The sequence below is a fragment of the Aythya ferina genome (genome assembly GCF_964211825.1).
Source record: "Aythya ferina genome assembly, chromosome: 1".
NCBI classification, from domain to species: Eukaryota; Metazoa; Chordata; class Aves; order Anseriformes; family Anatidae; genus Aythya; species Aythya ferina.
Genome location: NC_140296.1, coordinates 199,593,447 through 199,653,704, shown reverse-complemented (window position 1 = coordinate 199,653,704; position 60,258 = coordinate 199,593,447). Strand labels below are relative to the sequence as shown.

Below are 60,258 nucleotides of genomic sequence, written 5' to 3'. Positions count from 1 at the left end.
AAGGACCTGGGCAGGCCTGAGAGGTGGGCCTGTGCGAGCCTCGTGAGGGTCAACAAGGCCAAGGGCAAGGTCCTGCACCTGGGCTGGGGCAATGCCAAGAACAAATCCAGGCTGGGTGGGGAATGGATGGAGAGCAGCCCTGAGGAGAAGGACCTGGGGGTGGTGATGGATGAGAAGCCCAACACAAGCCAGCAATGTGTGCCTGCAGCCCAGAAAGCCAACCGTGTGCTGGGCTGCACCAACACAGCGTGGGCAGCAGGGCAGGGAGGGGATTGTCCCCCTCTGCTCTGCTCTCCTCAGCCCCCACCTGGAGCCTGCGTTCAGCTCTGGGCCCAGCACAAGGACAGGGATGGATCAGAGCAATCCCGAGGAGGCCACGAGGATGCTCAGAGGCTGGAGCCCCTCTGCTGTGGAGCCAGGCTGAGGGAGCTGGGGGTGTTCAGCCTGGAGAAGAGAAGGCTCCGGGGACACCTCCCAGTGGCCTGCCAGGGCCTGAAGGGGCTGCAGGAAAGCTGGGGAGGGATTGTGTGAGGCCCTGTCCCAGGCTGCCCAGAGGAGCTGTGGCTGCCCCATCCCTGGCAGTACCCAAGGCCAGGCTGGATGGGGCTTTGGGCAGCCTGGGCTGCTGGGAGGTGTCCCTGCCCATGGCAGGGGGTGGCACTGGGCAGGCTTTGAGGTCCCTTCTAGCCCAAACCATTCTGGGGTTCCATAAATGTTCTTGTTTTGAACTTGATGGTAGCAGCTTGTTTTTTATTTTCAGCCAAAGAGCTTGATTTGGTTTCAGAAAAAACACTAAGCAAACGGGGCGGCTCTTTTTATCAGTTGTTCGTTTCTGTCAGGTAGCAAAGAGGACACAGAGGATCTCCTAAGCTTTGACATGTGGTGGAAAGCTTTAACCACAGCTCTGTTGTATGACCTGTCGCATCAGTGAGCACCAGTGCAAACACTGTGCAGCCACCCTGCATACCCATGCTGCATCGTTGCCCCACAACGTAAGGTATGGAATATCCTTTAAGGAATATCCTCTAAGGACATCTATGGCATTTTCACTGAGGACGAGATGTATTTTGAGTACTAATGTAAATGTTAAGGTAGAGAGGTCTTCAACCACATGTGCCAGGACTGAAGGCACGGTCCCATTTTCTAAGGGAGATTTCAGAAGTTTGACATCGAACATTGAAATATGAGCTTGGTGAATACATGAGAGAAAACCAAAACCACACCAAAGCCTCATCCTGCCCTTGGATTCATGAGCTGTGTATCAGCCTCGTGATGTCGGCAGGGTTTGCCGCTGGAGCTCTGGCTGCAGGAGTGGGACCACACCAAATGCGTTAAAGTGCAGCGGGTGGAATAGGGCTTGCTGCCAAATTGACCTTTTTGCTTAGCTTGCACTTGTAGAAAGAGGACTTCAGGTTGAGAAGGACGTCTGGTTTCCAGGCCAATTCCCTTCTCACACCTCATATTACTTCTCATAAATCAAACTCCATCCTTAAAGCAAGCTGGTTTTCTGCTCCCGCAGTTCCACCTAAGAGGCTGTCCTACGCTTCCCTCCAATTGACAGAAATCTCCCAGTCTGAACAGGGTACTACAGGTGCATCATTCATTGCCATTTGTTTCTGTGCCAGCACAAACCATTAGCTTAAACATTTTATCTCATTCCCTAGCATTTATCCCTTCCTATGCTGTGTAATAAAAACCACAGCATCCCTTCTTGGCCTCTCTGCTGCCAAGCTAACCAAGCTGAGCTTTTTCATCCTCCCATGTAGGACAGACCCTGCCTTGTCATCCATCCTACCACTGAGCTCCTCTCTGACCTGTTGCAGAACGGAGTAGCCTGTCCTTAGCTTGAGTGACAAAAACGATGCCCAGACTCCAGATGGAAGCTCACTGGTGCCTTGTACGGTGGCACAAATCACTCCTTTTTCCTGGGGAAATTCCTCACCTGGGATCAAAGCAGCCTCTGCCTCTGTTATACCACATCAGCTCATGAATATCATATGACTGACACAGAAATCTTTTTCCTCCTTTTCCACTTATGACAGACAAATCTCAGCTTGGGGCAGAAATCCCTGCTAGTCCCTAAACAAATGATGAGTCTTGATACGCCCACGCTGCTCTCACTGCTGTTATTCCCGTACAGCCCTCAATAAACCATCTCTCAAAGAAACTTTTGAATCTTAGCTTGTGTTTTTCCCTTCCCCGCGGACTCTCGCTACAAAGACTCATTCATCTCCAGCCTCCGGAGGAATTCAGCTGCATCGTGCCCTGACAGAGAGAAGGAAACTCGTGAACAGGACCACGTGCACGAACCAGAGGTCTCGCTGAGATAACTGCTGCCACGGACTAGGATTTCATGGAGAAGCAGACCAGCTCCCACGGGGCATTTGTCACCTAATGATCCAAATTTGTCCTATTGAGGAGGTCCCAGCTCAACAAGATGCAGCATTTGCCAAACAAGTGTCGTCCAGAGACACAGACACAATCCATTGAGCTGTTTGTGCCATGAAACCAGATGCTCGGCTGAGTCTGAATCTGCTGTGTGCTCTTGAATCTGATGCATTAATGGCTCAGTCCGATTTGCACTCATCAGATGAGGGTTGCTGCCTCCTAACAGGACGTGTCCCCTACGTTTTGATACACAAGGCCCAGGTGGGAGATGCAGATGGGTTAAGAAGACACGTATCATTTAAAAGATGAGATATTCCAGCAAACCATGGGCTGCCGGCCAGGTTAAACCACACCACCATCTCATCTATTAATGCCTTGCATATTCAAGTAATAGTTTGTGTTTTCATCAGGTTATGGCTCTATTTTGCATCTGTTCTTAATTTTGGTGATTAGTCAATAGCTGTTGAAGACGGCTGTGTCCATTTTGAGCTGTAACTCCAAGCATAAATGCAGTACGTGATGCAGGGGACTTCCACGGTCCCTCTCTTCCAGCCAGACCCGACACAAACCTTGATATTTACCTGGGCAGAGTCAGGGGGTGCTCAGGAATACACGGAAGTGCTGAAAAATCAGTGAAAACCCAACTGCGACATTTCTGTAGGTCAAGAGCACTTGCATGTTGGTAGGAAACATGCCTCAGCCCGTGGGATTTTTCTTCTGAGCGGATCAAGGTGACATGAAGAGTCTCTCCATGAGTCCTGGAGACCCTCCGTCACCAAACAGTGAGCATGGAAGCAAACACCAGAGGGTTACGGGAGGTGTTTCTGACTTTCCATCCAACACTTCAGCTTGGGGAAAAGTCAAAGTCAGGACAAAGTGAAGGAGGAAGCTTGGTAATTTTCTGTCCTTGCTTGAATCCAGTATCATTCAGCTTTGATGTTGCGGTGCTTTGGTCTTCGAGCGCGTTGACCACGAGAGGCTGAGTGGAGATCAAGTGGTGCTGGGCCCCTGTGTACACAGCACGAGCCCTGGGGCCAAGCAGCTGGCATCACTTTCAGCTCTGTGGCTGAAATGTTTCGCAAGAAAAGCGACTGCTTTCATGGCTCGCTTGCTCCAGAGCTCCTCCGAGCAGTGGCCGGTGCTTAAAAGGAGACCTTGGATGGAGGGGTGAGCAGCAACAGGACCCCCAACCAAATGATAACACAGCATTTGTGGCTTTGTCGCTTCTTTCTGGTCTTTTATTTGGTGGGGTTTGTCTTTCAAAGCCCCTGGGAGGTCTTGGAGATGACAGCAGGTAGTAATGGGGAAGCAAGGTCAGGAGGAAACAAAAAAGCCAATTTCAATGAAAAAGTTAAATCTGTGTTGGGAGCCTCAACATTTACTGCATCTTAATTGCTTTCTTTTCATCCTAAAATGCACTTGGGGAAATGTGGCCATGATGGTCCGGGGATATCCAAGAGGAGAGTTGTTTTGTGAGACCAACTGATGTAGTTATAAAAAATAAGTAATAAAAATAATCAGGTTTTTGTGCACACAAACCCATCTTCAGTTGTGAAAAGGCAGCTGCCAGCTAGCTGCCAAGTGGAGGCTGGGGAAGTCTGCACCGGGTGTCATTTGGCAAGCATGGGCAAAAACCTTGGCTAAGGGATCGAGCAAAAATATTCCCTTGTCACAAATCTCAGCTCCAGGAGTAATCGCTGCATTCATCTACCTCATGTGCTTAACACAGGCGAACAGAGAGACCCTGCAAGCTCGTTTTTGAGCTCTGCCAACATCAGATGTCTAAAAAAAAACCACCACAATAGCAATAATAAAAAACGAATCTGTTGAAATCATGGTATCAGCTTCAGTAATGAGATTTGCTAAAATAATGCGACTTTCTTAGAGTCAGCTTGGTGACCTTCACCTGCCTCCTGCCGCTGAGCCGCACAAATTTCCCTCTGCATCACAAGCCAGAAACTTTTAGGAAAAAAAAAAAGAAAAGAAATGGAATAAAGTAGAATAGGGTAAAATAGAATGGAATAGAGTAAAATAGAATAGAACAGAGTAAAGTAGAATAAAGTAGAATAGAGTAAAATAAAATAAAGTAGAATATAATAGAAAATTAATGGAAAAGAAGAAGGAAGGGAAGGGAAGGGAAGGGAAGGGAAGGGAAGGGAAGGGAAGGGAAGGGAAGGGAAGGGAAGGGAAGGGAAGGGAAGGGAAGGGAAGGGAAGGGAAGGGAAGGGAAGGGAAGGGAAGGGAAGGGAAGGGAAGGGAAGGGAAGGGAAGGGAAGGGAAGAATAAGATAAAACCACAGAATTCCCAAATGGCTGAGGCTGGAAAAGACCTCTGAAGATCATCGAGTCCAACCACCCCGCTGAGCAGGATCACCTACAACACGTTGCACAGGATGGCATCCAGGTGGGTTTTGGGTATTTCCAAAGAAGACTCCACAGCCTCTCTGGACAACCTGTCCCAGTGCTCCATCACCCTCACAGCAGAGACGTGCCCCCAAATATTGAGCCAGAACCTCCTGTGCTTCAGTTTGTGCCCATTGCCTCTCATCCTGTCACTGGGCATCACTGAAAAGAGACCAGCCCCATCCTCTCGGCACCCTCCCCTCAGATATTTATACACACTGATGAGGTCTCCCCTCAGTCTTCTCTTTTCCAGGCTAAACAAGCCTGGCTCCCTCAGCCTGTCCTCACACGACAGGTGCTCAGAGTGAAATGAAATGGAATAAGATAACGGAATCATGGAATATCCTGAGCTGGAAGGGACCCAGAAGTATCATCGAGTCCAACTCCTGGCCCCACACAGCTCTACCCAAAAATTCAGACCATGTGACTGAGAGCAAAGTCCAAACGCTTCTGGAACTCCGACAGGCTCAGTGCTGTGACCGCGTCCCTGGGGGGCCTGTCCCTGTGCGCGACATGGTCATAAAATGAAATAGTGAAATGACAGGGATTAATGACATGAAATAATGGAAAGAAATGAAGTAGAATGAAATGAAATACATAAATAAGTGAGTGAATGAAATGAAAAATGAAATGAAAAATGAAATGAAAGAAAATGAAAGAAAATGGAAAGGAAAGGAAAGAAAGGAAAGGAAAGGAAAGGAAAGGAAAGGAAAGGAAAGGAAAGGAAAGGAAAGGAAAGGAAAGGAAAGGAAAGGAAAGGAAAGGAAAGGAAAGGAAAGGAAAGGAAAGGAAAGGAAAGGAAAGGAAAGGAATAGGATAGAAATACAAAGAATAAAATGAAATGAAATGAAATGAAATGAAATGAAATGAAATGAAATGAAATGAAATGAAATAATGAAATGAAAAACAATAGAATGAAATGAAATGAAATAAAATGGAATTTGGAATTTTGGAATATTGGAATAAGATAAAATAAATAGAGAAATAATGAAACAAAATGAAATAAAATAAAATGGAATAAAATGAAATGAAATAAAATGGAATAAAATGAAATGAAATGGAATGGAATGAAATTAAATTAAATGAAATAAAATAAAAAATAAAAGAAATGAAAAGAAATAAAATAAAATAAAATATAAAATAAAATAAAATATAAAATAAAATAAAATAAAATAAAATAAAATAAAATAAAATAAAATAAAATAAAATAAAATAAAATAAAATAAAATAAAATAAAATAAATAAAACCAAACCCACCACAACCAAACCCCACCGAAGCAGCAGCACCAGCTCCCCTCCCTCCCTCCCCCCCCGGTACCCTCCCCGTGTGCGCGCAGCGGCCGGGCGGGGCCGGGCGGCGCAGCCCCCCCTGCAGAGGGGCCGTACCGTAGCGAGCCTTCCCGTGCCGTATCGAGCCCTATCGCCCCGTATCGTCCCGTATCGAGCCGTGCCGAGCCGTGCCGGGAGCTGCGGGCCCGCCGGTGGCGGTGTCGGCGCGGTGCGGAGCGGGGCGCAGCATGAGGCCGCGGCCCCCCCCGCAGCATGGAGGGCTTCGCCGCCCGCACCTACGGCACCGGCGGCCCGGACAGCCGGCCCCTCTTCGGGGAGACATCGGCCAGGGTAAGGGGGTGGGCAGGGGGGGCAGCCCCAAAACGGAGGAGGGATCCCCCCGAGGTGGGATGCAGCCCCCCCCGGGAGGGGAAGGGCAGAGGGAGGGGTCCCCAGTGATGCGCCCCTGCTGCGCTGTGAGAGATCTGGGGGTTGGACACCCCCCCCAGGTCCCTGCCCGATGGAGAGGGGCTGCCCGAGAGCGGAATTAATTAAGCAGGGGAACAAACGAGGAAAATCCGCAAAATAAGAAAGAATCCACCCTCCCCCCCCCCCCCCCCCACCTCCTGGGACAGCAGCGAAGCTGCCCCCAAAGGAAAAAAAACAAAAAAAAGGAACCCCCCCCCCCCCCAAAAAACAAATCCCAAACCCCCAAATCCGAAAAGAAAAAAACACCCTTTGAATGACCAAAATTATAAATAAATGAATAATTAAACCCCCGCAGCCCCCCTCCTAATTAGTCCCTGAAATCAAAAATACAGAAATGTCCCGCCCTGTATCCCCCCCCCCAAGAAATAAAAAATGCAGCTCCAGAATAATCCCCCGAAGCCAGATCCCCTCTCCAAATAAAAGAGAAGCTCCCCAAATCCCCCCTCCAAAAAATAAAACCCAAACTTCCAAATAATGCCCCCAAAGCACCCTCTGAGCCCCCAGCCCCGATGGGGAGCAGCAGCTCCGGGTGTGGGGAGCCCCAAGGTTTAGGGAAGGGGTTTGTCCTGTCCCCCCACCCCCGGGGCTGTGACCCCACTGAGCTGCATTTTGCTGATTTTTTGGGGTGTTTGCTGGGGGACTCCCTTTGGTGCCCCCCCCGTCAATCCGGGGTGCACTGCGGTGGGTGACGTGCGGCGGCGCTGGCTCCGCAGGTGTCAATCCCCTGTAATCCCCCAAAGCCTCCCAGCTTTGGGGTGGGGGCCGGGAGCTGGGGCATGGGGATGTTTATGGGGTCAGACTCCCTCCTAAATCCCCAAAACTGGGGCTGCAGGTGGTTCCTGGATCCAGAGCCGAAATTATATGGGCTTGTTCCTGGGTTGGGGTGCAGAATGGGACCCTGCTGGGGGCTTGGGACCTACAATGGGATGGATGAGGGGTGAGGGTGTGTGTGGGGTGGCCGGTTCACAGCTGGGGGATTTGGGGAAGCCACAAATAGGGTTTCGGGAAGCTGCCATAACCGGGCAGGTCCTGGGGTCTCAGTGGTGGCACCGGAGCCTGGCAGCAGGACTAGCTGTGCCGGTCCTCTGCCAAACCCCAAAATCTCCGTCCCCGGTCCAGCCTTTGATCCTGGACTTCTGCGGTTCCCCTTCTTTGATCCCTTTTCTCCCCTTTGATCCCTTTGATCCCCTTCTCTCTGCGGTTGCGGCTCTGCTTGCAATGGGTAGCGGAAAATAAGAAATTCTGCACATCAGCTCACGTGCTCGGACGTGGATCCAGCATCCTGTATGGCACCCCCTGCCCATCTGATAGGGCCCTGAGGATTTTTATTTATGAATTTTTTGGGGGAAAGCTGTTGTAGGGGACAGGCAGCGAGTGGTCTCTCGGTGGCAGAGGGACAAAGGCTCCCTGTGCGGGGCTGAATGGTTCCTTCGGGATTTCCCGGAGGTTGCTTAGGAACAAACGCCGGAGAGGTCCGGAGCTGGGAATTGTCTCAAAACCGGTGAACTTTGCCTCAAAACGGGAGCGGGTCTGGAGGGAGAAGTGCACGGGCATGGTGAGGTGCTGGGGCATCGATCTGCTTCTTGGCACAGGGCGGCCTTGGCCATGGGATGGGGCTGGGGGCTTCTCAGCCTGCCTGCAGGGTGGGAAGGACCACGGAGATGTGCAGAAAGGGGTTTGGGACCTCCTCTCACCTTCTTGCTCTCCTGGTCCCCAAGCAGGTGGTGTGGGGCTGAAGCCAGCTCGCGGGCAGGCCACGCTTTGGGACACGACCCGGAGGTGAAAGGCTCCGTCATCCCCAATCCCCTTAACCGCCTCGGCCTCCTGCTCGTGTATTTTTAACCTTTTTGCTGCTCTAAGCCGCCCGGAGCTGCAGCCTCTCGCTGCTTTTGCCGAGCCTGGGATTGCGGGGTCAGGGGCTCTAAGCTCCAGCTCCTGAAATACCTCGCTCTGCCGGCTGCATGTTTGGAAAAAATTTAGCACCCTCGGGTTTCACCGTGGGGAAAGCCTGGCCTTAGGTGGGTTACACGGGATGGCCACTTGTTGCTGCTCTGCTTTTGCAAAGCTCTCTCCCCGTGGTGTGATGACCCAGCTGCCGACCTCCTGCCGCCTCTTTTTGGCAGCAGGGAGCTGAGCCCAAGCGTCAACTCCGTCCCCCCTCTGTAAAATCAGCTTCGTGGGCTCGGCAGAGGAAAACCATGGGCCTCTCCTAGACCAGAGCTACCTCTGGGGTTTAGCTCCGGTGGAAGAGCCCAGCTGCAGGAGTCAGTGTGCTCGCAGGGAGGTGGTGATGCTGCATTTCATCCTGTTCATTGCTTCTGCTAACCTGGTCTGGATTTATTTCTCACAGCTCCCTTTTTGGACTCTGTGGTGGTTTTCTTGACAGCTCCCGAGGTGTAGGAGCACAAACGGTCTGATTTTACGTGGAGGAACAAACCCCATAGTTTATTGCATTATTTTTTTTTCTCATGTGTGTGTAATTCTCCTCTCTCCTCAGGACAGAATCATCAATCTAGTTGTCGGCGGCTTGACGTCCTTGCTGCTCGTGGTAAGTATCCCGTGTCCCTGCCTGTGTTTCGTGCCTCCCGTAGGCGACGAGGTGGACACCAGAGCTCCTGGGGGAAACCACAGCTCCTCCCAGCAGTGGACAGCAAAACTTCACTGACTGAAGTGGTTTGGGGTCCAGGTGTAACTACGGGGCCTGTCTTTTGAAACTCTGCCAAGATGGGAAGGAGAATGTCTTCCCTCAAGCCATTTGATCTCCTGCCATGATTTAAGATCTGGCTGTTGCCTGTGCAAGGGTCTGAGGAGAGACTGGCAGGCAGCTGTGGTGCCCCAGCAGTCATGAAGGGCCTCTCATCTTCTCAGACCTGAAGGATGGAGAGAGCAAAACATTTATTTGTGTTTTCCCCCATACAGGTCACTCTCATCAGTGCTTTTGTCTTCCCACAACTACCTCCAAAACCCGTGAACGTATTTTTCGCTTTCTGCATCTCCCTGTGTTGCATTTCTGCCGGCATACTTGTAAGTACCACCCTGCCTACCTGCATGACTGGATGAAATATGAGTAAAATCTGACTTACGGGGTGCCTTTTTTACACTCCCCTAGAGGAGCCTGCCAGCCCATATCAACTCCAGCTCCAGGTCCCTCAGCACCAGATTTCTCCTCCCAGAAAGGGAAGAGGAGCTGCAGTGAGCGGAGCAGGGGCAGGCACTTACAGACTTCACCTTTCCCCTTAAATTTTAAGCTCTTTGAATGGGTCAGAAACTTCAGTAGGCCTCATTTTTTTTTTTTTTGTAGCTGTACCACTAGTTATCCTTTTACAATCAGCTTATTGTCAGGTTTATTTTAGCATTTGCACAACAAGCTTACTGCTGCTAATTAGCAGCTGCTCAAGGAAGAGTGCAGGCACAATCTGTAATTAATATTGGGAAACTCTGGTGGCAGTTATCTTGGTGAGACTTTAGGAGTGTCATTGCAACAACAGGAATAATTTATACTCCACAACAACATGCACTGGGGTATTTACCTTGAACCACACGTTCCTTGGCCCTAAATGACCAGCTATATTTACATGGCCTTGAGAGCAGCTTGCAGTTTTTGTTGAGGAGTCCCACTGTGACTCATTTGGTAGGCAAATCCCTAACGGTTCGTATTCTGTGAGGCCACTGCCGGGGAAAGAGGGGAAGGATGCAGAAAAACATGTCAATGACAGAGAGGTGAGCAGTTTTGGCACCGCAGAGCTCAGCGTGCTAAGCCAACTGCTGCTGAGTTTTATTTCTGCTGGATTTTGAAGGAAAAGGAAGGTCACCATACCGAGTGCCTCCTCCCTCTGCTGTAGCTTTTCCTACTCGGAGCTCCTTCTGCCAGCTGTCATCTGGGAAAATTCCTTCACTGAGGCCCTGTCCCTTGCTGCTGGGTAAGCTGGGAAGCTGCTCTGTGACACCTGGTCAGTGCCTCTGGTTCCATGGCTGGTTGTCTCTGCAAGACAGATGGCGTAGGGTGAAATGCTGCATTTGTCCCATTTGTCCTCAAAGAGCTGGCTGTAGCCAGGTCTGAGCGTCAAAAAAACAAACAAGCTCTTCAAGAAAGCTGACGACCCGTGTGTTAGGCAACCTGGCACCCTAATTTCACCGACAGCTATGTTTTGGGGGGAACCACCTTGCCAAATTCTTGTTGGTGTATTCCACAAGTATGGTAAGACATAGATGGTATTTCTCAATGGTTAAGAAAATTTGCTGGACTCTGAGCTTAGTCTTTGTTAGGCAGAGAGCTAGGTTGTTCAAAAAAAATTAAAAAAAAAAAATACAATTCAACTTTAGAAATTGCCAGTTCAGTTACTATAGAAAGTTTCCTAAGAAGAAATATCTGGAACTTTTAAGTAATACAAACTCATTCATTCTTCTAGATCTACTGGTATCGACAAGGAGACCTGGAACCTAAATTCAGGAACCTGATTTACTATATATTATTTTCTATCGTCATGCTGTGTATATGTGCCAACCTGTACTTCCATGAAGTGGGTAAATGATGGACACGGGGAATGCCCAGCACCGACCAGACTGCTTTCAGCTCAGCTCTCAGCTCTACCTGAGCTGTTGAAGTGAAGACAATCAGCCTGAGAGGAAAGAAATGGGTTGTGCAAGGATCAATCAGTACATGATTTTCATGTAAATGTATATGTAATGTCCCTCTTGGCGGGGAGAATTATTGCCATAAGATGTGACATTCTGCTTTTTTCTGAAGAGCTACTGTTGCACTTAATGAACATTCCAGTTGTACTGACGTTTCAGAATGGCACAAGCTTTTTCATTTTGGAAAAAAAAATGCATTTTTTATTACTGTACAAATAAACTGCAGCATTGCAAGGATCTGTAGCAGTATAAATAAATGGCATCTTACAGTTACATAAGACAAATACTCTTTATTTTGTTTAAACTGAATATACAATTATTTCTGTTCCCTAGGCAACAATTTGAAACTACAACTTGTTTTTCACATTAACAAAACCACAGACTGAAAAAGACCAACTCCTGATTATGAAGAGCTAATTACAGAAATAAATAAAATAATTTATACACGAGTCTTTAATTTCTATAGCTTCTTCTTTCAATCCCTAGCTAGCAGGCTGCTGCTCAGCCTAGTGTCTGTTTCAGTCCTTGAATGTAGGAATTAATCGGCTTCCTCTGCCTTCAGGCCCTGTGCCCAAATTCTCACAGAGCTCTTTCTCCACGACTTTGCCACCTCCTCACCACCCCCCATCCTGTAACTTGCTGCATAAATCACCTCCGGAGAGGTGGCTGGTAGTGTCATGTAAACAGCGAGAGACAAACGTTCCAGCCTGCTCACAACAACCTGCAAAAAGAAAAAGAGTTTAGGGAGAAGCTGGTGGGTTCCAGCAGCTTCCCTCTTCTACAGGCCTTCCCTTTTTGTTCAGCTTGCTGTAGTGATGAAGGAAAAAAAATAATTACATTTTCCAAAAGTGATCTTTCTGAGCTCTGTCCGTCGCCAGCAACGGACTGCTCAGGAACAAGCAGACCAGGCCAACCCGATAAGCATCAGTCTCGAGTCCTACGCCGCAGATGTACTGATAAGCCAGATGAGATGGGAACGCAGACCATGGCTTTACACTGTTGCCCATGCTCCCTGAAGTCTTTGATGGAATACATTTCTTCCTGAAATGTAACAGTCTTGCTCCATGTATTACAAAAGTCAGTAAGTGCAGAAATTCTCACCCATTCTTCATGAAACGTGTGCAAACCACTTCTTGCTGCGGCACAAAGAGGCTACGGTCCACAACCCTTGACTTCTGTCCAGTTTTCAGGGTGTGTGGTTCAGCACACTACCAGAAAGTCAAATCAGAACTGACCACATGGATCCCAGCACTGAGTAATCCAACAGGGCTTCTGTCAAAACACTGAAACGCCCTGGCTGAAACGTCGCACATCAGGCTTCGGCTGGCTGCTCTGTAACCCTTTACAAATGAGGTAAAATAGCCTGAGCAGGAAAAGTGCACTGTAGTCATCTCAAACTGTAAGGTTCTGTTTAAAGACACGGACTGACTGCTTTCTTTGGAAACGTGGCACAGGGTTGCAACTAATTCCACAATGCGAACATGGTCGATACAAAATGGACACGATTGCTGCTTCCTTCAGTGACAGCTCACTAAATCTTCAACGTCCTTTGAATCTTCCAAGTCAGGACTGCCCAGTGATGAGCCAATAATGTGTGACCCATCTCCGTGATGCTGTAGGATAGGATCTGGCAGGAGACACAGTACATCAGAACTCATTATTTACTGTTCCATTGTAACAAGACATAAAATACGCAGGACAGAAGTGCAATCTGAGCTTTGAAACAATTTTAAGGAATGTTACTCCATTAAACTAGTCAGTTCTCCATTTCAAGTTTCAAGGGAAGCCACGACTAACATGGATGCAACCAGTGTGACTCGTGTTTGGATTCACCAGGTATTACTGTATCAGGCCCAAGGCTGATCCTCAGATGACTTTGCTTGAGATCCTTCCTCCAGAAAGGAGCATTTGTTAGGAGCAGCACTGGGAGAACACATCTAATGCTGCTTCTAAGCCTAAGATGACTCTTGGCATGGGGAAGTGGAGCAAAGCTAGCAAGCCCCTCCAGATGAGTGCTGTGCAAACACCCCAAAGAGCCCAGCCCCTCACCATGAGAGCTTATCGAGTGGTTTATCAAGAGTAACTGCGTTTCTGATGCCTCTGGTTTTCTCTCAGATGAGAAACCAATTTCATTCCAGCACAGGTATGAAGAAACACACACCAGAGTTACTCATTAGCCTGTGTGTACTAATTCAAGGCTCAAGGGCAATGGAAACAGCTCAGTGAAGTCATGAAGCAGCTGCTGTTCAGCTTTTCCCACGAGGCCGAGATTTTATTCAACTTCTACTGAAGTAAGTGGGGTAATCAACGTGGTTAAAGTTTCAAAGCAATGCTTTGGAAAATAATTCAAGAGAAGACAAAGATCATTGTTTAAAAGAACTCAGAAGTGCTATACTGATGTAGTGAACGCTAGCTCCAGCATCAAATACACATACATACCTGTTAAGGTTGTTAGGGGCAACACCGATTCACTGTCTATATCATCTGACGTTTGAATAAAACCATGGGAGGAAGGAACAATAAGCACAGTTTCATCATCTATCGTAGGCTGATCAACTTGTTCTATCGTTGGAGAGCCCAGGTCCTGCACAATACAGAAGGACAGGACATGAGAGTGCATTTTTGGTAGCATGTGCTGAAAAACCTACTTTGGCCAGCCATAATAAGTAGACTCCCTGGATGAATTTTACCTCATTAAATTGAAATGTCAACATCTGAGCTAATTACTTCACATAAGATACGTTTCATCCTAGTGTGCGCATCTAAAATGAGGTAAGAGGAATTCTACCCTGTGAGCAGTACAGGACATGGGGAGAGGAAATGACAGACTGCATGGTGGTGATAAAATGTTCCCATGTAAGTCAGATACTCTGTCTATAAACAGGAATAATCTTGCCCACTACCTGCTGCCTAGATGTTCTGAGAGACTGAAGCAATACCTTTACAGCGTCTCCCAGCTCCACAAATGTGCTAACTTTACCTGAACTTAATAACTTAGTTTCACAACTCCTGCCTCTGTGACAAGTTTTTACAGCTCAGAAGACTGATTTGAATTGCTGTGCCTTGTCCCATAGCTTGCTGGCAGTAGGGTGGCTCCAAACTTTTTTACTTCAAGGCACAGTATGCCTGACCTGCAAAAGCAGCTTTGTGCAGAGAACACAGCTGAACCTGCCCACAATAAGCAGCACGGCTTAGAACTGAGAAAAGGAGGTGTGAAAAAACACACCATTGAGACAAATGGGCACCTTTCCCAGTCAGAAATAACAGAACTCTGCAGCACAGCTGCTTACTTCCCACCACCCATACCCACACTGCCAATATAATACTTGCAAGTGCATAAAAATAACACTGACTTAGAGAAAGCAACATTTAGGTATGTCTTTCTAGAGTAACTTTTCATTTAGAAACTCACAGACAGTCTCTATTTCCTGGAATTTAAGCACACACATCAAACTTGAACGTGACTAGAAGGAGAAAGCAAATTAGAATTATAAACTCAGTTTACTCTTCTGTACAGGAAGTTTAGTACTTCTTGATACTCTGCTAGCTATAAATGATTCCTGCAAAGTTCAATTAGGAACTCTGCTTTTTGCAGAAATTTACCAATTCCAACTTGAGAAGCTGCATTTTTAAACAGAGTAGAAAGTGGATGGGCTGCCTCAACTGCTGAGAATTTTATCACAACCATTTCAATTATGAGATAATAGAAAATCCCCTGCTTTGATGTATTCAGGAGCCAAACACCTGTGTAGCAGCAGACTGTAGAGGTAGTGATCCTCCTCTTGGTAAGAGCATAATGTCTGGCAGTGTCTGTTTACTTTTGCAAAGACAAAGGTTAACTAAGTCCAAACGTATTAACAATGGATTTTTCAACATGGATATAAAGCAGAATTACAGCAACAGTAAAGTGCACTGTTCTGGAGAACAGGAGGTGGTATTCAAATCTAATTCATCTCTTTCCACAGTCTAACCTAATCAGACTTCAAGAGAAAGACGCATTTTCTACCTACTAAGTAGAGTTACATTCATTTTAGTATCTGTTTTCTTTGCCTTATTCATTATGATAGTTTCAGCAAAAGAAAAATGGAGGAATTTAGTATAAACACTCCAAATGCATGAAATCATTTGGATAAATTTGTTTCTGCACCTGAGGTGTTGAAGCTGAATAAAATCAAGGTCAGAGAGATAGATGACTTAAATGCTTCTCAGTCCCATTTAACAGATACTTAACTGGGAGTACACTGTTTAATAGAAGTCCTCAAAGTGGAAACTGTGTGCCCCTAGAAATACATTATTAGATTCACAGGACAACAGCTGAATATTCTATCTCACCTCCACTGATCAGCAGACTATCTACCTGTAAAGTGCATGCATCATACACTTATCAGCCTGGCTGAAAGTAACAGCACCAAATGGTAACAAAGACAGCTGTTCTGTGCTACAAATACCACCACTTTCCACTGCCCTCCCTCAGGAGTACCCTGAGTAGAGAAGCAGCTCCACAGCTAGGGAGGGATTCAGTGCCCACAATGAAGTCACATCTAAGCCTGAGTTCCAAATTAAATCCTACCTCTTTCACAGCCATAACATATTAACAAAGCTCAGAGACAGAGGATCTGAAAAAAAATGCTCTTGGAGCTATGATACGCATTAAATCACTGACATTCACATGAATAGCTTAACATAAAGGTCAAAGATGCAATGAAATCCTTCTGAATACAGAGAGGGAAAAGGATCAGGTATCATGCAGTCCCTTACCTCAGTGACGTAGGTGCTGGGTAAATCAGAGTGAGAATCCTCTTCTGGTTTCAGGTTGGCATCCGAAATCTCCTCTTCAGTTTTTACCATAACTCCATCCATCAGCTCACTCCTATTCCTGCTGCTGAATTTTGAGGCATCGCCTTCACTGTAGGCTGCCTGCTCTTCATCGCTGAGCTTGGACTGATGGATGTCGTCTGGGAAGCTGTTTGTTTCTAGGGCGTCAGGAGGATCTGTCAGGTCAGCTGGCTGAATGTCTGAATCAACAGTAAGTTCTGCCTGAGTGACAGAGGAGGAGATGTCTTCAGCAGCAACAGTGCGGATGATGACACCTGGTGTGTGGCACTGTACTGTGACATTGTCACTTGTACTTAACAAGTGCTCTGGCTGTAAGCAGTATGTGCAGAAAAAAAAAGAAAGAAACAAACAAAAAAACACTTAAGAGACTCTTTTCCTCCCAGCATCCTCACATCTTTCAGCAAACAGAAGCAAAAGAATTCAAAGTAATTGCTAAGCATAACTTTGAGGTCTATGTGTATAGAATGTCAACCCAGATCATCCATTATCCTTGTGTCAACTGTTCTGTAATTCACAAATGAAATACAGACACAGTATGAAACACAAGCAACTATTCAGGTGAGGATTGCTGTGGATTCTGAAGATTATAGAGCTTTTTTTTTCCCCCCTTTTGCATCACATTTGTTATTCAGTCTTCAGTTTCCTCCTCTTTCCCACCCTCTAACAAAGACTAGCACTGCACTGTAGGTTTTGAGAACATGAGCACAGGCTCGTAAGAATAACTGGAGACATCAGGAAATTTGTATTTTGTTTTGCTGGGACAAGCCACTAGATGGAGACATCCTGTTCTGCCACACTAAGAACTAACCATGCTAAGTTTTCAAGCAACTTGAAGAGTGTTTAAAAACGATTAAAAAAGAAATGCTCATGTTTCAGCAATTTAAGTGAAGTAATGCTGTTATGATTTGACTGCTTTTCAAATTTTACAGGCAAATAGAGGCAGGCCCCTGAACTATTACGTTCCCCTCCCTACCACTGCCCAAACTTCAGTCATTTCACTGCTCAAAATACATACAGATAAGGCATGAACTATGATCTGTTCTGGGGAGGCTGGAGCAGCAGCAGCTGTCAGGGTCAAGTTAGGACTAGCGGTCAGCGTTAAAGGCAGGCCTTGGCTTGAGCTCGTCTGTAATAAGTAGGTGCCTGGTGTTCCAGTAGGCTGGAGGTGGAAAGACTGCAGAAGACAACACAAGTTTAATACCCAAACACGCTGATTTCCTGTGCCGCACTCGGAGCATGCTTATTTACAGCAGCTAGCCCCACTGTAATTCCCCTGGAATAAAACAAACAGAAGCCCAGTGCCTACTGCTCTGATTCCTGTACTGCACTCCAGAAGGAGAAACAAACTTGGCTACAGCTTTAGGCTACTGAAACATCTACTAAGGCTAACAGACTGTATGTGTTATGCTGTACAACAGCAGGTAAGAAATAAATTAAATTTACTCTTAACATCGAGATGGAAGACAAAAAATGCTGTAAGTTGTAGTACAACAGAACTAAGAATCTTTACGTGCTGGGAATTGTCTCATGTCAGATTTCAACAGAACACAAGCACAAAAGAAAACTTTATAGCACTAATGCACTGAGACAGATTTAAAGCATTTAACTCACATTTTATTTCACATCCCTAGTATGTCACATTATTTTGGAAATACACTTTGCTTTGAACTTCTCAGTTTTAGATCTGTTAAATTCCTCTTTCCATTTTTTTTTTAATGCCCAGTTCCACAGACTATGATGTATCTGTGCTTAACACAAAAACCACAGTGACAGATACCAGTTCTCTCTTACTTACTGGAAGAATCTCAAAGGTCTGTAGTGTTCCACTGTTTAATGTTATGGTCTCGGAGTCAACAGTGGCAGCAGGGGAATCTGTTGAGGCTGCAAAAGGAAGAAAAAAAGAAAGGTTAAGTGTGTAAACCAAAGTGCTTCAGCCCTGCAGAGAGCATAGCACTGTAATTGCTACACAGCAGGGTATTGTTAATTCCAGTAATATAAAAAAGAAAACCACGGCGATCCTAACGACAAGTTATTCTAATTGGTACTTAAGATACAATACTACGTAAAGGTTCCAAGGGAGAAAAGGCAAACAATAAAGTTACCTGACATCATCTAATTACTTAAGATGTATAATGAAGTTTGTACGGGGTTCTGGTGCAACAATATCCTTTGGATTAGTATTATTATTTTTTACATGGTGTCAGGTCTAATATTGCTATGACTCTCACAGACTACTTGTTCTCTCTTTTTTTTTTTGTTTTTTTTTTTTTTTAATAAAAAAACCTTTTCTGCCTTCTGCAGTATGTCCATCACTGCAGAAACATCAGATGTTCCTTCCCCAAGGTATTTGCGTATCTTGTGTGTTGTGGTTGAAGGGTATAAAAGCTGTAAGTATTCCTATCACAGGTAATTATTTAATTATTCTCATTAATATTAAAAGGAGCTACGAGAACCACTAAAGGTAGTTTATGTATCAGACATTTCAAGATCTCCAGGTAAAAACAGGTCACACATAAGGCTTTAAAAAGCATTGAAAACGCTGTTCAGAACCATAATGATGATTTTTAATTCCTGAAAAACTCACAAGTTCCAGAAGGCAGGAGGCAAATTAATTCTTTATATCAGTACCAGTAATGCCATAAATACTAGAAGGGCAAAATACCTACTTAATAAAGACAGCAATGCTACAAGCACTGGAAATTTTTCCATCTCACAATCTGTGGCTTCAAAGTAGACTAATTTTGGTCTCTAAGAGGACAGGAGCTCCAATTTTGATTAATGTAGTGGCATGTTCAAAGTTTCCTGCTGCAGATTTCCTGACATCCAGTAGCAGACAGCTGTAAAATGCAGCCTGTCTGTTACCTAGCCAATTATGTTTATAAAGCTTATAGGAATTACCCCTTTGAAATGCTGAGCCTTCTCTCATATGCAGCTGAAATTGGCTAATTAACAGGTTCAGCTCTCAAGGGATTGAGAAAAAGGCAGACAAGACACAACATTCACTTTGATTAGACAAACACAAATTCTTCAGGAAAGCACACTAACACGGGGAAGAGACTTGTTAGGCAGATGCAAAGGCAAGTGAGATCACAAAACTCCCACTACAGGATTACAGAAAACACTAAGGGTTACAGAATACCAGCTGGCTCATCAAAAACCAGTAGCTTTGACCAAAATTGGCTGAGAGTATGAGACTACAGATCTGTTACTGCAGGTAAAAAGTTCTTGGGTTGACGTTGCATGGAATTCGAATTAAGAAATAAATGAGACAAAATGAAGATGGCACTTAAATTCATTAAGACTGGCTAATCGAATGAAATTATAAACAGAAAATTAGTTACCAAATGCCTTTCTACTCACATGCTGAAGCCCTATTAGCTAACATTTTAATCAGCAAGACTGAAGCAACAAATATTCTTAATAAAATTCACAAATGACACACTTAAGAACAGCAGACAATGGAAAAGACAGGCTGCATATGGGGTGACTGGCTTGGAGTAACTTAAGATTAGCTACAAAACCAAACAATAAGCACTACAGTCGGGGTAGAGCTGGTAACAAATGTTTGCTAATGAGCAAAGCTCATCCTTAAGAGGATGGGAAGCAACAATTTAAAAAAAGTGGTTAGAGCAGATTGGTTAGGGCAGATCATCAGCTAAACTCATCTGTGTGACACAGCGACTAATGCCTTCCAGACTCTCTGTGCTTAGAAGTAACTGAATAATGCAGAACAAGACTGGAAAAAAATATTATATTCCTTCTTGCTTCAATGCCCCTCCATCAGATGTTAGGCATAGAGGTGTCTGCATTTTACAAAAGGAGATCTGGTACATTATATTCCTTGCTACGGACAAGAGTTATCGGAAGAAACTGGTAGATTACACTTATATTCTGCATCTTCATTAACAGACTTCAGTATGTTCTCAAGAAGCCTTTTCAGAAGAGGCTTTTGGAAAGAACACGTTATGTGGCATGCTCTTCTGTCCATGTAGAGAGATGTAACCCCTGGGTGCAGCTGCTCCAATTGCAGCTTCTAGGGCCTACTGTCACAGAAGTGCCTAAATTTGCCTAACGAATTTAGAAATGGGGAAACGGAATCCAGGAATCCTTATCTGAAGTTGATCACAGCAGAACTAACTCCTCCTTCACCTTTTTAACAAAAGAATGCTTTAGGTTTCATTAGAGGACAATGAGCCATGCATTTCAGCTACTTACAGACATGTGTTATCTGGACTGGGATCTGCAAAGCTGTCATTGGGCTTGAAGCGTTGCCAGCATTCTCCTCTAAACGAGCCACCCGAATCTGCACGTGCTGAACCCCCGAAGTGGAGTTAGTGTTTGGTAATCCACCTCCAGATCTGTTTTCAGAAAGCTGTTGTCCTGGATTTTGGTTCTCATGCAGTTGCTTAAGGCCCTTTATAAGTACTGAGAGAAAGAACACTGATGCTAAAGTACGTTGAAGAAGGACATTTGAAATTGTGCATGTGAGATTTAACCAAGATGAGAAAAACAGCAAAATCTTCCTGAATTTGGAACCTAAACAATTCAGAGATTTTTCAACTACACATTTAGCACATATATACAAGACCTTTACAGTTAACCACCGGAGTGAACCTGGCTTTCTCAAGGAACCTAGACATTTTAAAATGCTTGGAAAATACAGAAAAGCTCCTAACCTTTTGGACCTCTTCAAGAACAAGCATAATATCCTCCCAAGTTGTAATTAAATGCCGTACCACTGGCTGTGTAATGCCACTATCACAAATAAAACCTCCAATTTTACAAAAGATGGAATTTGATTTGAGAGACTGACAGACTTGTCAGTGGAAAAGGGGACCGAGAAACAGAATTCATCTCAGCAGCTACACTGCAATTCTTCATCTGCACACACAGTGGCCCACTGCTCCAACAAAAGCACCCACCTACCTTCCCTACTATTACTTTGGTCCCACTGAGGGAGCAGTTGAAATATACAAGGTAACAAAAATTGAGTCCTGTTTTTCTAGCATTCAGTATAAGGGAACTGCTACACACCTCATTTCTGTGTCTCTGACTTTTTTCCCCTCTCTCCGACACAGAGAAAAGGAGGACTGAATGAAAGTTCATGTCAACTGAAATATCCTGTGTCAGGCACTGGTTTCTCTAACCACGAATGAAAGCTATGAGTTACACATACTAAAGGGAGCTTAATAATCTCAATTCTTCCCCTCTTACTCACCATACAGCTAGTAACAGATCTGCGTTCTGTTACAATTAACATAAAATAAAAACTGTGTGAGGTGGTTGAACATTTTGAAGGTAACAGATCTAACCTGAAGCGATACTGCCAGACTCTCCCACCTGAAGAGGCCCCTGTGCTCCACTCCATACCAAAGATCATCACCATGAGATCTGCCAGCTGAGCTGCTTAGATATGTGCTCCCACTTCAGCCAAAGTGAGGGCGGTTGGCAAAATCTACTGTTTAGTTGTACAAATCAGCTTGGCTTGTTTCAATCGAAACATATAAGGGACTGGATGTTGGTGCAACTTAGCCAGCAGATATAAGGGGCCAGTAACTTCCAGTATAGGAGCAACGTGCTCTTGGGCCATCAATGCTTAAGCAGACAACAAAATGCAGCCCTATTCCTCTGACATTTGTGAAAGGAGCTTTCAGAAGATGTGTGCAACTAGTACATTACCAGGGAATGAAACATCTTTGTGGTTTGCAATCTGCCTTTTAATGGTCCACCATTTACTCCGAAGCCACTGCGGTGAGCGGACACTACTCCATCCTTCAGCTAGTAAATCCCAATTGATGTCATTTTCATCAGAAACTTCAAGTTCCGCTATCCTGACAAGACAGAGAACAGATTTACCTGTTAGAAACTACCCTCCAGACTGGAAGGGCTGTTGCACATCTCTGGTCTTGTCAGATGTAACAGAGGCCAAATGACATGCTAGTGAATGGTCCGCCTGAGCTCAGCAACTGACAGGCTCCCAAGGCTCCACGCTGCCAGAGGTCAAGCAGAATCATCAACAACAGACGATGGACTAGATCTCTCAGGTGATCCAGTCCATCCCCTTGCCATGCAAGGTTATTCTCCTTATTACACGTACATTAGGGCTCTGATCAGATTATTGTTAAGCATTCCAAACAATGGCGCTTGCATCTTTTTTCTTTGGAAAACCATTCCCCAAACACATCTCCAAGGCAGGAAATGTTTCCTGAGATTCACATTGAGCTTTCAATTAATTAATTTCATGTTATAATTACTTCTGTTTTCTCCTAAGTAACACTCATCCATCCTTAAAATGAATTTTTGCCTCCTCTCAGATGCTTCTTAGCCAAAATAGATGAAGTTAGCTACAATATTAAACAGTTCCTCATAAATTAAACCCATCAGGCTCTCCAGGTAAGGGACAGTCTTCACAGTTCTGGCAGATGTTATGCATACACTGGGTTCTACCAGAATTTGTCTGAATACTATAAATCTCTCTGAACTGCCTCCAGCTCATCTGTACCTGGAGCACATGAAAGAGAGGAGAACAGGGAGAGGGGAAAGGATTTTTGTGAAAATTTAAGAAAAATTCTCTTCATAAACCAAGTAATAGTACCAAATACTCTCACTAGTTAAAAAAAAAAAAAAAAAAGAAATAAAAGGATAAAAAAGCTACCAAAACCAACTCTGAAGGATGAGTTAAGGATATCTGAATTAAGACTAAACAGATACCATTTGTACAGAAATATTAAGAATTATATCCGGCACATACTAAAATGCAGAATCAGGGTACTCATTATGAACTCAAACAGCTTCAGGAAGTTAGTGAATAGTGCTCTGTAAGTAATGCTTAGATTCCCTATATGTCTTGGATTTTTATTCCCACCCCATCAACCCATAAAAATCCCCTGGCTATAAAGCCTGAGTTAAAGCCATTTGAAATGGGAGGAGGACTGGAGAGAGCAAAAGATTTCCAAAGTTACTGAGCTTTTCACTACCAGGGTGCTAATTCAAATCTAACCATCTGAAGTGCTAATCAGCACTGATCCCATCAGTGTTTGGCGGCCTACATGAAATTCACTTGCAGTCTCGGCTTAGTTCTTTGTAGACAAGATGTCCACATCACAGAAACCACCACCACACTTGCCCTTTGTTGGTCATCTCAGCAGAGAGGCCAAGGACTGAACGGGCAGGGAGACTGAACTACCCTCCAGTTAAGGGTTAAAGCGCATCGGTGGGGCAATGTGTGGGAAGCTTGCACGGTCGCTGCCTGTGCTGTACCTGTTCTGTGGAATAAAGAAGACTGCAGTCTCCAGGGTTTTCAATCTGACACCTTTCCCGAGCACTAAAATTCACTAAAAAAACAAAAAACAAAAAATACGTTCAATAATAAATCTCTGGGAACTGTAAATGCAGCAGTGACTTCTGGAGGGTTCTAGTTTTTAGAGTTTAAGAAACCAGCAAAAGGGACCCCAACGGAATCCTGCTAGCATCACTTATTCTGAACCTTCAAAAGCAACTAAAACAACAAACCTCAAGATCAGATTTATTTCATCTTCCTTGGTCCACTCAGTTCCCCCGCTTTGTTTCCAGTTGAGATAGTTGAGCCATTTAGAGCGGCACTGCTTTTCAGAGCGCGTTCCGACCCGTTCTGCTACGGCAGCCCAAGATACACCTTGCGTGACAATGTCACCTGGTACCGTGCTGGTTAGCTCATGAACTACTTCTGCTAGCCTCTTTTCTTCTTCCTCTGTCCACTTTCCTGAAAGAGAGACAAGCCCTCCAAGTTAGCCAGCAGCAGATACTGTCTGTTCTGTAACACGTCAACTGATATTTATCGTTATTGCCTAATCCAGACAAGTATTAACACTCATACTTTCTTACTTTCTTTCATACTGACAATTTATAATATATCCATTCTTGCTTAATAGGTGCATAATTCCAGTTTTCCATTCTGCTGTCAAGTTTTAGTCTCTTCTCCTCTTGCGTATGAACAAAACACCCCGCAGAACTGATCAAAGTATTCACCAAAGCAAACTGGTGCAAGCTACCTGAGTTACATGAGTTGAAGTAAATTAATCACGTAACAGCTTAATTTACGAATTAACTACCTTAACTACTAACTTACTTAACTACCTAAAGTCTGAATAAGTTTTCCTTGCATTTGAATATATACACTGCACATAATATTTTACTCCTTAAGTGCAGCCATCTCTTCTCTGCATGTCTGTGAACACTCAACACAAGGGGAAATACTTCTTAATCCACCTCTGTAAAATATGCTCCAGTGGCATAAACATCTGATGGATAATGGGCTACAAAACTGATTTTTAAGAGAAACAGCAGACATCTCTACTAAGTGCATTCTAAAAGTGTCACCAGATTTCACATTATAAAGTCACCCAGTCCAGAGTTACACATCTCTGAAGGCATCACTGACAAAGGCAACAGGGTTTTAATTAGACACTTTAATTAGACATTTAAGGTGTTTACCTTACCTGTGTTGCAAGTATCCTTCATCAGTCTACACCGATCTTTCACAGACGAAGCACTTCTCCCCAGTGCAGCTCCTATCGTGGCCCAATCATTACCGTGCTTTATTCTCAGCCTGAATAGAAACACGCTCATTAACACCATATCCAGTTATGAGATTACAACATTATTCTCTACAAAAACAGGATAAATGTGCAGATCACAGGCTTAAAGAGAGAACGGGGAAGTACTTTGATATTGCAGCATTGTTTTCTTAATGTATTTTTCTGCCATCACTGCAAATTTTTCTGTGTGTTTCTAGAAGCCTTCTTCTAGAATGGTGGAGCTAAGCCTCAGGACACTTGCTTATAAAACATTTAGCATCTGTCTTACAGGTGTGTTGTGAAGCTTAATTACTGTGTTAAACACAATATGAACGTTTAGATAGACATACAAAATCCATTCCACTCAATTTCCTCAAGGAGTTTCAGGTGGTACAGAGACCGCTTGAGAAATCTAAGTAATGGCTGATGAAAACCCAGGCATCCTAAAATTTAAATGAGGCAAAACACTGCAAAATCACGTCCATAATTTTAACGTTTCCTCCCCCACACAATACAGGGATGCTTAACATGCTGAGTCACAACTACTTATGGCACAACTGGAGCCACAAGAATCTTGTGAATGACACAAACCAGCTAAATTGATCCAAACAAATCCACCAACACAATGTAATAAAATTACATTTTATTACTCTGCCCTCCTTCAGTCCAAAAGGGTTTCTTCAATCTGGTCAAACCAGTAAAGCTGCAAAAGCAGGTAACATCTGCAGCTCCTACCCCTTGACCTAATAGGCAAAAATCAAAGAGCCTTATTGACAATTTCTGCCTCTCCACCATATTTTATTGGTCAAGAGTAGTATTGTAGTATTTCCCCTATAATTTTCTTTAGAAATAACCATTCATCAGGTTTCCTAAGAAATGGGAAAGGCTGTTTATCACAACCACAACTGAGCTCGACCAGGCTTGTAAAAATCTGCAATGCTGTTTTCAACGGAAGGCTTATTTTAGAACTTAGTTGCATGTTGCGTAACTCTTGAATAGACACTAGAAAATATGCAAAATAATCAAAACATAGATTTCATTTCTCCTCAGATTAATTTACTGACCACACTTTTCTGATAGAGTTGGAGCACTCAAATTCACTTGCAACTTTTCAGTTATTTCACATAACAAATCCCAGTAAAACTATTCAAGCTACTAAATATAAAAAAGATAGCATGAACTTTTTATTAAAAAGACTTACTCTTTAAGCTTTTCAATTTCCTGAGGTGTATACCTAGGTGACAGGTAAATAAAAATACATTATTTTTAATAAAAATCACATAGAATAGATATTTTTGTTTCACTAACCACATATTAAAATTTTAATTACCTCAAGAGATTAAGGAATTTCAATGCTAAGGAACAATTTCAATGCTAAGGATGCTTGGAAAGAACGTGAAGAACAAATGCCATTTTTCATGCTACTGCATTTCTAAGATTCCTCATTTGCCACTAAAAATCACCATTCTTACTGAACTAATTTCTAAAAACAATTAAAATTTCATGTATTAGTCTCTCAAATAAACAGCTATTTTTTTCCTTCCTCAGTTTACAGCCACCATAAGGCAGAATTCCGTTAAAAAAATCACCATTGAGATGATGTTTTCATTTTCAACCACGTTTAAAAGCTAAAACCTAATGCCCTCTAGCAGCACTTCCAGATCACACCATACCCACTGCTTTACAGATAGGGGAAACTAAGGGCATAGGGATTAGGAGCAATTAGCTCAAGGTCACAGTTCTAGAAGGAAACTATACCTCAGCAGATCCATGCTTGTGTCAAAGTCTTCTAATTGCATCAGAATCCCCTCTGCAGCCTGCCTTTTAAGTTGTGGATACCATCAACTTAACTATTATCAAGGTTGATCAAGCAGAATTCAGCAGAGGTCACATAGGAAGAGCTGGGTCTGTTTGGCTAGTATCTTCTGGCTCGTGTATAACATGTCAAACATTAAACACATGGCCCTACTCATACCAATAAAACCATGCAGCATTAGAGATTTTCATACTTTCCAACATGGTTTCTGTCATCATACATGCGAAGAACTCTTCTATAAACAGCAAAGAGAGGCCGATTCAGACCCCAAGCTATTGTCCTGTAGAAATCTTTTCTTTCATCTTTTGACATTTCAAATATAATTTCAGTGGCATCTTTTATTCCACGGGCCTAGAGGAAAGTATTTAAAAAAAACCTTAGATAAAGTCTCCTACAGATCAAGAAGCAGAACATTTATGAACTGAAGCTTAGCATGCTATTATGAAACTTTCTATGTATTCCAAATAAGACAATCCAGAATTGAAAGTATTTATGAAATAGCTACTTTAAAAACAAATCTTTGAACATTAGGTGTTTGTTTTTTTTTTAAACACTGAAGTTCAAGTAGACATGGGAGATTTTTCATCCACATACCATCTTTCCAGTGTTGTTTTATTATCAAAAGCTGAAGTGTCATTTATAACATTATAGAAAAGACAACTGGATGGAATTAGCCTGGATCATGTAAGTGGAAGTTGTTGAACGGTTTTGTATCCATTTATTACCTAATTTTGGATATTCTTCATCTGAAAGCAATTTTTCCAATTAAACTACTCTTCTTGTTCAGATGGAAACTTAAAGTAGATTTTTATACAAAAACACTGGAGTTAAGCATAAAAGCAAAGCTTTAGTTTGATTTCAGCTTAAACTACAATTCCAAAAGACAAGAAACAAGATAAATGGGGTAGTATGAATCAAGTATGAATCAAATGATTCAGCAGTAACTCAAGGAAGTCATCTAGATAGCTTAACAACGCTCACCTAGATTTAGAAAATAATACTTGAATGATTTTGTGGGAGAAACTGTAATACAGGTGTGGGCAGACAACAGATTTCTACAACTAGTCCTGAGGGATTTGTATACCAATGATGACTCATTTCAGGGCTTTTTTGGATCCCCAAATGAAGGATGGTGAACCTGTAATATCCAGGCTATATATTCTCAGCTACAAGCACTCAGCTCAAATATTCTCAGCTGTAAGCCTACCACAAATATGACTTATTGGCAATTATCACTGTCAGCATTATAACTGCATGCCTACTTCTACACTGAACTCTGACACCGATATATTAATGGCAAGAAAGCAGATACATGCATCCGATCAGTGTACTAAAAGCAAATACAAATATGGCATTGAAGGAATCTGGAAGTTGTATTCAACACTTTGTAAAGAAAATGAGCTTTACAAGGTTACATTTGGTAGTCTTTGTTCCTGTGTACTATTATCTTATGTATTTCAAACAAGTAATGACCATTTCTATGTACTGATCAGAAGTGTGTATAACACATTCCGGGAAGTGCTGAAGAAAGTTGATTTCTAGCAGGAGCAGCATTACTACACCAACTGGCAGATAACATACTCTAACACATACCTTTAAATAACGTTCAATGTTACTCATCAAAATGTCGATTTCTTCTTTTGACCACATTCCCTGCTTCCACTTATGGCCTTAAAACAGAAATGAAACTGAAGTGAAAGTCAGCAAAACAATGTATCAGAAAAAACATGCTTCAGTATTGCAATTAAGGAAGAAAATGAAATATTAAGTTTAGCTACTTAACATCAGTTTAATTTTAGTTAGTTTATTTCAGAACAGCTAAAGCATCCTCAGTAATTGTCAACTGCCAAAAAATGTTTAAATAAAGCATGTCAGACCCCTTCTCAAAACCATAAATTTTTAAAACACAGAGCACAGACTCCTTTGTGTGCTGTCAAGTCATGTTTTCAGGCTCTCTCTTCAACCACAACTTGAAAATTTCTCTTTAAACTGACAGCTGAAATTTCCATGCACTCGAATGATTCCAGAAGCTGGGACCTGATATGTGACTCACAGTACTACTCAAGAAATTAGCAGCATTGTGGGGTTCTCTTATATGCCTTACTGCTTCCCAAGATGTGTGCAGTGCTACCCACTGGAGTCCTGTCCATAGAGGTGTCTTCTCACAAGCTGCGTCCTCTCTTTTTTGCATTGGGAATAGCGTTCAGTGGTCACAGACGGAAGAAAGACTCAAGGTGTTTTATTTCCCAAAATAAAAGTGTAAAGTGAATAGAAACAAACCTTTTATTTCCTCTGTCTGTGCCCTTAGTAACTTCAATGCCAGCTAAACTTTAAAAGTAAAAACAATTGACATTATGCAAGGAAAAAAAAAGTCAAATTTGGGGTTTCTCAATAAAACATTAAAACACTCCTCCCTCAAATTTACATACAAATTTTTCTTTTTTTCCCCTCAAGCTTATAACATACTTAATAGCAACGATTGCTTATAATTAAGATTAGGCTGGTGACCCAGTTTAAGTACTGGTGAGTGCTGGCTACTTGCCCATCTCTGCTCAGAAAAATCAGTGTACTTCCTTCTCAGCCTGCTAATTACTGGAGATGAGATGCAGATCGCACCAGAGAGACTGTTTACTTAAATCCAATTATAATGAAAAGTACAGGCGTTATTACTAATTATGTTCTAACTGATCAGAGAAAACTCTTCCCTTGTGCCTGATGGTTTCAGTATCTTCTTCCACAGCTACAGAGGCAGAACAATAACCTATCGCTATAGCTGAGATTCACACCTCTATCAAAGCACCTGAACTGACCTCTACAGGGACACAGCTACCCTTTACATGAAATTCCAGCTATTTTAGGAAAGGAAGTCTATTTTGCACTTCACATGTTTGCATATTCAGAGCCAGGGTTATTATCCCCACAGTTCTTGAAGAAAAAAGCATTCTTATCAGGTGGAGATTGCTACAAAGTGAGAAGCTCAGGCAACACCTGTCAGACTCCGAGATACTCTAAAAGGAGATGCACAGTGGGATTCCTTCACAGCTTATTTCTGTGACAGAGCATGGAAACCCCACAAAAGGCTCAGCTAGTATGGTTTCACAGATGTTTTTCTGAGCATATTTTATTGGAAATGTCTTCCCAAAATTACTTCTCTTAATTGCAATCACTAGATTTAGTGCCCTCATTCATTCACAACTACAAATGCCGCTTGATATGCCTGTGAAAACAGCTACAAAAGGAACAAATGCAGAAACTTTCTAACATGAGTAACAGGACACTCATCACACATAAGGTCACCAACCCACATGCAGTCATTTCTCTGCCAAATCACCAGTACTTGCTCCTTCAGTCACAGGTGAAAATGCGCTGCTCTCAAAGTCCTTCACCACTAGCTACTGAAAAGATGGCACACTCTGCACTTCCTCTCACCCCAAAACGCAAAAAACGTGGCACACGGTTTCTACCAGGCTGCCTCTGTACTGTGATCTAAAAGGATATATCTTTGCTATCCTACCTCTCACACAATCCCTGCACAAAACACTAAAAAATTTAGAAGCTCTGTACATCTAATAAATACCAAGGATGTAGAAATCTGTTACAAGCAACTGCACATTTGGGACCAGTTAATGTAATGGACACAGACCGCACTGCTCAGCTCCCTTCCTCTGAATTTTCCATATACAACACCCAGATTCTGCATGCCTTGCCCACATTTTTTTTTCACTGGCTCAACAGCCCTCTGGAGTAGAAATCACGGGGTAAGAGATCATTTGATTCAGTGAGAGAAAACCATTTTTCCCCTCAAGTTTTCTAATAAAAAAAGATCTTGCTTTGGACTGACTGAAAGAGATGTTTTCCTGTGAAGCATTAAGGTTGGGACAAGAAAAACAGCAGAGAGACTGAGGAAACTGCAGAGACATGTCTTCATTTGACATTATAGAAATTGTTTCCCAGCCTTTAGAAAGGAGGCATGCCTCCTGGGGGAAAGAGGCAGGACCCAGAAAAAAAAAATCTCTAAAGTTCAGCAACTGTTAAATTACATGATCATTTTGAAAGGGAAATATGCCAGTGGGGTGGCAGTTTCAGCAGTAGGAACAGTTACTTCAGTAGGTCTTGGTCTGCATAATCCCCACTCCATTCCAGAAACTGTTTAATATGAGTCACAACTGAGCAGTCAGACCACTAAGCCCTACTCAGAGGAAGATGTGTTGACCTGAGCACAAACTCATTTTCTCACATTGTACCTCCCCTGTGATTGGAGCTTCCCAACTTTCAAACAGGCCGAAGTGCAAACGGAACAAACACACAGCTGTCTGCCCCACCTGCACTGGGACACTTTACCTACAGCAGTTCTCTATTATGGCCACTACTCAACTGTGGCCACTCTTCCACTCCAAGAGTATTTGGGGTTCCAGCTTTCTTCTTGCATACAAAGTCTAAGAGGGATGGTGAAAACTTAATGTATTAGATCTCTCTGCAGTTTTAGAATCAGTCTTCTCAAATATCTTTTCAGAAAAATGCCAGAGATTTATTTATGCAAACTGCAAAATGTTTCCTAAGAGGCACTTGGAACAGCTTACCTTCTTACAGTGTGGGAGAATCTTATTCTAGATATCCTACCTTTATTTGTTAGGGAATCCTTATCCTCTTTGGTTGTGAACCAGGCTTGACTAACAGCTGACACTTCTTCATTGCCCATTGGGGAGATTTCATCCAGCTGTTCATTCTGAAGAATCTTGAAAAGACAAGTATGGAATCACCCAGTCATATCTTCGGATCTTTCTATCACCTTCTTCCATCTAACACGGAAGCATAACTTAAAGGAAAGGAAACCGTCACACCTAGTTCATCTTGCTGACTACTCAAGAAGTGCCACTTTTAGATTTGCTATTAGAAGTACATTCATCTTTCTTAAAACACATGAGTAAGATATAGCATCTTAACACACAGATGCTGTGGGAATTAATTAAATAATTGTCTTCATCCTGTTTAAGTTCTAGTGACTAGGAGTCTCACTGGCTTTGGTGGAAAGAGGACTGCGACCAACATCTCCAATACAGAACTTTTAAACATGGTACACCCGCAATGAGAACAGAATGCAACTATGAGGACTGTGTGACAAGATAGAGCAGATTTAGGCCTGTTGTGAAGATTAATTTATAATAAAATAGCAGCAGAAATAATAGATAAACTTGTCCTACTTCTGTGCTGACTCCCACAGAGCAAATAATTAGCATTGGAGGGCTACACCTACCACTGTTTACTGTATCACTCCTTGGGCAGTTAGATTCAAATCATCACTTTTATAAATAAAACGATTAAACTGCATTTTTACGGAACATTTATAAACAAGATCTGTGCTCAAATACAGCAGTTTCATACTAAAAATAACCTTATTCATTTAATAAGCCTTTTCTGCTCTGTTTCTCTTTTCATTTCCATTTACATAACAATGTACATAAAAATTAGGTCAATTGTGAAGTTTTACTGTACCTGAATCTGAGTAACAGTCCCTTCATTAATCTCATCTTCAGCTACCTCAGTGGTAGCAGTCATGGTCACCTCAAAGCTCTGATCATTTTCTGAAACTTCAGAATGGATAAGTTAGCTATATACCTTACTCTTGTAACAATTTTTTTTTTATGAATGCTATAGTTTTTTTTTTTTTTTTTGTACAAATTTCCACCTTTGCTCTGAAAATTTTAAAGGAGCCTTATTTAGTATGATTTTGCTGGCATTGTAAAAGCATCAAGATGATTACAAATTATTCTTCTTCAAAAAATACATATATATAGTTTTGAAACCTTCAGTTCTACATCTGACTATAGCCAGGAGCTAATATGAAGCATGTAAATAAAAGATGTCTGATTTGGTGCAAACATCTGGTACTGTATCAGTGCTTTCTTTCTGGTGCTATCTTCAGGATTTTCCATTTGCTAAAAGACTTTCAAATCTTTTGGCTGCATTCTTTTCTCCTAGTTTTCCTACAACTTGGCAATACCTTTAATTTTAAGGGTTTTTGTAAAGTTCCACCAAATAAATAGACACTCGAGGTATCATAAATTGGTACTTTAACTCACTACATCTGGTTTTGTCTCTACTAGGGAAATTGTATTAACTATTGTACTACCTAATAGTCAGTACTCTTCTTAAGACTCAAATTCAGCATGCAGCCTACTCTTTGTATGTCTAGATTAAGATTACCATATATTTTGCAACAAACATGACTTTTCTCAATATTACAAAGCACAGAAATGTTAACTATACTGTCTGATACTGTTTTGCAAACTCTTAGAAGGAAAATTGCATTTACTTTGTTGTTCATTCACTTATCCTTGCACTTAATTCAATACACCTGTACCTGCAGTCCTCTAGCTTTAAGGCAGGGTTATTTTGCCAGTACTGCGTAGATACAAGTTGCTGCAAAAACATCCAAGACTGAGAGGTAAAGATGATATTAGTAACATTTGTAAATAAAACATACAAAACATTCTGGTTTGTATGCAAATAATTTTAATTCTTACTAATAGAAACACTTGCTTCAGGAGCACACAAACTTAAAACAACTTACTTGGAACTGCAACAACAGAAATGCACGGAGTGGAGTCATCAAGGCTTTGATCATCCTCTGATAAGCAAAGCCGCTTGTGGGGAGGCTCAGTGCTGTCTTCAGAGTCTACTTCATCAGTTTCTAATAACAAAACAAAGTATGTCACTTTCTGTTTACAAAGCGGAGCTCCTGAGAAAAACCTGGCAGACAAAGACCAAAACAGAAGTAGAAGCAAATGGGACAGGTTGGTTCAGAGCTTTAGTGCTGCCCAGGACCTTAGCATAAGTTATAGGCAGTAACAGGTCATATATGTTTTCTGTGTGGTTTTATTTGTGAATTCCATCCACAGCCCATTATCCCTCCTAAATTATCTCTCTGCTGCATAAAGAAAACCTTAAGTCTACAGAAATTTGGATATGTGCTCGGTTATAAGAACGCATCTGCACAGAAATAAAACAGAACAGCTATAACCTTGTCAGGCATACATACATACTTTTCGGATTTACACCTCCTGTAACACTTTATCCTTACTTAAACTGAAACAGAAAGCATCTTCAGCAGAGTAAACACAATCAAAACAGCTTGTATAATTTGGAGGTGGGTAAGAGTCAGATCAATAAAAAAATAAGACAAAAACCCTACGTAAAACAATTCCATACCATTTTGAGGGCAATGAAGTATAAGGTTTCCTTCAGTGTCCTGAGTCAGAGTCACGGAGTTCACGGTGTCTATCGTCACTGTGTCAGACTCTTCTTTAACTGTGCTCATACTCAACCCTGAAAAAGCAATACACAGATTAGCTTTCTTCAGACTGCCACTTAGTCCATAATGCTGCCTTCTTTTCCTCAAATAACCTATTTAAACTCAACAGACAATGCCAAATCTCTATCTGTTCTTTCCCATGAACAATTCCAGAGTTAGAGATTTACCTGCCATTGCTTTTTCTGCACACTTATACATCACAAAGAGTAATAGCAGGTAGTTTCAAAACTGCCTGTCTAGTTAAAAATATGTAATACTAACTCCCCTATTCAGAAACATTTACAATCTTTTATTATATAATAAATATTTACAAATAAAATAGATAGAAAGCTATGACATTGCTTTTTCAGCATTTCGAAATTCTCCACAACTCATATTATTTGTCTCTCTCGTATTTGTTACATTTCTCATTGAATAATTTTACTATTATGTAACCTTCTACAGCCAGTCAGGAGCGAGGAATATTTCTGGAGTCATACTATTCATAGCTGGGCTATTTATAGACTGCTAAGCTGCAAAGTTTTCTTCTCCTTCCACACGTATAAATAACTTGTGAATACTGGTGGTTCTGCTTTACCAGTGAAACAACAGAAGCAACAGAAAAGCTGGGTGTATCACCATTATAAAAAAAAATTACTCAGCTACTAAGTTGCCTAGGGTAAGCAATACAGACTGAAGCAAGCAAACCGGGGCAATACTAAGTGCTTCTGATAATCTCATTTCCACCTTAAAAATACCACGCAGAAACCCACAGCCTGTAAGAATTTCCAGGTAAACTAGTAGTGCTACTGATTTTGAAAAAAATAAATAAAAAGTTCTAATCCCTCATATACAAAGAAATGTATTTTTTTCCCCTGGAGAAGCTAAATGAAATGCTTCTGCAGGGAAAATGCTTAACATCTAAAATATCTAGAAGTTTTGCAATGATTTCATCAGTTTGGAGCACCTTGGTTTGGTGACTGCCTTTGGCAGAGCTTTATAGAAAGTAACTATCACCTATTTCTCTTTGAAGTCCTTTCAATTCTTTTCATGGGTTTTCTCACATTTTACCACCAACAAAAATAATTACATTTAACTTCAACGCCACAGACAAATGTTATCAAGAATTTTAACCTCCATTAACTACAGCTCTTACAAATTGTAATTGTTTTACAGAGATTCCATGATATCACTATATTCATACATATGTAGAATTTACAACATGGATTTTAAGTCAACCATGTGATGTTACTGATACTGCTTCAGCAGAAAAGCTTGATGACAATTTGGCACATCTTTAAGCTTGTGCAGGGACTGATTCTAGACTGAAGTGCTATTACCCTTCTGAACAAGTGAAAAATTTCAGGTATCGTTGATGCCTGAAGTCAGAAGGTTCTCAGATTTACTTTCGTGCACCATCAGCAGCAGCTCCTTGCCAAATGCAGGTGTAGGAAGCAATAACCTACCTGGCATTCATCTGCTTCTACGTTTTAAAGCCCTACCTTCACTAGAAGTGATGCTTGCTGCACGGCCATGACACTGATTTATAAGAACCAAACGAGGTATCCTTCACTCTAAAAGGTGAAGAAAGAAATCCTAAGTTGTGTTGCTGGTTAAGTAGACCGTAACTTTTCAACCCATTTCTGAGTTGTCCATCGATCCGCTGAATAGTGAAAAAATTAGACAATTTTGGAGGGCAAAAAGAAATCAATTCTCTTTTTCATGTTCATATATATTTTCTGGGTAACTTTTACTCTGGAGAATGCTGTAGTAAAAATTCCCAGCAAAGTTACTTCAAATGCTACAGATTACTCCTTAATTATGTATGTGAACAGATAACACTAACAGGCTTTTTTTCCTATAGTAAGTTGAAGGAATCTATTTTTCTTCTCACCACTACAAAGACTTTGATTTTTTTTAACCACATTAGTCTGCTATCTTTATGTCAATCACGCACTTCAGCTAAAGTTATTTTCACACATCTAGAAGCAGAGGAAACTACAGCACCACCCGCAGCAAAAGATTCAGAAGAGCACTCCTTCCTTTTAATTAACACTGCAAGTTGAATACCTATCAGAGCTGCGCTGTTCTTTCTTCAGTTACTCAGGACTTTTATAACCTTCTGCCAACCTCTCAAGAATAGTTTATCCCAACAGTAGGCGCAAGCTCTCTAAAAATGACTCGCGTTGTGTCAGATAGTTGAGATTTAGCACAACTCAAGTTATCTGGCTAAAGGTAATAACCATAACCAAGCTGTGATGAACCAGGGAGAGCCAAATCCTTCACTAGAATGAAAGAATTCCCATTAACTTCAATGGATCAAGCAGAATCACAACTGAAAACTGACTGTGAAGAACGTGAAGAATAAAATCAAAGCCAAATGGGTATTTTGGATGTTATTTTTTATTAGTTAAACTGCACAACTACAAAAATTGGTTCTTTCAGGCTGCATTTCCACCAGGACACGATCACTAACCTATGAAGATATGAATTGGTGACTGAAAGGTGAGGACAAAAACGTCGTGGGTCACTGCAGTGATTCCTCCTGTGTGAATACAAAATAGTCTGCAGATCTCCAGACCTTACAAAAATCACAACTTTACAATAGAATGAGCACATATGCTGGAGTTTCATCACATGTAACGTACAGTGGGACCACTCAAAGCGTACGGGGAATGCAGTGGAGAAAGCACGCTTGCTGCTGCAGGCACCAACACCCTCTGATGCAGGTTTCCTTGATGCTGGTTGCAGGGACACTGTACTCACCCCATGTCCTAATGTTTCACCAGATGACAGCCAAAGTCATGCTAAACATTACCCTAACACCACACAGATCTTTTAGGATGTGCCATACCACTTCCGTTTAGCAGAATTTAGAACTTTTCATAACTTCACTTAGCGAATACATGCTTTTGAAAATGCAGTGCTTTCTATTAAAACTAAAAAGCTCACTTGCATTTTAAACTCACGACCCAAGTATTTTTTAATGCTACATTCCAACACGCTCCTTACAGATAAAAATCTGCCACCAATTTTATGTTCTGAAGGAGGGTGTTAGCTTGCAGGGAAGGGAACAGTCTTGGACGCACACACACTCACTGTGTGGATGCATATTATGAAACACAGCGAAGACAATAATCACCAATTTCTAAGCTAACAGCTCAGAAATAGATGCAAATTTAATAAGCACTTTTTGAATTTTTAGATTTTTGTGTGTTTACCAAAACCAAAAATTCTTAAGAGCTCATGGTAATTTTAAATGGGTTTCAACACACAACCAATGAGATGCAAAAAATATTTTGCCTACAAGAACCATTTAATATAGAATTCCATTATAAATTTTCCACTCTAGCCATAAAATACAGCTGTTATTTGTTTGGGAAAACACAGAGCAAATTTAGGCAGAAAATAGCAAAGCTGATTTTATTCTGAATTACAAAAAGAGGAATGTTTTAATACAAAACTCCTATAATTCTTAATCATCTTCATCAGACAGATGGGCTGAATTGTTCCGTGGGCTGTAAAAATTAAGCATGTCTAAGAAATCATATTTCTCCCTTACAGACAGAATTCTGTCACTGTGCCTAGTTATCAGCTCAATCTTATGTCTAGGCTGTGGACTGAGAAATTTTAAAAGATTTACAACGATGTAATTGTACTAAAGGTTGTGTTCTTAACACTGGGCAAAAGGAGTATTTCACTAAACTTGTTGTGAAGCAAAAAACGAAGTCTGCTAAGGGACTACTGAGGTTTTAACAGGAATGCTCACATTGGATGCACTGGGATTTCAATGCATTCATTCACGAGTAATGCAACTGAAGAAGTCATTCCTGGTTTAACAAAACCTGGATGTTTAGTGTATCCAATATCACGGCTTTTCTGATGTCAACACTCCTACACACAGTTGTGAGTTTTTTCTATTTGACTAGTGCCAATGCTCTGATGCAGTATTTGATGAAAAAAATCCCTTTTTTCCCCACACCAAAGTGGTTACACTCAAATCTACAAAGGCATCACAGAGGAACTGACTTCAACAGCTGCAGCAGCACAGGCAAGAAGGGGACCGAAATGGGCAGATATCAAACAGGAGCCAAAGACCTGAGTTCAACATGCACAGATTTATTAAATTGTATCAGCAAGAGATTGCAGTCCTATAAAAACAATCACATTCTACTTATCTGTGGTATTTAGAGAAGCAGACCATCACCAGAAGAAATATATGGTAGACAATGGGACAAGCTGTTCTCATTTACATTGACGCACAGTTGGCAGAACTCCAGGAGATCCAGCCTATCCATTGATATTTACATAAAAAGCACTGAGTACGCTCTAAATGTCACATACATACACACAGCAAAGTTACGGCTGTTGAAAAAAAAAAAAAAAAACATTTTTTTTTTCCCCTCTTCTCAGTAATAGAAAATGGCTCAGGCACAAGTACATTAACATGGATAAGAATCTTTGTAAGACTGATATGTACTCAAATTTATTTTTTCTTTCATGTTAATCCAGTTTCATGCGTAGCATTAAGCAGTAACATCTTCACCTTTGTAAGCAGGCAGAAAATTAGCATCCAAAATATGATTGTTATCCTAACTGTAGAAGGCATAAGACATAAACAAAACCACAACTCTCTTGCTTTTCTGATGGACAGATGAGCACAGAATTAACTCTTGTAAATAATAGAGTATTCAAAACTGTAAGGTACAGCATAGAAACATGGGAAGTGTTTGGGAGGTCACTGTCTCTTCTACATTCACGTTTTACAATTTTGAACATTTAAGACAAAAATAAGCATTTTTAGAGGTTTTACATTTAAGAAGCTTTTATTAATGTTCAGTCTTCCGGATAAGTCAATGTCATATAGAAAAAAATATTAAGTGCCCAGAAAGCAAGCATTAAGTTGTTGCCTTTTCTGCACTGATGGAAACCTGTCTGTAAAGACTGTATCTTCTGCTCTCGTAAAGGGATTTTAACCATGCTGTCAAGAAAACAACTTAAATATCCTGCCAGAGCAGTGCTGGCAAACGGAAAGGATTTTCATGATTACCTCAACACAATTCAGAATGGCCAGGTGTGTCTGAACAATGTTAATTCTTTGTGAATGGGGGCGTACAAACACGATCTGTGAGCCAAGGAGTAGAAGTACGATACGCTTCACCATGCCCAAGTGCACAACCAAGAATAAAGAAACCTCAAAAAGGGCAAAAAAAAGAAGAAAAAGCAAAAGCTTCTCCCAGGACAGCTCCTTCGCTGTGGTAAAACGGAGTATAATTGCAATGTAGTGAAGGTTGGCACTGCTCTTAGATGAAACCCCTTGTCTCAGGGATTACACACTGCAGAACCCAGTGAAAAACAGAGCCCCGAGGAACCTCAAATCACAACCCTGACTGAATAAATAATAATAATGCAACAAAACAGATGGAAGCCAAAACTTTTGGATACCACAGTCCCAGAGTGGGGAAATCAAGGGATCTAAGCGCATTCACACAGGTAGCCTTTTATTACAGACATCCAAGTAAGGGAGGAAAAGAGTTTAAAACGAAAACAGTAAGAACAAAAATATCAACACCACACAAAAACGGGTCGCCTTCCCCAAGCGAGCCGCTTTTGGGTAGCTTTTCCATCTTTCCCCCAATTTCGCACCTCCCCACCCCTCAAATCCCTTCCAGAGAAGGGAAGTGAGGAGAGAACAAGGAGAACGAGGGGGCTGGGAAATGGAAAAGGGGAGAAAAATGGTCGGGGAAGGAACGACCCCGGGGCGGCGCCTCAGCGCCCCGCTGCCCCCCGGCCGCCAGCGCCGCCATTTGGTCGCGGGGCGCCGCCGCCATTTTGCCGCCCTCACAGCGAGCGGCGGTGCGGGCCGAGCCCGCCGCCAGCCCGGCCCGGCCCTAACCCAGCCCGGCCCGGTTGCTGCTGAGGAAGGGAGCGGCCATGAGCGCCTCCATCTCCCGGTCCCCTCAGCTCGGCTCGGTTGGGCTCGGTTCAGCCCAGCCCGGCCCCGCCCGGCCGCTGCCGGCCCTGTCAGCCCGCAGGCCCCCGCGCACTTACTTCCTGTTTTGGGTCCGGGCACTTGAGAAACCAGGATGGAGGCTCCGAAGTACCAGGATGGAGGCGCCGAGCGGCGGCGAGGGAGGAGGAGGAGGAGGGAGGCGGAGGAGGAGGAGGCAGCGGTGGGGCGAGGCGCAGGCAGCCCGCCGGAAGGGCCCCGCCGCCCGCCCTGCGCCGCTTGCGTCAGAGCCGGGCGCCACAAAGCGCACGGTGCGCGGCCGCCCGAGGGGGCAGCGCCAAAAAGCGCACGGAGCCTTTCCTAGCCCCGGGCCCGGCTCCTGTCATAGAATCACAGCATCGTTAGGGTTGGAAAAGCCCTCCAAAATCATCTGGTCCGACCGATGTCACCCACCAAACCATGTCCCCAAGCACCACGTCCAACCTCTCCTTGAACACCCCCAGGGACGGTGACTCCACCACCTCCCTGGGCAACCTGTCCCAGTGCCTGACTGCTCTTTCTGACAGAAATGGCTCCTCATTGCCAACCTGAACCTCCCCTGGCGCAACTTGAGGCCATTCCTTCTGATCCTATCACTAATTACTTGTGAGAAGAGGCCGACCTCCAGCTCCCCACGTCTTCCTTTCAGGTAGTTGCAGAGATCAGTGAGGTCTCCCCTGAGCCTCCTCCAGACCAAACACCCCCAGCTCCCTCAGCTGCTCCTCACAGGACTTGTGCTCCAGGCCCTTCACCAGCTTTGTAGCCCTGCTCTGGACACGTTCCAGGGGCTCGATGTCCTTCTGGTACTGAGGGGCCCAAAACAAATTCATGGGGTGACACAGGGGGGCCTGCCCAGGTTGGCAGTGCATGCTGACAGGAGGAGGCTTCTTGCCCTTCCTCCCTGTCAGAAGCCCCTCTTTCCATTCAAATTTCCTTTGTGGCTCTATCATTTCCCTCCTGCTTAAGTAACTGATAAATCACGTAGTAACAAAACAAACAAACAAACAAACTAACTAAAAAAACACAATCAAACAAAACCATGCAACACCAAACCAAACCAAACAAAAACCAAACCCCCACCTCACTAAACAAACAAACAACAACAACAACAAAAACACAAAATGCTCAAGCCCTAAAATTGGAAATAAACAGGCATCTGGCAGTGTGTGGCTTGTGGTACTTGCCACCTCATGGGCCAGGTGATGCAGGTGGCCTGGTCTTGGTCAAAAAGGCACCTTCTGGCTCTTCTCAGAGCCCAACCTGGTAAACCAAAATGTGATGGATATATCCCAGCATTAAAGGTGTGAAAGGTGTCCCCCAGCTTCATTTGTCCATGAAATCAGCTCATTGCATTTCTACCACAAAATTATTTTTTGGTTGCTTTGTCTTATAAAGTGGACCTTCAGTGGTGACCTCCCCAAAACCTTCTCAGAAGCTTTGAAAAGTGCTCTTGTTACTGACAAACAGCTCTTCTGCACACCTATAGGCTGTAGTGATCCCAAAGTGGTTTGTCTTTTTTTTTTTTTTTAAAATCATAAAATCCATTTTATTTTTCTAATAATACTTTTATAGGAGTTCGAGCAATAGTTTTCAATGCCAGAATAAGTATTGTATAAATATTTCAGTGAAAATGGGCTGGAGATTTTGGTTGCTCAAGAAGAGGCATGGTTTCACCTGTGGTGAGGAAACTTGTCAGTGCAATGCTGGGGGGACCAAATTGCTGAGGAGGTATCATTGGGAAATCCCACCCAGATTTAGCCAAGGTGGGAGCCTTTGAAAATCACAGCTGACATGCTGTTAGGAGACATGTAGGCAGGATTCAGTTTCCCTAAATGTCTGATGCCCTTTAATACCTGAAAATCCCCAAACCATGAAGATGCCCTCAGGGAACGAGTGAACATGACCCAGGGACCTGTGTGCTTCTGAACCAGCAACAGGAGGGAAGCCAGGCAGGAGAGAGACCCCATCTAGTCTAGGATATCTCAAAAGGGACTAGATGTCCATGGTTCAGCAACTGCGTCTTCTCCATAAAGTTTCAGGTCTTTCTTCTGTAGAAGGGAACAAAATAAAGCTTGTCTTTTTACTGTCTCTTATTCTACATTAAAACATAGCCATGAAGAAAAGCTGGGAATTTATATCTGTAAAACATAGGTTTGTATTTTGTACATGAAAACAGAGGGGTGAAGACTCAATTTTATTGGGAACACGAGACAGGTTAGGGAGGAGAAGAGACATTGCAGCTAATTTTAAGGATATGGTTTAGTGAGTGATACTGGTGGTAGGGGGGTGGTTGGACCAGATGATCTCAGAGCTCTTTTCCAACCTTAAGGATTCTATGATATTATGGTGGTGAAAGATGAAGAAGAAGTTCATGTCTGGGACAAGGAGAAGGTAGGTGGAATAAGGAGCTGAAAACAGGAGCTTTTTAGCACCTGATTTTTTCAAAGCACACTTAAATTAACTTTGGTGTCTATATACTTTGTTCTCCTGGACATCAAATCTTGGGGATCTCAAATTCCACATATAGGTGTTGACTTCCACGGAAAAAATATCTTAAATGCCCTGTGTCCCTAGGTACTCCTCAGCAAAAGCAGAGGTGGAATCTGCTTTTCTAGGGTTGCATAGAGCTGTTTGATTCACCAGCCTGTGAGATCCTGCAGATCCCTGATTATTATCTATCTATCTATCTATTTATTTATTTATTTATTGTTTCATACCTTATGATTTCTGCAAGAAATGAAGCAGGGACCCTACGGATGCTTTTTTTTTTTTTTTTTCCCTTGCTTGCTTTAAAAATATCAACATACCAGTTGGTTGACCTTTACCAAAATGGATAGTCATTTTAATAATCAAAAGGCTGTGTTCAGATTATACAGAAAGCAATGATGTTGACATTTCTTATATCTCAGTCTTCATCACATGAAGAGTTCTAGAAAGACCTCATGTGGTACAAAGCAGACACAGAGGACTTTTTCCATACCAGGTTTATTTTTCTCATATGTTATCCTCTGTATAAAATATAAAGTCTTTCTCCTTATTCTCTTTTTATCATATTTATTGGGATGTACCTTCTAGAAAACAGTAGTATAAATTCAAAATCCATACCTGCTTTTATGCAGCAATGTTCTGAGATGCATCGTAGTGAGATATGATGATGATGAACTGATTCTGTAGGGTCACACAGCAGCACTTTGTAGACTGGGAACAATACAGCCACACTCAGGAACATTTCCTTTTTATTGAGTTCAATCCACACATATGTGGAAAAAGCAATGACTGCAGTTCTCTGGCATTTAATGAACAGGATGAAGTCTTGTTCTGCGGAGCAAGTGGGATTCATATATCCTGATTTGTCTTTTGTTAAGGAAAAAAATATATATGCAAATATATGCACTTAGGTGTATAAAAGAATAAAACACAGAGTTTACTATGGACCTAACAATTCCTCTTTTAATTAGCATTTTTTTTTTCTTTTATTCATTCATGTTGTTTCTTCCATAGAGCCTATTTTCCCTAGCCACCAGGTGTCTCCACTGCAGCGTGCTCTGGACCCACCAGTTGCATCCCACAGATGGAACTTTCCTCCCTTGGATGTGGTGAAGATAAAGTTCAATTAACATTGCCCTGCAGGTACGGTACACTCGTTCCTCATTAAAGGAAAGGAACCTGTTCCTTTACCTGCATCTTTTCCTTTCCCTGATGTTGCTCTTTATTAAATCTTCCTGGGCAGGGGCTCCACACGCTCCCCTAACCGGCTGGTGTTTTGACACACAGTGGCTCATTTATGGTGGTATCAGAGCCAGCTGGAGCAGATGTGACTGGACAAGCCATGGCCTCATCCCACACTGGACACCTGCAGACTGTGGCTGCCCAAACCCTGCCAGCTGTGCCTCCCACCTGTGAAGCAAGAGGGCTTTTCACTCCTTGTGCTGCAGAAAAAGGATGGGGATCCAAGGGTTTTGACTCCTGGAAGTTCACATTGGACATTAAATGATTAAATGCAGGATGAACTATTAATTTCAGTGGCACTGATGGGCATCAGGGCTGCCATGCTGTGCTTTGGGATTCACATTCTAACAATGCGTCTTTGTGTCAGTCATAACAAATTTTGCTCCAGGCAAAGTCCAAGTCCACAGAGAAGACCAACACTATCTGCTGCAGACTATCCCCTTTCTGAGCCTTTATATGTGCTTTTTTCCTGTCCTTCCCCGAGGAACTGCATCTTGCTGCCGCAGACATGGAGATGTAACCCTCTAGGTCAGAATTTATGAGTGGAGGTAGCACTTGGCACAAGCTGGAGGGAACAAGCCCAGAAGGAAAGACAGCTCTCCTCACTGCACCATCCTGCAGTCTGCCTCCTGTTTGCTTATGAGATTGTTCTTATTTACATAAATTTCTGTCTGTATATATATATATATATATAATTACACGTGGGAATAGCGAATATATTCATTGCTTATTTATAGAAAAATATATTTATACAGATAAACAATCTAGTATTTCTAAAACACTTGCTCATTTGTGCACTTACAGCTTGGTAGGTGCTAGCTATGGAGGATTGCTCAGGCTCTGAAGAGATGCTGTGAAAGAGAGAGATGCAAAGAAAGAATAACAGAGCACGATGTGAACCTGTGTGGCTTCCCCACACAGACAGAATGTCTCCTAAGAAAAATAATTACCTTGGTGCCTGGCCTAGGAAGAATCCTATAGAAAGCTGTGAGTCATCTGGAGACTTCAGACCTTGTCTGTGGTGACAATATCAAATGTTTCCTCACTGGAATGTTCTGATCTCCCTTGAAGGATTCTCGTGATGTATTTTGAACACCTGCTGTGTCATTTACCCTCTGTTATAGTCCTGGAAAAAAATAGAGAATGTGGAAATATTCAGGAACCTCCATACACAGTCTGTGGAGCTGTGAAGGAGGGCAGTTTCCTCTCTTTTTATTTCCTGAACCCCTTACCTAAATTAGGGTCACAGTTGGCCTTGGTTGTATGGGCAAGCACCACTACCACCCGGGTGGTCACACAGAGGTGCCCAGCTCTCCCCATAGTCCCAGTGGCAACCCCTCCTAACCTAACAAGCCTAGCAAAGTTTGTGTGAATATTGATACAGCTCAATGTGAAGACAAAAAAGGAACTGAGGCACAGAGAAAGTGAGAAGAGGGCAAGCTGCCATCAAGGTCTAAGTGGGTCTGGACTGCCAGAGACATTGGAATCGTGCATCCTGCCTGCTAGTGAGTACAGCAGGAAGGGAACTGCAATCCCATAAAGGGTTTGGTGGCTGGAGGGGTTATCTATGAGAACAACGAGGAGGAACCTGTTTCTGTAGGATGGACACATGCACAGCAGAAGAGGAGAAGGAACGAGGCTTCCCAGAATTGCTGGTGGAAGAGGAGGGAGAGAAAAGGATAGAGCAGATGGGAGGAGCAGATGGATCCCAGTTGGGAAGCGACTTGCTGTGTGCCACCGAAATCAGAGGCGCTGGTTGCAGGGGGAGGCAGGGCTTGGCATGAGGAGAGGGTGGCAAAATTCAGGCTTTGCCGTAGGAGGGACAGACAAAAGTTGACAGGCCCTTTCTGCACGGTGTCTTACAGAGACTGGCTGTGAGGGCTACGGGGGAAAGAACTGCAGCTGTGTGTGGACAATATGGGGACAAGAGCTGGTTCCTTGGCCAACGCCACCTGAAAAATTCCTGTGGCCGGAGCTGTATGATCACAATCCTGAACTCCCTGAGGAGCTGTGGGGAGGATGTATTGCACCGTGGAGAACCATGCTCTGGTTTGGAGATGAAGGCTGATTTAGCTTCCATGTAGGCTCAGCATTTTGGCAGTGTTTGCTAAAAGCTGGTTACCATGAAAGCAATGACAAAGCTCCCGTGCATTTGAAGGGGACAAGGTGCTTTTTCTAGGCAATATGTACGATTTGTCATGTAATTCTACTGTCGGCTGGCAGATGGTGCTGTGATATGTCCTGGGCCTGCGAACTAGTTTTTCAGCTCCTGGAACGCAAGCAAGCGACATCTACTTTGTATTTTTGTTCTGGTTTGTTCCTAAATTTATTTTACTCACTACCAAATGAATTTCTTTGCCTATTTGTTGTTCTGCTTCCAACTTCGAGTATAGAAGCAGGCCAGCCAGTTTTATTTTTGTCATTTTGGATTATCACAGAGCTGGCAGGCAGAACTCAACTTCAAACCCAAATTTTTCTATTGGTAGGAAAATTATTCATGGCATTATTCCTCCCTGATGCAGGATTTTCTTGTGTTTAAAAACCCAGCATTTTGGGCCCAAGCTGATCTTGCAGCCTCCCTTTAACAGTAGTTTGGAGTTTCTGTTGGTGGGCATACCAGTTACACAGCCTAAGCAACCTCTCAGGGTCACTTCTGTCCCAGTTTTTGTTTTCTTTTATCTCACTTTTTGATACTGTGGCGCATTGGTGATGGTTTGTCTTGCTAAGTACAATGCAATTAAAGGTTTCTCTCAGTGGTTTCTTTCTGGGAAACAACAACAACAACTACAATAAAGCCCTAACCTTTTTCTACTGAAAAAAAATATAATGGGGGGAATTAATAAAGGGTGGGATCAGTCTCTTTAATCTCTAAATTTAAAGGTCTTAAAAGTTGCTAAAAAAACATACAAAAGGAAACAAGCACCATGTTCTTTTAATAAGAAACCAGTCCATTTGGGATGTATTCTGAGGTGATGGCCAGGTGGATGGGTCTCTTAAGGTGTTGGTACCAAACACTCCCTCTGGATGCTTTACAGTCAAGAAGAGACAGAAGCTAACTTCTCCAGAAATCTCCAGAGGCGCTTTTCTCCCTCCTCAGACATTTCAAGAAATGTCTGCATTTGCATCAGAAGGACCAAGGCTTCTGAAGTATAAGCATACCTGGGCCTCAGGTAATAATTTTCAAACACTTCGTAAATAACACCAAAAACCAGCCCTGCATGACTCCAAGTTCTCCAAACACGTATCTCTTACTGACTGCAACACCAGCTGAAGTCACAAACAATTAAAGAGTCTCGGTGCAAGGCTGTCCCCAGTGCTAGTGCCCAGTTTCAGTGGTTATATGATGCGCCCATGTTGCTCTCCAACGTGTTCAGAGCAAGGCTCAGACATGCCGAGTGCTGTAGGGCAGATGTCTGTGCCCATAGTCGATGCACTGATATGAGGGATGTTGTGCATGGGTGTGAGGAGTTCATCTCCTGGAAAATTCATTGCAGGGTCAGGTTTGAATCCTGAGCCATAATCAAGCTGTCTTTTCCTACCAGAGATGTGAAAAAAAAAATAAATGGTAAGAATAATCTTCAGAAGCAATCAAAGCAATAAATCAAATTTGGCAATTTACAGGGCAGTGGCCAGGATAACACTATCCATTTCCCAGTGTGTCAGTGATGTTTCTGGACATTGAGCAGGTCTGCATTTCCATGGGATTTAGAAGAAATATATTTCACATTCTAATCTGATTTGCTAGGCTAGAGAAGAAGTGACTAAATGAGCTGATAATACTACCTGGCAGCTGTCAAATGACTTTTTGCTGTCGAGAGAGAAAACGGAAGAACATATGTTCTGAACCCTTGCTACTTAAGTTAGAGGAGGAAAGAAATAGAAGGGGTTTAAGTTGGAAATGAGATCATGCATCACGCCCTTTGGACAGCATGTAATCTGGCTAATGGCATCAAGTAGCTATATAAATAACTTCATTAAAATGAACTTGTTTCAAATGAGCTAAATAAATCAGGCTCATTTGTCAAAGAGCTGGGATGAAATAATCAGGTTAATTTAAAGCTGTGTGCTGGGGGAACGATTCCTGAACTTCTTCTCCTGGTGAAACTGCCACCAGTAGATCCGACAGAGAGAACTAGTGAACTTTGGCAGTTTCTGTGAAACTCAGAAGGATAAATTGAGCTCTTCAAGCTACAGATGGACTTGCTGCTCTCTGTTCCCAACAACCTTTCCCTTTCTGGGTTGATGCAAACCCACTACGCTCCAGTGAAGTCAGCCGAGCTGTGCAAATTTAGACCAACTAAAGATGTGAGTCCTGGGATAGTGAATGAGGGGGAAAGTTGTCCCATCTTCTTGTGGGCTATCCATCCATCTGTCTGCACACACTTTTCTGCAAACCTGAGTTCTGAGCTGCTTGAATTGTCCTCTGATAGAGCAGTAACTGCCCATACCATCATCACACATTGGCTTTTTTTTTTTCTTTTTCCTACAAGGTGGAGGAAAAGGATGTGGATCTCACAAAAAAAATGAATTTACAATGAGCATTTACAGACAGCTGCCTTTCAAACAGAGGAGTGGGAAATCAATTCTTCACTTTTATACTGCTGACATCAGACTTTGGGGTATATGACATGTTGTGCTCTTACGCAACGAACCTGCCCTGAAGCATCTGTAGCTGACAGCTATGGATTTATTGAATGAGAAACTGGACCGTGAATAAAGCTCTCAGCAATAAAAACCCTTTCAGCTTTTTAATACGTCTGGGTCCTGCCCTTTGGTTGTGCTCCTGCAGTGATCCCTCAGCTCAGGTAAAGGGCTGTGCAAATGGCTTGAGGCTACCAGAGGAATTCCTCATCCCAGGGACTCTGGTTTATCCAGCTTGGTTGCTGATAGCAGCTCCTGGGCTGCTTTAGCCCTGTGAGGGGAAAGAGCTGTATGGATCTGCTCACCGAAGGCTTGGTGGGTATGTCAACCACGCTCCTTGCTCCTTTGCTTTTATCTCTGCCAGCTAGGTGACACGGCCTGAGGACAGGTTGTCCTCTGGTTCCCAGCCCCATCTGGAGATATTCAAGGCCCGTCTGGACGCCTACCTGGGCAGCCTGCTGTAGGGAACCTGCTTTGGCAGGGGGGTTGGACCCGATGATCTCTGGAGGTCCCTTCCAACCCCTACAGTTCTGTGATTCTGTGATCTGTACCTGCAGAGGGGTACACAGTTGCTTCCCTGTGGAGTGCTCTGGTCCTGTAGGGTCTGCTTTGCTGTTTTAGCTTGGTGATTTATGATTTTAGCAACTTGGGACCTCACGTGGTCGTGACAAAAGTCACCAGCCAGCTCTTGGAGCAGGTGCTGTGCAGAAGCTAAAATGCCTTCCCAACATTTAGGGCACGGGGTGAGTGTGGCAAAGAGATCCCCAAGAAAGGGCTGCAGAACTTAGCTCACAACCTTCTTATAAAGGGCCCGAGCTAACAAATCCTACACTTTACCATCCAGATTCTTCCCTTGTCTCAGGTTCTCTCTCCCACCTTCAAACCCAAGCTATGGGGCTGCTGTCCCCTCAGCCAGACGTTTCCAAACACAGCGCCTCACCTCGGGCTGACACATCTGCAGCGTTCATGCGAGTCCTGTTGGCACCAAACAGCAGCCAGATGTGTGGGGCTGGAGGTTTGCCCTGCGGTGAGTTTGCTGCGGTGTGGGACGACGTGCTAATCCCTTAGCAAATGTCGGCGTGCTGTCTGCGGTGGAAATGGGATCATGTCCAAGCAGAAGACTTTGCCTCAAGTATGAAACTGGTTTGTGGTACTACGAGTTTCTTCGTTACAATAATTTTGATAGTGGCAGTTTCTCTCTGTAGGACTGTGACATGTTATCCTCCAAAATGAGCCTGCTAGGGATTTGAATGCACATGAAAGATCTTTTCATTACATCTTTATTTTATTTTATTTTATTTTATTTTATTTTATTTTATTTTATTTTATTTTATTTTATTTTATTTTATTTTATTTTATTTTATTTTATTTTATTTTATTTTATTTCCTGCCAGGTGGGTCATACCCTTCCTATTTAAATTGCTCTAGAGGTGGATTTCTCCCACCTGGCAGACCCTCATCAGAATCTGTCCAGTGATTTTAACAGATTTTCAGCCAAAACCGATGGAGTTGGCCAATAGAGCCACTCTTACTAGTGAACTGAGCAGGATTTACACTTCGGATATCATATTCAATCCCTTAACTCTCTTGTAAAAATGTTCCAACGATCTCAAGCGAGCTAGAATTAAAATAAAGCACAAACTACTACTCTCACAAACATACGGTTGCTTTCTTTTATTGTAGCAGTGAGTGCTATACTGCAGCCTGGCTCCTGATATAATTTCTGTTCTCATCTTGTTTTTGAGATGAATTTGTTCTCAAATTAATTCTGCACTCTAAAGAAAAATGTTGTGGGTTTAAAGGGAAGAATATATGCTATGGATGGAGTATGGCTTGCCAGCCTGAGCATGCTGCCCAAAGGCAAGCCTGTGGCTGCTGGCAGGGCACCTTTCAGTGCAACTCATCATCTAGATGGAGAGGGATGCAGGGGAAGGAGGTGCAGGTGATGGCAGAGGTGATTCGGTGATAGCAAGGGATTTGGAGGGGATATTTCAGCTACTGGCAAAATCTGCCCCTGTATTTCCAGCTCCTTTCATTAAATCCATTTTTTTTTCCTGAAATTTACAAAAAAACCTTTTCAAACACTGATGCCAAGGCAAAGCTACCAGCAGACAATGAGTCATTATATCATTAAAAAAGCAGTTTTAGCCATCAGTCTAATGAGCAGTGAAAGGACATCTGGCCTGCCTCTAACAGGTGATTTTGAGTTATCCGAGTAAGAAATTGTTTTTTGTCTCTGCAGCTGGTGAGACATGTTAGCAGGGATCAGAAAAATCTCTGCTCGAGAAAGAAAGGCATCTCTGCAGCAGGAGTGACAAGAAGAAAAAGGAATAAAAAATAGCATTTTTTTCCCTCAAATGAACAGTAAGCCAATTAAAACGTTCTGTCATCAATCAGATAGTTTGGAAAGAAAGCTGAAAGTTGTCAATGTTAAGACTGCAGTCTTGAGATCCACTTCTTTCCTATTCTTACCTCTACCACAACGTGACCATCCATATGAAGGAAGCGCGTGCACTCAACACCTGCAGGGGCTTCACTTTTTTCGGCACAGTCCTGCTGGGAAATTGAAAATATCAACTCTCAGGATTCACAGCATGTAAATACGTAAATATATTCTGAACCTCAAGCATGACAAGTTGACAGGTACTGTGAATTTACATGAGGAACATACACTTTGGGAGTCAGTGCCAAACTCACAATAGGACCCTCTTCAGACCCATTGAAATCGAGGGAGTATTTTGTAGAATTTAAAGAGGTTGAATTTCAGGTCCTTCCACAATTACATCAAATCCCTTTCAGACTTTTCTTTGCAGATCACTGAGGAATATCATTCATTATGTCTTGGACAGCTATGGCAAACAGCCCTGTGATCAGGAAGCCTAGCAACTCCTAATGCTTTAAGAAAAAAAAAAGTCAGTTCTGGTTACGCATATGAAAATACCTAGAAAAATACCCAAACCAAATGCATGGCTGAAAAGATGTCAGATGTCACATCAGCCTTTTCAGGTATTTTAAAGCATCTCAGCCCTCTTGAGTTGACAGCTTTCAATAATTCAGGTATCGCTGTAGTGTGCATTGGACGTCACATGTAGCTGTGAGCAGTAAAAGGGAAATATGGAAACAAAGCCAAGACATTGCAATGTACAGTAAGGGCTCAAGTTTTTATTCAATAAAAAAACAAATAAATATTGCTGATATATGTGTAGAGAAGTGGCTGAAATTGGTGGCTTAATTTGTTATTTTGTGCTTTTCTACCTTTTTTGCCTTTTTATGCTGTGCCTTTAATACCAGAGCTGCCTGCAGCCTGCTCTAGCAGCATCTGTGAGCCAGGCCAGTCTGATTTCCAGGTTTGATGCACACCAGGTCTTGCCTTTTTCCCCTGCCTTTCCCTTTGTAATGATTATTCAGCCATAGAAGCCCTTCTAATTGATGTTAGTGAGGATCCAGCCTGTTCTATCCTGCTTTTTCAGGCTGATGGAATTGTGCTGGCTTTAGGACACTGTTCATTTGCAGGAAAAACGTCAGACTCCAACATTAAAAATTAGGTTTCAGGTGCGTGTTTCCAAAGTTCTCTCCACTCAGCTCTGAATGTTTCCTAAACTGGAAGCTGCTCGTAGCTGAGGTCAAGGCTGAGAGACAGAAAAGGCCACTTTTGGAGACTTTATCTACATGCAGCCTTCACCCAGACTTGGTAGCATCCAGATCAGGGAATTTGGATGTGACTCCTGTCTAGGTTCATCAGGATAAGTTGTGTGCCCGAGTACAGTGTGAAATTGTGCAGAGTCCCCAGCTCTGTGACCTTCAGGGAGCCTGCCAGCTAAATTCAGTCATTTCTGTGCAGCTATTCTTTATCCTCGTGGTGCGTAATAGCTCCATTATGTGCGTGAAGAGCTGGGAGAGATGTGAAAATAGCACTGAAGAAGTGACAAAAGCATGATGCACTTTCCCAGAAATTTTCTATAGAACTTCATTACATTGCTTATTCTCAAAAAAATGTCAGAGAGAATTAACTTCTTGGTAAATTAACAACAACAACAAAAGGTCTGTTTTGTGCTCTGGCCGTGGGGAATAGGTGAGTCCAGATTAACATATTTATCACAAAGAGAAAAAAATAATGCAAAATCATTTCAAAATGACAGTAACAGCCAGCAGCATCTATGAGAGATGGATTTCCTCAGAACTTTCTCTGGTTTCCATTTTCTCATGGCAAATAATTATTACCTTTCAATTTGAACAGCTTTATGTGAATGCATTACATCCCACAGCTGGATGGAAGAAATCCCTGACTGCTGTTGGCATATGGAAAGAGGTGAGGTATAGGGGTAGGGTCACTCATCTTGCTCAAGAATAAGCACTACTCAAATTTCAAATCACCCTTTTCTAAAAATGAGGCTTTTCTCAAAATTAAATGAAATAAAATGTGATAAAGCCATTATTAGTGACATTCTTGGGGGGGGATTTGATCACACACTAAAGAAGTTTTGAAACAAAAATTTCTGGTTTTCTCTTCAGTAAAATATTCATAGACATAAGAAATATCATTAAAAATATTGTTATCAATACTCAAAGTCTTTCTCTGATAAGGAAAATTCTGAGCTTAAAATAGATTTGTCTCTGGAGCATCCCCTGTAGCACAGCTGTTCTCATGGTGTGACACGTCCCAGTTCGGGCTCCTGTACAGACATTCACGGTTTCACGACAGGGTTTTATAGCACAGTTCAGTTCCACCTAAAGGCAAATTTTAAACTCTGGTCCAAGCACAGTTATAGGCTAATGTATTTTACCACCTCTTTATCTCTCCCCTATTGTGAGTTTGGCAAGTTTTCCACTTCTGAGGTAAGAATGACATTATCTATTGTCCCAAAATGCTGTGAAGTTTGATTAAAATTGATGCAATAGCCCCAAAATACCTCGCTGGCAAACTTCTGTATTATTTTGTTTCTTGAATTTGAACTCTTTCTTTAATGTTGCCTTCTAGCATGGCTACTTAGACAGCCATTGCCAGTTTCATATCATTTTCCAGGTGGACGGGCACGTGGATTATTGTGTGTTTGACCATTTGTCCATCACAGTTTGGGAAATACAAATCTTATCAGAGCAGGGGAAGCTGGATTTGCAGCTCCAGCTGTGCTTGCCTCAGGGTTTCAGAAGCAGCAGTTCCCAGTGGCACAGACAGAGCAGAAATAGCTGCAGGAGGAGGTGTGCTCAAGGCTTGATCCCGACCCGGACCTCTGCCTACCTCCTGAGAGCCCCAGACCCCCTGACTGCTAGCTCCTGGCATAATTCTCAGTTTCTCCCATGAGATATTTTCCACTTTTTCTAAGCAATTAAATAATCTGGTCAGCCAGAGATTTCTCTGCCTTGGAAGCAGCCCATTTCAAGGTGGTTCAGACACAAGGATACACCTCCCAGCCCAAACAAGCCCATTTATACAAGGATCTTGGCTAGTCTGAGGGTTTTTTTCCTCCACCTTTGCACAAACGAGCTTGCTGCGTGGTGCAGAAAGCAGGCTGACAGCAAGCTCCAAATATCACATGATGGAAATAAATATTTCCGGGCTGTCAGTGTTCAGGATGCTACGCTGGCAAACAAAGAAATAAATAATGGGATTGGATAACTGCTGAATGATTGATAACTGGAGACTGGATAACTGCCGAATCTTCTCCCCAAACATCACTGCTGGGGTACCAGTGCAAGTTCTATTTATTTGCAGGGGCTCAGCATGTGTTAGCGATTAAGGATGAAATCTTATTTCTTATTTACTGCTGTTTGCATGGATCCAAAGTATCACAGCCAAGACCAGAACCCCCTCGTGTGGCCCAGAGCACAAAGAATGAATAAAAAGATGATTTTTGTACCCAGAGTTTATAATCTATCTGCTTATCAAAGAAAAGGCAACAGGTGGATGTGAATAAACAGACTGGGGAATGATACAAATCAGGGATCTTGATCAGCATGATCAACAGTGATTTGGGTCTATTTGGTGCATTTTCATGGCCAGCTTGTTTGCAGGCACCACCCCTGCATGGGTGAGGATTTGAGGATTTTTATTTTATTTATTTATTTATTTAGGACCAAACTTTTGTTTTATTTGTTGTTTTGAACCAAACCAGGTTGTTAAAAGTAAGATCTGACCTTTGCTCTCGCTCTGTTAGCATCCACGGTTCCAGCCTGCTGTTTATGAGCACTGCTTGAAATCCATCGTTGCTGAGCCAGCTGCTGTTTGCTTTGGCTCTTGTTTGCCCTTTTTCTGTTACACCTGCAGTGGCGGTTTTATGGCCTTCCCTTTCCCCCTGTGGCTGGAGAGTCAGGCAGGGAGAAAAACTCTCTCATATAATGTAGATGTAGGCAGACATCCACCATAACATGCAGCGGGCTGAAACCAACCCTTGTTAGCAGGTTTCTTGTTCAAGCCATTCTGAAGGGGCAAATGGTGCTCTGAGCATCATCTTCTGCTCGATGGCAGTCTATGAATTAGACCTGGAGACCCCACATTCCAGTTGGGAACAGTATTGTTGTGCATCCATGCCTACTTTCAGCAGAGGTGCCACAAAATCAGATTCTAGTTAGAAGAGAAGGGTCCACTGTTGCCTGTAACTCCCCTCATGCATGACACAAACCCTCCTCTTCCACCCAGCAGTTTCTGGGGAATTCTATTTCAGCTGTAGCACACCTTTTGGAATAACATCCGGCCATGATTTCAGGATTTCTGGTAACACACAATCCACACAACCCTCCATGTGCTGTTCCATGACTCACCTTTCCTGTCACCTTTCTGTGCCTTATCTTATTTTTAGTGTGAGATTATTTAGCACCACCTCCAGCTGGATGCCTTTTTTTTTTTTTTTTTCAGGGGGAAGAACCACAGTGAGCCCAAAATATTTATGTTACACGGGGTGTTAAAGAAACGCCTTTTAACTTTCTTTGAATAAATGGGGGAAATGGAGCATCTTTTTTCTCTTGCTGCATGATGAACTCCTCAGACTAATTTAAATTAATTACATGTTTTTTTTTTTTTTTTTTTTTTTTTTTTTTTTCCATTTGAAGATATGATAGGGGTCTTCAGTGCCTGCATTTTCTTTCCACCATTTCACAGCCTCAGTAAATGCCTCCTGTGGCTGAGCCAACAGCCTCACACTGTAAATATTCTGTGGAAATTCAGAAACCATCACACGTACGTTTATTACAGCTGTGAAGAATGGGAAATTGGGGGCACCCAGCACTGCAGCTCCCGTGCCTTGAACAAAATGGTTATCATCTCGATTAAGGAATTAATCTCCTAAAGAGCTGGGCTCCTGCCTCCAAAGCGTGCATTTCCTAGACTGTATCAAGTCAGTACTTCTCTCGAGTGAACACATAGTTAATATCTACATAGCTTGATGCACTAATGTAGCCTTTCACAAATGCATTAAATAGTCAAGAAAAAAGAAGTGAGAAACAAGCAGATATAAAGCTTCTCTATTGCTTTGTGTCACATATCCAGCAAGGCGTGTCTACTTACTAAGTCTTTTCTTGTTTCCAGTTCAGCTGGAAGGGCCCTTCAAAGATATCTCATCTAACTGCCTGACTATGTCAGGGCTAACCAAAAGTTAAAGCATATCACTGAGGGCATTGTCCAGTTGCCTCTTGACCACTGATGGGCACAGGGCATCAACCACCTTGCTAGGAAGCCTGTCACAGTGTGTGACCACCATCCTCACAGCTGGAGCTGCGCTCCAACCTTTTGTTTCCCAGTCTGTGCCAGTGTCCAGCATTACTCCACCCCAGGTGCAGACCCTGGCATTGACCTTTGTTAACCCCATGCCATTGCTGATTGCCCAGTGCTCCAAACTATCTAAATCCCTCTGCAAGGCCTCTTGTCCCTCCAGGGGGTCAACACCACCTCCCAGTTTAGTGTCATCAGCAAACTTGTAAAGGATGCACTCTAATCCTGCATCCAGGAGTGGCTATATATATATATATATATATATATATATATATATCTGTATTGTCAGTCTATTGCTAGGAGACAAAATAGTTTGATTCTCCAGCAAACCCTGAAGTGAGTGCTCACTTATAGTCCAGGTGTTTATGACCCATTTAGAGCCCATTTAGAGCATTATCAATTTAGGAAGAAAGAAGGAGGGGGGAGGGAAAAATGGTGGGAGAAAAAAGCAGATTTGTGTTCAGATCTGACCTCTGAGTAGGACGCATCTGGATCCTGCAAGAGCCCCGACATACCTGAAGGAACAATATTGGATAAGTGGGAGAAAACTCACTCTCTTCTTGCATTTAACTTTTGTGGGTGTTTTAATGCTATTGGGATGTGTTAAGAGGTCAAAATGTTAATATAATCTCTGTTTCTGCCTTTAAAAAACTCTCAGAGAGCCTGAGTTGACATGACCAGACCTATTTCTGCTCCGTGAAATTTTAAAATCAGCCCTGCACAAAAACACAAGGGCACACAGTTAAATTCTTGTAATTTTAAATGAGGGCACTTCCAATGCAATCAATGCGATCACACTTAAGACTCTGCAGGAGCAAGACAGGAAGGATTCTTCAGGACTCGTAAGGGAGGCTCGTTTTCAGCATTGTGCAGCTCTGCTGACTTCAAGAGGATGGCAGAGAGCTGGCCTGGAGGAAGCTGTGGGTTACACATGGAGCCAGCACCGATGTGCTTCAGTCTGCATCTGCACAGGACCAAATCACCCAGCTCCCATCATCAGTGTTACAAGGAATGGAGTTGGGCTTTTGGAGCAGATGCTCCCTCTACACAAATTAGCCTTCACACCCTACATGAATTTCATGGCTGGTGTGTTGCTGTTGCCAGCCTGGTGTTCAGCTTTGTGCTTCATTCCCAGAGGGATGAATGGCTCAGGCTTTAATTTGCCAAATGGGGGAAAGCTCACGCAGTTAGAAGCAACAGAATGACACATGCAAAGGCCAAACAGGACAATTCTGCACTGCCTGCTTCCCGACATTGTTCACGTTGATTTTTCTGGGCATCCAAAATGAAAGATAAAAAGAAACGAGGACGTGAAGAGGGAGTTCTCCTCTCACCTTTCCTCTCCTGTCAGAGCATTCACCTCTGGCTTTGTCAGCAATACGCTGTGCAGCCTTTGCGTATCACTCCTTTACGGTTCTGGATTCCTCTCAATGCTTTGTGAAAAAGAATTGGTTATTTCAGTGCAAACCTTTCCAGAAATTTAGCATCTTACCGATTATAATCGCAAACCATCCCATGAATTTGTAAAAAAAAAAAAAAAAAAAAAAAAAAAGTGATGTGAATGATTTATTAGGCAGATTCCAAACTGATTCTTCAGCTGGCACAAATGAGAAGCATGAGTTTGTCTTCCTGAGTCTCCAATCATTTCCAGACTGAAATAACCTCAACATTTTCCATTTGCTCCCCGATGCCTTTAGGGGAAGGTGTTTGGTGTATCAGAAACCCCAGAAGCATATGTCACAGGAATTAAAGATGACATTCTTACAAATTTCATCATGATTGCATCTGATCAGCTTATTTGTCTTTGTGATTCTACAAGGTTTCTAAGCCCTGGAGCTACACTCACCTGGAGTAATCATTGTTTCTGAACAAACCAGCTTCAGACTGGGGTGCACGGAGTGTGAAAATCCAGGGCAACAGGCACAAAGAATCAGAGCAAACCTCAGCTGGTCTGACACGCGATATTTAGCTACATGAGCATCAGCTGCCCTAGCAGTCAGATGGTTCACAAAACCCTTTTTATGGCCTTTGCTAGTGTATGAGCATCACATTCATGGCTATGACCAAAAACATCTATATTTGGAGTGGAAATGGTGCTGGAGTGGAAATAAGGTTTGAAGGCAAGAGCAGGGGGTCTCATTCCATTGTAACCTAATGGAGAGGCCATTCCTTCCTTGGCACACACAGGGGCTTGTTAGGCAAAAGGGCAGGATTTGTAATGTGTTCGACAATTTAAAACTTACGTGTATCCACATGCTTTCAAAATAACATCGCCTGAATTATATAAAGTCATCTGATTTCAATTATTACTTAATAAAGGTTAACAAATCCTATGCAAAACCACATGGCATTGCTTTTTGTTGTAGCTCATCTAGAAAATGAATTTAGTGTAGTTTTTCCTTAACCTGCTCTGGCTGGGTAAAGGGAATAAATTGTATTAACTGCTCTTTTCCTTTAAAAGGTTTATTTGTCCCAGAGTTGAGTAGGGCACAATCATTTGATTTTAACTCTATATTTTCCAGGCAACTACAGGAAAATATATGAAAACTGAACGTTAAAGTTTTGGGAACCCAGAATGTTGGTGATTCAGGAGGTGTTTCCTGAAGCACTTTTGAATTTTGAATTTCAGATGATAAAGACATATAACAAAAATTTACAGGGCTTACCAAAGGAACAAAAAAAGTGGTTTATACAATAATAGAGGAGAATTCATTACTTTTATGGAAATGGTCAGAGATTCGCAAGCTTCTGTTACACTACAGTTTTAATACATTTTTATATATACTGTGAAATGTGAACACATACAAATTGCCATTTTTAATGCGTACTTTCAACACGGCACATATGTTCTGTGCCATTATTTTTGAGATAAACAAGATGACAAGGAAATGGGTACCATGATTTGCTCTGGAATACCTTTTGGTATTTTACAATTTTTGCTAGCTTTTCCACCCATTGTTCTGCTGTTTTTGGGCTACAAGTAATGGATTTTGACAAGATTTTATCTCTCACTTCCTTAGGTGTCCTAGGAAACAGCAAACATTTCTGCAATGATGGAGACCCTAAGTCAAATTTGTCAATATTGAGAGCATACCAGAAGAAAGCTAAAGACAGCAACAAACGCAGCGGCTGTCCCAGGAATCCCCAATTCCCTCAAGGTAGAAAACTGCTGTTCCTGGCCCCCTCACCATCCAAGGTGAGAACTGTCATCAGCCATTCTAATTTGCCCAAGGTTTTTTCACTCTGGCCCATGTTTCACAGAACCCTTCAAAGCTTGCTGTGACCACCAGAGATGACCATGAAGAAGTAGCTGGCCATAGAAGATCTAAATCCAAGAAAATATCTGTTTTTCTTATGAAAGGGCTAGAGAGGTCAAGAAAATCCTCTTGTTTTAGAAAACTGGACCACATTCCCACCCACGCTATATAGAGACTTTCCATCTTAAAGATCAAGAGAAGCTTAGGCACCCCTGATAAGGCCCATTTTAGAAGGGCACTGTTAGGCCACAACATCAGCCCAAGGACAGCAGCGTGTACTGGTGACACTCAGGAAGGTAGAGATCACCCAAACCAAATTCCAGCTGAATCTTCACCTAAGGACGATGACTTCTTTAAGGTGTCTCCTCTTCCTTGCCCTTGCCACAAGCTGGTTTCAGCCCTGCTGGTGTTACCACTGGTCTGGACCTACCTTGGCTCCTAGTTGCAGCTCTCTCAGCCTTTTGGTTTCTGGAGATGCTCCCCTCCTAATTCACCTCCTTCATGGAGGTTTGCCTCACTTTTCTGCCCTGCTCAGCTTTTAGAATTAACCCCGAGCAAGTCTAGTACCCTGACCCAGCCCCAACCAACACCAGATTTTGTTCTCCATTCCCCTGGCTGAATCCTACAAGGGCTGAAGAGATTCCTGCAGAGCCACCGCAGTGCTTCTGCAGTCAGGCATGGCCATTTCTTCTGAAATGCATGAAATTGGATCTGAGGCTCCTAATCTTTTTTGTCGTTCTTCTGTCATTTTAACTTCCTACTCGGTCTTCATTTTGTAGAGTATTCATTTTGCAGTCTTACTGTGCTGGGATATTAATTTCCCATTTGCAGTCTATAAGAAGAGATTCTTAAATGCTCCTTAAGTAGATGGCTCAGAGTAAAAGCCATTTCACTGGATCTGACCCAAATCTGATGTTTATGACTGAATACACTCTGAGTACACTTCAGGGTTTTCTTCTCTGCTAGTAACAAGCTCATCAAATTTGTGGGGAAGTCTCTTTTTTATTGCTCTCAGAGAATGACTTTTTGAAAAAAAATATTTATTTATTTATTTTTCTTTCTCATTTGCTGTGAGTAGGAACTGAGAAACAATTCTGGAGATGACAACTTTTTGCAAGGCTGATCTGGAATACTAATTCAAAACACTTAAAGTCACATTAAACATCTGATCAAAGTGTTTTGGGTTCCATTATCATGAATTTCTTAAATGGAAACAGATGGTATTTTACTGTGTGAAAGCACCGAGAGTGCTTGCA

At 42.7% G+C, this 60,258-nt stretch overlaps 2 protein-coding genes across 6 annotated transcripts; one reads left to right on the top strand and one right to left on the bottom strand.

Moving 5' to 3' along the window:
* Nucleotides 1-6,152: 6,152 nt before the first annotated feature.
* TMEM243 (transmembrane protein 243) lies at nt 6,153-11,458 on the top strand. Its single transcript, XM_084513994.1, has 4 exons — nt 6,153-6,410; nt 9,046-9,096; nt 9,468-9,572; nt 10,958-11,458. The coding sequence occupies exons 1-4, from the start codon at nt 6,333-6,335 to the stop codon at nt 11,078-11,080; spliced, it is 357 nt and encodes a 118-aa protein (XP_084370120.1). The 5' UTR covers nt 6,153-6,332; the 3' UTR covers nt 11,081-11,458.
* Nucleotides 11,459-39,764, bottom strand: DMTF1 (cyclin D binding myb like transcription factor 1). Of its 5 annotated transcripts, XR_014691250.1 has the most exons (18): nt 33,870-34,035; nt 33,600-33,716; nt 32,962-33,081; nt 31,884-31,978; nt 31,011-31,125; nt 27,984-28,060; nt 26,584-26,741; nt 25,776-25,808; nt 24,497-24,606; nt 23,532-23,760; nt 21,699-21,850; nt 20,235-20,444; nt 17,815-17,900; nt 17,035-17,193; nt 15,942-16,328; nt 13,623-13,767; nt 12,021-12,810; nt 11,459-11,904 (listed from the first exon to the last, which is right to left on the bottom strand). XR_014691250.1 is itself a non-coding variant. In XM_084513953.1 (17 exons), exons 2-17 carry the CDS (start codon nt 33,706-33,708, stop codon nt 12,701-12,703), a joined length of 2,295 nt encoding a protein of 764 aa, XP_084370079.1. In that variant the 5' UTR covers nt 33,709-33,716; nt 39,733-39,764; the 3' UTR covers nt 11,459-12,700. The 5 variants fall into 5 exon arrangements, 4 of the variants coding, with proteins under 4 accessions (XP_084370079.1, XP_084370076.1, XP_084370077.1 ...); XM_084513953.1 differs by lacking the exon at nt 33,870-34,035 and adding an exon at nt 39,733-39,764 and having other exon boundaries at nt 11,459-12,810; XM_084513950.1 differs by having other exon boundaries at nt 11,459-12,810.
* Between the last annotated feature and the right edge of the window lie 20,494 nt (nt 39,765-60,258).

Coding starts and splice junctions, on each gene's coding strand:
- DMTF1 (XM_084513950.1), bottom strand. CDS start 33,900: ATGTATAAGTGTGCAGAAAAAGCAATGGCAG. Junction 26,742..27,983: donor ACATTGAACGTTATTTAAAG/GTATGTGTTAGA, acceptor ACTTTCCTCTAG/GCCCGTGGAATAAAAGATGC. Junction 13,768..15,941: donor CCAGCACCTACGTCACTGAG/GTAAGGGACTGC, acceptor TGTATTGTGCAG/GACCTGGGCTCTCCAACGAT.
- TMEM243 (XM_084513994.1), top strand. CDS start 6,333: ATGGAGGGCTTCGCCGCCCGCACCTACGGCACCGGCGGCCCGGACAGC. Junction 6,411..9,045: donor TCGGGGAGACATCGGCCAGG/GTAAGGGGGTGG, acceptor CTCTCTCCTCAG/GACAGAATCATCAATCTAGT. Junction 9,097..9,467: donor TGACGTCCTTGCTGCTCGTG/GTAAGTATCCCG, acceptor TCCCCCATACAG/GTCACTCTCATCAGTGCTTT.